General features: G+C 37.8%; 2 protein-coding genes across 3 annotated transcripts in view; both read right to left on the bottom strand.

Moving 5' to 3' along the window:
- The window catches only part of kcnab2a (potassium voltage-gated channel subfamily A regulatory beta subunit 2a), a 405095-nt gene extending 394416 nt beyond the window's left edge, over positions 1–10679 (bottom strand). Inside the window, exon 1 of one of the 2 annotated variants that reach the window (XM_051930893.1) lies at positions 10308–10679. The gene's annotated coding sequence lies outside the window, so the exon portion shown is untranslated. Of the gene's footprint in view, positions 1–8672; positions 8905–10307 lie in introns of those variants that run through there. The other variant, XM_051930890.1, reaches the window with a different exon arrangement.
- A 4444-nt stretch (positions 10680–15123) lies between these two features.
- Positions 15124–46819, bottom strand: park7 (parkinson protein 7). The gene is made up of 6 exons (XM_028807407.2): positions 46640–46819; positions 29304–29405; positions 29065–29124; positions 28699–28768; positions 28281–28367; positions 15124–15440 (listed from the first exon to the last, which is right to left on the bottom strand). Exons 1-6 carry the CDS (start codon positions 46727–46729, stop codon positions 15280–15282), a joined length of 570 nt encoding a protein of 189 aa, XP_028663240.1. The 5' UTR covers positions 46730–46819; the 3' UTR covers positions 15124–15279.
- Between the last annotated feature and the right edge of the window lie 25270 nt (positions 46820–72089).

Here is a 72089-nt window from a genome sequence, read left to right as displayed (position 1 = left end):
ATCCTGAGAGGAGATGGTTGTACCACGACATGCACTGTGTACAAGCAGAGGTGAAAGACCTTAAAAAAAACAAACGACTAATATTATGATGTCACCACAGTAAATCAAGGGAGCATTAGATAATTTGACACAGCAGCTGGACAACACTTCTGGTACTTAGCCCACGCCGAGCTGCATTCACAACAAACAGCTGCTCTCTCCCATATCCTTCAGGTTTATTGTAGTCCCTAATATCTGCAGGACATTTCTGAACCAATGCAGAATGATATTTGAAACATAACCAACTGCATATACTTACAATTGTGCCTGCATTGTGTTTGTAATATCATTGCTGGAAGATAAGCCCTTATAGTGGGCATTGACTTGTGTATGATACAAATCATATATCTACCCCTGAACGTGTAAAAAAAGTAAAAAAGCTTTGTTGCAATTTCCAACTATTATCTCCACATTATTACAATTTTCAAATTAAAATAATTCCTCCAATCACCTCTCTAACTAAAAAAAAATTACACAAGGAAATCTGTCCGAATACCTGATGTAAAATTTGCTTTTCATCATTTAAAAAAAAAAAAAAAAAAAAAAAAAAAATTCACCTCTGTTCTGGTGTTAAGACTCCTTGATCCCAAACAATAGTTCATCTTGAAGGTTGACACCTCCTGTTTAGGTGTGGGTGCACTTCCCCCCACCCCCCAAAAAAGATTCCCAGACACCAATTTGCTCAATCTGTGAGCCTTTTATTTGGAAAATCTGTTGTCAGCAGAGCAAAACCGAGATGTAGGAAACACACAGCTATCAGCAAATAGGTTAGCTTTAGAAGAGTGGAATTACTGGCTCAAAGGGGACACATTTCCACTCATGATTTACACAGATCATAAAAATCTTATGTACATACAGTAGGCAAAATGACTGAATGAATGATAGACTTGATAAATTTAATTTGTAGCCATTTAGTTATGGGAATAAAAACAAGAGAGCTGATGCTTTATCTTGTTTGTTTGAACCAGATGAGGCTCCATTGGAACCAAACCCATTCTTCCACTGTGTAAACTTATGGGTGCTGCTTTATACCATCTGCCGAGGCTTTGTTGGTTGTGAAAGGGTACAGCCCGGACACAGACAGGAGGACACGTTCTTAGCCATCACCACACGTTTATTTACAGTCCTACTATTTACAGTCACTATGTGCACCACCACCAAAACACCCCCCACAGACTCTCAACAGTCCAGGCTTCTTCACTAGCCATCTCTCTCTCTCTAGGCCTTTCCTCACCGCCTCCTCTCCAACCTTGTCCACCTCCTCACCCGACTCCAGCCTTGATTGTCGGGAGGCAGACCCTTTTATAGGCAGCCGAATGCCGACCACATCCAGCCACCTGTGACAGTACTCCCCCGCTAGCTGAGACCTCCAGGGGCCAGCGGACCGATCCGCGAGGACTGGCCTTCCTCGGCGGCAAGCAGACACACTGTAGCCTAGGGCCCGATCCTATAAAAAAAGAAAAACAAGGGCAGAGACGTTGCCCTGACGCAGCCCCTCGGCTCGTCCTCTGTTGGGCCAACACTCTCGGCCCCGATCGGCACCCCGTGCTCGTCTCCTCCCAGCTAACGGGTAATTCCTCTGCCTCCGCAGAGGACGGCCCTTCGAGGGACGCACGCATCCAGCTGCACGTCCTCCCGTATCGGAGGAACTGGCATCCTCAAGCCGCTTCCTTCTTTCATTTTGGGACGCTATGACGGTTCGAATCTGCCCATTGCAAGAGGGCAGACCCAGCCCCGCTTGCATCCGGAGCTTCACGGGGTCGGTCTCTCTTACCTTCCCCGCTGTGCCTCTCCGGTCAGAAGCTCCTGCAGCGCGCCGATCCTCCTTCGCCTGCGGCTCCTGATCACACGTCACTGCCATACCTCCTGACTCCTGCGTCTCCGCCCAGAGGGCACATCGCTCGGCCGGCAGCAATAGCACAAGCCGAAGCTCTTCTTGCAGCTTCTGCAAAACTGCTGCCAAGGAGAGAGAAACAGCCGGCGGTGAGCTTACCTTTGGAGCAGTGTCACTCGCCGACTGCTCTCTATGGGCCCTTCCCTGCGGCCCACTCGGGTTTCTTCAAGGCACGAGACGGACATTCCCTGCTCCCGCCTCCAACCAATCATTGGCGAGGAAACAGGACACGCTGTCCAATCCCGTGCCTGTCACGAGGAGGGACTTCTGGTCGGTGGCCATCTCGTCCTCCCTCCATACATGGAGATGAGATTCCGGGCAGCTCCACGGCTGCTGCAGCTGTCGAAGCTGCAGCCCTTCTTTTTCGGCAGCTCCTCCTGCTGCCGCCGCGTCTTTGAGCCGCCCCTGAAACATACAGTCCAACGGCGGACCGCAAATGGTCCGCGACTGTACATTTCCCTGCGGGGTCGGGTGCACGCCGCCCCTGCGGCACGTGGGTGAGCTTCCCTGCTGTGCCGGGCCTTCCACAGACTTTTTCTACAATACAGGTCCTCACCTTGACCCAGGTGGAGCATCCTGCCGGCTACGCCACTGTGAAAGGGTACAGCCCGGACACAGACAGGAGGACACGTTCTTAGCCATCACCACACGTTTATTTACAGTCCTACTATTTACAGTCACTATGTGCACCGCCACCAAAACACCCCCCACAGTCTCTCAACAGTCCAGGCTTCTTCACTAGCTGTCTCTCTCTCTCTTTCACTCTCTCTAGGCCTCCCCTCGCCGCCTCCTCTCCAACCTCGTCCACCTCCTCACCCGACTCCAGCCTTGATTGTCGGGAGGTGGACCCTTTTATAGGCAGCCGAATGCCGACCACACCCAGCCACCTGTGACATGGTACAATTAAGGGTGTCCAAAGAAATGCTCCTGACCCAGAAAATATTCCATAAGACATTTGTATTTTCCTCCAGAGATGAGAACTAAAGTGTATGGGTCCATACTTCATTGATGTTTGAACACCCTGGAGTTGCACAGATTATGGCGATTCTACTATGTTGCTTCTGGTGGGAGAACATGTACGTATAAAGACACCTGAATTTACATTGCTGCAAGTTGAACTGTTGTACAGTTAAATCTTCTACTGGTTTTCCTGTAGGATTACTTCAACCAATTCCTTTCTCACTTCATCTGTGGAATGACAAATCTATGGACCTCATTACCGACCTCTCCCCTTCTAAAGGGTTTACCATGATCCACGTAGTATGCGATCAGTCTTCCAAAACAGAACGCTTTATATCACTAAAGAACTTACCTACTGCTAAATTATTGGCTGGCATGTTTTTGTACGATTTTCCTTATAATATGTTGGTCACAGATTCTCAATTTACATTTTGTTTCTACAGGTTCTTCTATGACAGGTTATGTTGTTTGGTAAATCTTACTTAAAACAGTGTGTGTTTACTATGACCTCAACTCAGGAAAACTGGGCAAATATTTAAACTCTTGCTGATTTGCTAGAAATATCATCTAATACCTGGCTCTCAAAACATTTCCTTTTGAATGCCTTTATGGTTATCAGTCAGTGAACCCCTCCTCATAGTTTCATCATTTTGTAGTGTTATGGAGTACTTTGAGTTAAAGGATAAGTGTCAATAGGCATGGGAGAACCTGCAGATGGCCAGGCTTTCTGCTAAACATTTTACTGACTGCAATCAGAGACTAGCTCCTGCTTTTAAGTTTGGTCAAGACAGCATGGCTCCTGACACAAGATATCCATTTGAGAGTTCCATCTTATGAACTGACACCCCATTTTATCAGCTCATATGTGGTCAGACAGAGGTGTGCCCTGCACCTTACAGATTGGCACTGCAAGCTAATTTCAAGATACATTCAACCTTCAATGTCTTTTGGTTTAAACATTTATTTGCTGTCACTTTTGTATTCCACCTCTCCATCCTCCTGCTATGTCTGTTGATGGCTCAGGTCAGTGTGAAGGACTTCAGGACTCACGTCAACGACGTTCAACAGTAGAGTACCTGGTTTACTGGAAGTTAAATGACCTACAGGATCACTCAAGGGTTAGGTTTAAAGACCTCCATGCTTTTAGGTTGCGGTCTTGTTTTCTTTCTCATTATCCATCAAAGCCCAATACGCATTCAGAAGCCGCACTGTTGAGAGGGCGTTCTGTTATGATAGTGTTTCATATGTGATTTATTTTACTGTTTTCCACATAGTTTTCCTATTTTTTCTCACACATCTTTTTGAGAATAAAGCAGTTTATGTTGTTGTTTTTTGGTTTAGACTCTTCTGTGGCATTCTTGCCACTTTATCATTTTTGTCAAAACTTTAGTTTATTTAAGACCACTGCCATTTGTGTGTACGTTTTCGTGGTTATTACCCAGATGTACATGGTCTGTAACATCATCTGAGTGACAAGATAAAAAGTCATTGCTCAGATGTTGTCTTTATGTGAATTTCCCCTTGGAATTAATAAAGTATCTATCTATCATCCAATATGGCTAATAACACCATTGTTTCTTACAGTTCTTTAAAAGGTTTCTCTGTACTTTGGTTAAAGAATTTTTGGATTGTCTTTTTGACTACCATTTTTGGCTTTTGTTTAAAGGTATAGTTGCTCATATTTTTTGGATTCCCAGTACTGATCTTTACTTGCCTCCTGAATCCTCTTCTCACACTATTATTTTGATCTGATCACAACAGCACAACACAAATTACAACCTTTATATTGAAAAAATATAAAATAAAGAAAACTAGCTTAAAAAGTTCAATCAAGAACCACATATAATCATTAAATGTCACCAATCATTATGCTTCAGAAAGCAACACACCTATAACCCCTACTAAATACCTGAGGACACACAATGAAATTTCCCTAAACTCCTAATAGAAGACCATGTTGCTTCATAAACTAAGTCTAAGGTAAAAGGTATAATTGACCCAAAAACGATCTCAGGGCCAACATTTAAATAGCATTTTCAGTGAAAACAATGCATAGGTACAATTAGAAAGCTTTAAAAAAGTGACTGTAGAATTTAATCCTAATTTATGGCATCCATTTCATCATGATGCAATCAGTAGCCACAGTGAACTCTGTGGCCGTAACATAATAGCAAGACTCAGAACTTCACATTAACTCCACAGCATGTTAATCGTTTACAAGTACCTATGTGCTCACCACAGCATTTACCTCAAAAATATAATTAGGTATTCCTAAATGTACTACTTCTATTGACTAGAGGTCTGCACGTACTTTATTCATTTTACTGCTATTAGTAGGTCAAGAAAACAAATAATTGAGAAACAAAGACTTTGATTAACTTTTTTATGGCTTGTGCTTTGCAGAAAACAATTAATTATACAATAATGCCAATATTTTATTTTCAATGTACTTAACAACCACTTCACAGTAATCAAAAATATTTTAACTACTGTTAACAGTCTATAACAGAGCTGCATAAACTATCAAACATGAAACCATTAGTAGCAGGAGTTTTTCAATGTGTAATCAATAAACTAAATCTAGTGACATATCTAGCTATACTACAAGAGTGCAAAAACATTATAGGATAGCAAATGATTATATTTAGATGTGAGCTGAAAATAATGGACATTTTGCTTACTCAAATATAAATAGCCCGACCACAATAAAACTATCAGACTAGTCCAAAGTAAACTTTGCTTGTAAGGGAAAACCACCTGAAATCTCATTCTTGTTCCTGAAATTACTGGAAAAGTGCCATCTGCCACTTTAACCATCTGTCTGCTGAAAGTACAATCCTGACCACTTAAACCCCCTAAAGTTACAGAGGCTCTTCGCACAGAGAAAAGGTGCAAAAATTATTAGACTAATGAAGAATTCCAGACACACTATCTGATAAGAATTAAGTACACCATTGGCATAACTTTTCTTCAATTCTTAATGAAAATTATGATACTACTATCTTATCTTGAAGAAACACTTAACGTATTTTGTTCATTACTAAACTTACATCAATTGATTGCTTCTTTATATAGTTTATTATGCTCTGTTTAAAGTGTTATCATTGATTATGTATTAAATAACACTTGATTAAGTGAATAATTATTCATTTTACCTTAAGACAAAATACATGGACTGGTAAGACTTAAGGGCCAAATGTCAGAAAATACTAGAATATCGTTTTTGATTTATATTGCCCAGCTATAGGTTTTGATTGGTCTTAATGCAACTGAGCACTATGAATACTGTACTATCCTGACGTCTAGACATTTTAGGCTACATAAAGTCAAACATTTTGTATACTTTATTAAAATGTTCTTTCTTTATTCTCTACAATTATCTTGTACCATATTTGGAGTATTCTGGTACCTTAAATGGTCATATATGACATTACCAGTGACTAATGTAGACAACCAAAGAAACAAGATCTAGGTATTAAACATATACTAAAGTATTCTCCTTCAGGACTAGGCATAGATTAGAATGGAATGGTTAACTTTGCTAATGAAAAAAATAACAGAACTGTTCAGGCTTAGGACGCAATGTGTAATGTAAAAAAGATACTTGCCTGACACGTGATAACAGATCAGTATGTTTTTAGCTTAATTTTTTTCAATTTATCAGTGCTAAGTCCTTTTCATTTGGTTTTCTTGACAGTTTTTCAGCAGTAATGAGCATCAGAAACACATCACATCCTTCCCCACCCCCCCTTCCTCTTCAAAGTTGGCATACCGGAGCTGATGAGTTTATAAACTTGAAGTAAAAGGTTCAGCTTTAGTCTTGCCTTAAGCCCTCAAAGTGGCAGTGACAACGGAAAAGCAAAGCCTCAGGAGAACCCACAGAATTCTTCCAATAATAGTAAAGCATGCTTGACCTTTACTTGGGAAGAAGATCTACAGTATGTTATAACACTATAATACTTGCCTTGAAATATAGCAACATATTAAAAAGAAGTTCAAATAAAATGTAAAAATCTCAAAGAATGTCAAAACTTTTTTCTTCACAATTTAAAATTTACCTACATTTGACTTTACTTTTAAAATATTGAAAATAGCCAATTGCACCCAGATTAAGGAATTTCTTTAGCTTCTCTAAAGTTCAACATCAGTATTTTACTATGTTTGCAAATGTGGGTATACTTTAGAAATTAAATACATGCACATGAAGCTTGTGAATAGTTTCATACAAAGTCTCTGGGACTAAAAGCAACTCATCCAAAAATATAATGGAAGTCTAAAATATGGGGTTCCAAAATTAGATCTATTACAGATGTGATGTGTATTTAAATTAATGAAGGAAGCTTTAAAATCTCAAATTATTAAAACAATGATTTATATAGATAACAATATATTTAAGCGTATATACTGTATGTAAATACATCTAAAAGATATATAGAATACATAAAATGATATGTATGATTATAGTATGATTCTCCTTGATCTAGATGCATGGCTAGCTGTAGACTACCCTTTTAGCTAAAAAACTTAGGGGCATCTAGTGTCTCACTTGCTTGCACTTTTCAAATCATGTTTTTGCTGTAGACCAACTCCACATGCAGCAGTGCATAATGGCATAAAAACGTCTTCTGCAAAGCAGAGGAAATACGTGCAGTTTTGGAAACTTCAGCCACAAACATCTCACATAAGCCATTCTAAAAAAAGTACTGTCAAACTACTTGTAATTATTTTTTTCTGTGTCTGTGTTACAATCAATGTACAAAGCAGCCTATTTCAAATCAACATAGAGAATACACACTGCTGTCTGCTTCCACACTGCAACACATGCCTCCTTCTGCATAATGAAAACTAACAGCTGTCACTATGACCTAGCACATAACTCCAAGTTCACTATAAATATATCAGTACTATACAAGAAAATTGTCTTGCTTTCTTATCAAAATCTCAGGAAGTAATTAAATGACAGATGCTGTTTCACTTCAAAGTCATTTCAGGTACAAGTTACAGGAAATGAAGAAAATATAACATACTCAAACTCAAATGCTGTAAGTACACATTTCATTATCACTGAAACATAGCAATCACTTATAAATACACAAAAAACAAAGCAAAACAAAAAAAAACAACATGCAAACCCAAGAAGAGAGAAGAATTAAAAAATTAACAGAGAATAAAAAATTAGGCCAAAAAGGATTATGTCAAAGCATCTGACCCACACTGATACCAAAATTAAGAATACCTTTATGAAACTCCTATAATAAAATGAATATCCACTGTGTATGATATACTGTTATTATTAACATATTGTATCCCAAAAAATTTAATTTTCTCCTACAAAATAATGTGAGACTTTGGCTGAATTCTGAATCCCACCATTTTAAACAGGAAACAATAAACAAATGACTACATGAGTTATCATTGACACTGAAAATAAATGTTAATGTTCAAATGTCACTAAATATTTAAGACAGTCTCACCTGTACACGCAGTAATAAAAACTGAAGATAATTTTTAGAAGTGCATTTTGTTCCTATTGCTTCTTTTAATTACGGTATTTTTCTTTTGTTTTTGCGGTCAACCTGTACTTCACCATCAATCCTTCTATCCATCTGTTACCTTATTCAAATTCAAAGGTCATAGGGAGGCAAAACTTAAACAGGCAACTGTTGAAAACAGAAGTAGAAAGCCATCCTAGATATGTTGTTATTTCCTCAAATGGCATATTCAATCATTTTGGGCCAATTTCTGTAACATTAGTAATATCAAAAGAAAACTGGAATACCTGGATAAAACTCACACCGATATGGGGAGAACATTCATACTCCAAGCACTGTATGGCTGGGTCAAGATTTTAAGTTGATTTCACACAGCCTTGAGGCAGCAGCAGCAATAACTGGAAAATCAATAGGGTAAATATTTCAGTAATGTGGCTGTACATTGAAACTGGTGTCCAGTCTATGGAAAGCTCCTAATTTTTTAAGGATTATATCCAATACAGAAATGCATAGAGGGGAGGATATCCTTTAAAACACGGATGTCAAACTCCAGTCCTGGAGGGCCGCAGTGGCTGCAGGTTTTCATTCTAACCATCATCTTCATTAGTGGCCAGTTTTTGCTGTTGATTAACCTCTTTTGTTTTAGTTTAAATTGAATTGACTCAGGCCCCTTTTTTATCTTTTTTTCCTTAATTAGCAACCAAACAATAAGACAACAAAACGAGCCGCCACATGACCAGCTCACCTGTGCCCATCACACAATATCTGAAAATAAAGAAAGGTGACAGTCTTGATGAGGTCTGTCTGCTCAGGTCACCAAAACATTTTGACGGTGTTCTTAGAAAAAAAAGAAAAATCAACAGTTTTGGAAATCTTTGCTGTGGCAGAATGAGAGCAGCAACAAGCCATGGAATTAAATAACAGGTTTAATTAACAGGAAGAATCAGCTTCTCATTAAGAGATTGGTTGGAGTGAAATTGGTTGGAGTTTGAAACCCCAGTTAAGCTGCTCTGCTGTTGGGTCATTTCACATCTCATTTCTGTTTGCCTGTCATTTAATGAAGAAAGAAATCAATTCAGAGGTCTGAATCCTTAAAAATAAGACTATTAAAATTCAATTCTATTAAAAGAAGTTAATTAGCAGTGAAAACTGGTCACTGATTTGGAAAAGGGTTAGAATGAAAATCTGCAGCCACTGTGGCCCACAAGGCCCAGAGTTCAACACCCATGCTAAACATTTACCCTTGAATCCAGTCTAGATAGGAACCACTTCTAGCCATACCATCCATAGCCAATAGTTAATCCAAAAAACAGACACTTGCGGTGATGGTCAATAGCCTTACAAACTAGATTTGCTAAATAGATCATATATTGAAACAACACCAACAGTTTTAATTCTATTGTAAATTAACAATTTCATACTGGCTCTTGCTGCATAAATTACACATTTTAAGAAGAATAATAACAACTCTCTTCAAGTAATAACAATGTACTAAACTCACACCTTCACATATTGTATTTTTTTTTATTTAAACTATTTACCTTGCCGTTAGGCACTTGTCATATTACCCCCTCCCCCTGCTTTGAAAGCCTGTGCGTTTTTATCTGTGACTAAATATAAAAGTACATTTACCCAACACCGCACGGGGAACCTTAAGCAATCTAACAATACTGTCCTCATCTTCTCAAGTACAAGGTTACAGACGCCCCTACAGGACTCAAAGTTTACTGCCCTGTCCCCTTGTATCTTGTCTTATTTATTTCAAAATGCATGACTACCTCCCATGCTCCTCTACTAGACACTCTTATTTCCTCGTGTTTATTTGCTGCCCTCATTATCGCCCCTCCCCGGTTTAAAATTACGCCCCCTGGTCACTCGCCTGTCGGGACGCAGTCCAGTCCTAAGCCGAGCCTCGCCGGTACCTGTTAAGTCCGTTTCACCGCCCGCCGCAGCTGCGCTTGTTTTTACCGCTTTGCCAAATCCTGCATGCGCTGCCGCATAAAGAACCCCCCCAGTCCGAAGCCCGCTCGCGATTCACACCAGCCTTCTCATTGGTCCAGGCAAATATTCGGGGGCGGATTCGTTAACTGCGTCGTTACTTCCCAATTGACTGACGGAATCATTTCGAAATCTTCCTTTTTTCTATTGGGCATCACTCACGTCCATCTTTCGTATCCGGTGTTATGAATGGTTAATATTCCAGTTTAAAAAACCATGACTTTTTTTTCTTCTTGTATCTCTGCTGTCCTTTAACTGCAGGGGAATGTCAAGTGAGAATTGAGAAAGGCATTTCACATACTATGACACGGTGGAGTCATTATAAGCAGTAACTGCACAACAAACTGTAACAGTAATACAGTATTTGACGTATGGGTCATTATGTGTCTTTAAAAAAATAAAATAATTAGTACATTACATTTTTAATGTTTAATGAAATTAATTATTGCATACTATTACAGAAGAATCGTCTACCGCCAGGGCGTCCAACTTGCCAAGTAGCCACAATTTAATTTCCATCTTTTAAAGACGCTGTTATGCCCTTTCACATCATTTCTTTCAGGTCCGCATCGGTACTGTAGAGAATGCTTAATGCAGCGAGCCTTTGGGAGTACCTTACTTAACTTTTCTCTTTTGCTGTATTTACTACGATTTAAAATCAAAAGCGTCTCTATTAGGATTCAGTGCGTTATTCCCGTGATCCCTTATTTGTTACTTTTTAGCACACAGAGGTCTAGTCAGTCTGCATTTTGTTCACTTAATTGTGGCCACTGCCATATATGTTATATATTTTCCATCCATCCATCCATTTTCCAACCCGCTGAAGGAGCACTTTCTAAGCCAGGCAATAGGTAGCTTGATACCATTTACCTGTTAGTGGCTGTCAAAATGAGCTCTGTTAAGAAAATTATTTAGGAGCAAAAATTAAGTATTTTGTTGATTTTGTTTAAAAAAAATAAAAGAAGTACTCATGAGATTTATTTCCTTGAATTTTAAATTTATTGTGAAAACTCAAAAATATTTAAATCTGTTGCTAAGTGATTTGACTTTAAAAGGATGAACTCTGTTTACCAAAGCAGAGGGTCTTTCAAAACCTGTCCATACAGACAACATTATATTTTAATAATTTACTTATAAAGACAATTGATAAGGTATTGTATGTATACTGTAGTTTTGCATGGAATAATAGAAATTGTTAATGAAGATACGTGATTATAGTAGTGTTTATTCTTAATTTTGTTACATTAAACAATGCATTCAAAATAAACTGGATTAGACCATGTCTTTAGGAAGACTAAGAGTGACCATCTGCTACTGAACATTGACGGCTCAACTGTGGAGGTCGTCAATAGCACCAAATTCCTGGGTGTCCACCTGGCAGAGAACCTTACCTGGTCCCACAACACCAGCTCTTTAGCCAAGAAAGCCCAGCAGCGGCTCTACTTCCTGCGTTGGCTGAGGGAAGCCCATCTTCCACCAGCTACTCTAACAACATTCTACAGAGGAACCATAGAGAGCATCCTGTGCAACTGCATCACTGTCTGGTTTGCAAATTGTACGGTCAGGGATCACAAAGCCCCACAACAGATAGTGAAGACAGCTGAGAAGATCATCGGTGTCTCTCTTCCCTCCATCATGGACATTTACACCACACGCTGCATCCGCAAAGCCACCAGCATTGTGAATGATCCAACATACCCCTCACATTCACTGTTTACACTCCTACCATTGGGAAAAAGGTACCGAAGCATTCGGGTCTTCACCTCCAGAATGGTAACAGTTTCTTCCCCCAAGGAGTCAGACTCCTGAACATTCATAGACCGGACTGATAACTGATATATGTGTTCTGTTCTGCAGTGTTGCACATGGTTGCACGTTTGCACATTTGACTTACATGCACCTTGTTATATATTATGTGTCTTTATGTTATGTGTCATGGATTCATCGTTGTCCTGTGTTTTATGTTGCACCATGGTCCTGGAGGAACGTTGTTTCGTTTCACTGTATGCTGTACTACTGTACAGTATATGGATGAAATGACAATAAATACTCTTGACTTGACTCTAACAACTTTTAACTGGGATAATATCTCCAAATTAGATCCTTCCTAAGATTGGTAGGAGTCAAACTTCCCTAAACAAATGTTTTTTCTTAGTCACCGTCTTTAAAATATATTTATTCACCTTAATTATTTTAAAATAAGCAAAATATCATATAAAAATAAGATTTTGTTTTTTGGCAGTTGGTTGGTACAATAATATTCCAATGGTCAATCAGCTTAAATAAGACAGAAGGCTATATAATTATCTTGAATTTTTAACAACATGTAAGACTGCAATGTCCCTTAAAGTATTTTCTACTTTTATACTATTTCAACTGAATTCATTGCTCTGGAAGATGAGCTTAATGCATCTCCGTTCAATTTCTCTTTTAAAACCATATGATAAAGCAGTAGGAAAGACATGCTTTAGGAAGACATACAGAAAGATTAGATCATTGCTTCATTGTAGGCAAGTGGCTATTCATTATGCATATTTTCAATAAAACATTACTTAAAGATCTGGTATTTATCATTGATATATTTTTAATAAAAGAAGATAAAAGAAATTATAGATATTATTCAGAAAAAATTAGACAAAAAAAACTTTATTTTCTCCATATGTCAACCTAAATCTCTTTTACACATATTCTGGGAATGTATCTTTATACAAAACTTCTACTTACTAAGGATTTTACCATTAGTGATTTTTCTGTAATATTTTAAAACATACTGCATGATGTTTATTGATCATATTGTGAATATGTGCACAAATTATATTTCAAAAGCCTGATAATCTTTATTTTAGAATACCATATCCATTGAAGTTAATGAAAAATTCCAGCTCCATGCTGGAAATCCTGACTCTCCAACTGTCCATTTTTGCAGATCTTCTTTATTCAGGCTTATGCTACTTGAACTATTGGCTGTATGAATTAATGTTGCAGCTAGCTCTAATATTTCTAACTAGCAATCCTATACTATATGTGACTTCTTCAATGTCACATGGGTGGTGGTTGTGGTTTGATATCTACATAGATCATAGTTTTATTTGTAGACTAGTTCCTTCCCTCCTCTGACTTGGGGATGTGGGTTGGGTGCTAAGCTTAGTTACTTGATTGATGATGGTTTCTGGTTTAGTGTTTGATTTTCAATAATCTATATTTGGAAAACTTATTTAATAAAAACACATTCCTGATGGCGGAATGAAAGCAGGTTTAAGGCTTTAACTTAAGAAAAAATGTTCCATTGCCAGCTAGTATCAACCTAAAATGAAGAATCTAGTTAGAACAAAAATCTGCACATGCTCTTAATACTACTCCTGGATCCATAATGCCCAGTCATTGAAAATGCAGGCACTGCTGAAAACCTGAAAAAGCAGATTTTTGGTGTCGTATAATGTCCAAACTGCCCCAAAAATGGATAAAGGGGCAGGGCAGGGATGTCAAGCAAAAGACCTTTTGAGTTTTAGGGAGGCACAGGCAGCAAGCAGACCAACTGAATTCTTCTAAATATTTAGGTGACACTTTATTATTCGTCATCAGTACAGTGGTTAATCATCTCTGTGCTGTAGGCATATTAGGAGCTTGTGATGTGCAGGTAAACCACTTGGTAAAATACTTGTGAATATGAGAGCCTCATTTAGTCTTATTAAGAATTAAGGATTCACAAACTAGATACTGAAGTATGCACTATTTAAAAACATGCTGTCACCAAAGTGAAGTCATTTTAGTATGCCGTATTACATGGAGATTAAGAACTACTTCATTGATACTTTGTAACTGTTATTGATGACTGGTTATATATAATAGATGTATTATTGGTAATAACTAATCTCAAATGATACCAATTATCATGTATAACAAATGCCACTGTTTAGTGAATTATATGTTTAAATAAAGATATTTGTTAGCTTTTTTAATGGACCTTAGGGGTCACAAACAATGTATGGCTGAAATGAAGTTTCCAATTAATTTAATAAAATGAAATGTAATACAATATTTTGGAGCAGTCCTAAAATAAGAAGACACCTTTTTTCCCAAACCTTTTAGGTGTGCATAAAGTAGAGTGTATATTAAATCAAATACATATTAAAAAAAAGTCTCCAGAGAGAATAAAAAAAGATATATAAATGGATTCAGAAGGTAGTTCCATCTCTAAGACACCCCCTACTGAGGACACCAGTTACCCAGATGGAGTCTATGGGACATGTTCGTTGCCAGTGGACAACCAAAGAGAGCAGATGTTACGAGATTGATGTTGACAGCTTGGCACCAGCAAAACAAACAGTATACTGCTTTATTTTGCCCCAAGCATGCTTAGTATTTAGAAACGCCTATCAAAAGCACCAATCAGAGTTGTGTTGTGTGATAAGGTCACGTCCTTCATAAGCATGGCTGCTCTCATCCTTGAGCAAAACAGAGAGAGGAAGAGAGGCTGAGAGAAACAATGGAATGCTGAATTAGCAGTTCTTCTGTTTCATGTCATCTTGTGCCATTACCATCGAAATTTGACCGCCTTAAGGATCAATGATTCTAAATGTAGCCTAAAACAAATACTAATTGTTGACTGGAGATACTGTTGGAAAGGGCATAAAGTCGATTTAAGCAAAATGTGCACTCTGCCCCCACCCCCAAAATAAATGTGACGGATCCCTTCACAGCAAAACAACAACAAATAATAATACAGTTGGGACTACCATGTCACATTGCCTTTAAATCAGTTTATTCAAAGAAGTGCTAGCAAATCCATAGGAAGCAGTAGAAGTACATGCATACTGTAAGAATTCCAACTATTTTCATACAAGCACGCCCAAGTAAGTATTAATGGTTCACGTGAAGTGAAGATTTGGGCAGAATCTAATCCTTCAACACCAATGGAGCCTTGACCTGATTAGCCATTTCTTTACCCATCAATTCTTCCACAATAGCAAGAGCAAATTCAAAGCTTGTCCCTGGGCCACGGCTGGTAATGATGTTATTGTCTTTCTCAACACGAGACTCTGAATACGTATAGTGATCTGGAGCAGAAAAAAAAGACCAAGAGTTAGCAAAAACTGAGAAATCTTGTGCACTAGTTACATTATTATGATTTTAATTTACTCTGTCTACTTTGACCCATTAACCAATCATAGTGAGGCTAATGTAATACTGTAAGCTAACAGACTGACAAAAATGTAGCACTCAGATGAAGTGCTCCAATTTACATTAAGTCCAGTATACAGAACAAGTACAGTGGAACCTCTAGATACGAGTTTAATTCGTTCCAGCACTGAGCTTGTATAGCGAATTTCTCGTATCTAGAACAAACTTCCCCATTGAAAATAATGGAAATCCAGTTAATCCGTTCTGCACCCCAAATATATTAACATAAAAATCAATTTTCCTAACAAATAACACTGATAAATTATATATACTGTAGTCTACCTTTAATAAATAACACTGGTAAATAATATAACTGATTATTAAAAGAATCAAAACAGGTGTCCAAAGTGCAGTAGAGCATTCAATAAATCTTTAAATAAATAATCCTTAAAACAGTTGTGAAGAGGATGGTTTAAAATACACAAGAATAACAATCCTTTAACACGAGGTTAAAACGTCAAAAGGATGCCGTCTTTAAAAAACAAATGACAACCCCCGGTGCTTCTTCTCTGTTAGCGTCTCACCTGCGGGCTCTGCAACAGGCGAGACACTCTTAATGCAGCTGACCTTCTCTACACCGTCCTGCTTCAGCTGTTTGGCTCGCCTGTTCAGCTCACTGTTCAGCTACACGCGAGCCTGCACTCACTTGCCCGCTCTCTCTCTCTCTCTCCTCTCTTTTCTTTTACTTTTTCTCCCCCTTAACCGGCTCGCGCTTCTCTATATATGCGGGGAGGACATGGCAGCTGCAGCCCATCAGCCACAGGAACAATCATGGATGTGGGCAGTTTCCCACCTGTGCACTTAAGTGAGAAACGCAGACACCGCAGATCGCGGCTCGCAACTGCTACCACGCCCCCTTGCTAAGCCGCGAGCTATACCCACAGCCCGGCTCGTGGCTCGTTACGCGAGCCAATGCTCGTATTTAGATCTGAATTTTTCGCTCATACTTTCCTCGTATTTTGAATTTCTCGTATACAGAGGTGATCGTATCTCGAGGTTCCACTGTAATATGAACAAGAAATAATTCCTATGGGAAAACAAGAACAATTTATTTGTTGGGAATGGAGCTACTTATAAGGTTATTAGTCTAGTATGTTCAAAGCATAATCAATAGGTCACTGCATTTTATTCTTCAAATGGTTAGGCAGCCATGTGATTTTTTTAGTATATTCACATATACACACCCATATACAAGTAGTTTAACTTGTACTGGGAATATATAACAGCTGTGATGTAAGGATTTTTTGAAATGTAAGCATTTGGCACATCTACCAAGCACTATATAAAATCTCCTCTAGGGAGGCAATGCTCCCAACATGGTTTAGAGTAAAATGAACCTGGTAGTCCAACATCTTTTCTCAGACAGCTGCAGACTCGTAGAGCTGCACAAAATATACCTGCCATTCTACTTGTGTACCATTTCAGACTGATACTTAGGTTTCATTAACTGTCATCTCCACATGTGAAATTAGTAGACATCAGCACTGAAGATATTTTGTTAATAGTTTACAGGAATCCAGTCTGTTTAAGCCTAATATAATTGAAGACACAGTCTGCGATAGCAAGCTGAGCTTATAATGAACACAGAAATGACGTGAACCTCTATAATTAGTCAACTCTCAGTCTAAAACATCATTTGGAGTTTCATGAAAGGTACAATATCACTATAGCCAGTGCAATGTGTTAACATGGACAATGTGATTACCGGTCAATTGTGCTGTCTGGTGCAATTGGTCCCATGGGCCTACCTGATATCTCAGGACAAATGCAAAAGTCAGGCTGACCATATGGAGTCTTTCCCATCATTCTATGCAATGACTGTCAGCTCAATCTTTTGCTTTTAGCAGCACTTACGTTCATAGATTACCATGACATGATAATGTTCAGTACTGTACCTGCTTTTTTTGGCATGAATAATGCACAGCTCCCTAGTGCTGGTCATGAATGCAACAAACATGCAAATATACTCATATGTGTGCTTAGCTTTGCAAATTTCTTTTACTGCAGTCACACAAACTGTACCACCTGATGTATACTGTATGTTAACTTTTGACACTGAGAATATATCTACAGGTGCTGGTCATAAAATTAGAATATCATGACAAAGTTGATTTATTTCAGTAATTCCATTCAAAAAGTGAAACTTGTATATTAGATTCATTCATTACACACAGACTGATGTATTTCAAATGTTTATTTCTTTTAATGTTGATGATTATAACTGACAACTAATGAAAGTCCCAAATTCAGTATCTCGGAAAATTAGAATATTGTGAAAAGGTTTGTAGAAGAAGAATGTTCTCCTCGGCACCATGTATTTTGTGTGTTTAGTAAATTAGAATTTTTATAATAACTATTTTTCCAACTTGCCAGTGAGAGACGCTTTGGCTTATGAACTAACAAAAATATGTTATTCCAGGGTTCAGGAGAAATAGTGTCCACATGAATAAAATCTAAGCTGTTTCTTGTTTTCCCTTTCTCAGAGTGAATGTTTCAGGGACAAGGTCACAAGGCTGCAGAAAGTACATGTAGTTTATGCAAAGGCGTCTCTCCTGTGCTCAGCTTTGAAAACACAGATAATGCTTAGCTCAACAGACATATTGTTTAACTTTACTGTTTTGATAAGGATGTTCTTTCTGTCTTATTAATCATGAGATGCTGAAGTATAAAAAACCCCTCCTGGCTTTTGATCAGGGTTCAATTGAGCTTTGCGGCAATAAGTTATACTCTTTTGAATCTCTACTTACTGCGACTCCGAATGAATAAATAAAGAGAATTGAGAAAATATTATCTGTCTGCTTTTCAGTGTGCTTTTTTCGTCCACAGGTTCAATATTGAAGACACCTGGTGCCACACACTAATCAGCTAATTAACTCAAAACACCTGCAAAAGCCTTTAAATGGTCTCTCAGTCTAGTTCTGTAGGCTACACAATCATGGGGAAGACTGCTGACTTGACAAGTTGTCCAAAAGACGACCATTGACACCTTGCACAAGGAGGGCAAGACACAAAAGGTCATTGCTAAAGAGGCTGGCTGTTCACAGAGCTCTGTGTCCAAGCACATTAATAGAGAAGGACAAAATGTGGTAGAAAAAAGTGTACAAGCAATAGGGATAACCGCACCCTGGAGAGGATTGTGAAACAAAACCCATTCAAAAATGTGGGGGAGATTCACAAAGAGTGGACTGCAGCTGGAGTCAGTGCTTCAAGAACCACCACGCACAGACATATGCAAGACATGGGTTTCAGCTGTCGCATTCCTTGTGTCAAGCCACTCTTGAACAAGAGACAGCGTCAGAAGCGTCTTGCCTGGGCTAAAGACAAAAAGGACTGGACTGCTGCTTTCTGATGAAAGTAAATTTTGCATTTCCTTTGGAAATCAAGGTCCCAGAGTCTGGGACTTTCATTAGTTATCAGTTATAATCATCAACATTAAAAGAAATAAACATTTGAAATACATCAGTCTGTGTGTAATGAATGAATCTAATATACAAGTTTCACTTTTTGAATGGAATTACTGAAATAAATCAACTTTGTCATGATATTCTAATTTTACGACCAGCACCTGTACATTTAGATGTAACGGTGGGAGGTCGAGCTTTTAGTTACAGGGCCACTAAACTGTGGAATGGTCTGCCTGCTACTATAAGAGGTGCCCCTTAGGTCTCAGCTTTTAAATCCCGCCTGAAGACTCACTACTTCAGTTTAGCATATCCTGACTAGAGCTGCTGATTAACTGTACAGAGTGCATCTCTGTTGTTAGACATTAGAACTAAAACATAAGTAACATAATAGTTATAATTTGATACTAACCCTCACCTATTTTGTTTCTCTTCTCAGTACTCAAATGTGGCACTTGGTGCCACGACCCACCTGCCAAGTTGTTTTGCCTGCCTAAGGTAAAGTCATCCCTGATGGAGGATCGCAGGAATCGTGGGAAAGAGGGGTCCTTTCATTGGATTAGCACTATTTCAGCTGTGGAATGGCCAAATGGGGGAGGCAGCTTGATGAATGAGGTCTCCAGGACTCTAAACAAATTCAAATCATATTATGTGATATCATATACTGTTAAATTCTACTCTGTACTTCTAAAATTTTTATTTTTATACTGTATTGAGGATTTGTTCTGTTCTGTGTATTGTACTGTATTGTATTGACCCCCTTCTTTTTGAAACCCACTGCACGCCCAATCTACCTAGAAAGGGGTCTCTCTTTGAACTGCCTTTCCCAAGGTTTCTTCCATTTTTTGCCTACAAGGGTTTTTTTGGGAGTTTTTTCTTGTCTTCTTAGAGAGTCAAGACTGGGCGGCTGTCAAGAGGCAGGGCCTTTTAAACCCCATTGCGGCACTTCTTGTATGATTTTGGGCTATACAAAAAATAAATTGTATTGTATTGTATTGTATTTCCAAATGGGAAATGTTCAGCCAGCCTTCTGTAGTGATAACCACCAGATCTGCTCCTGAGGTACCTCGTGATTTTTTTTTTTTTTAATCAGAGAGAGGTTCAGGGTATCTGAATGAATACTTGATCCAATTTTACGTATTAAATTACAACATATGAAAATATTTTAGTAAAGTGTGTTATAATTTATATCTGTATATACCCAGCAGCTGAAGGTTTTCATTGCAAGCAACTTTTTAAATAGAACTCTATTCTTACTGTTAATGAGACATCTAAAAATTATATGTTTATTTTCACCTTCTGTGTTCAGTCTCCAAAATTACAACTTGGCAATTATTTACTTTGGGTTAGCTTGATTGATTGTTAAGAGTTATCTCCTCTATTCTTAACTGGCTTGCAAGTAATAATGAGATATTAAACCCATGGTGGCAAACAGTGAGGTACCCAGTCTGATTCCATTTGGACAATTGTGTTTTTGTATATTATTAAGCACCTATTTGTATAGAATATGATAATATATAGGGATGACTCAGGCGCCACCGCAAGTGGCAGCCTTTCCAGCAGCTCCGTGTATGACTTTATCTTTCTACCTTTTTCTTTATTTTTCTCTATTTCACTGATCACTCCTACCACTTTCTTTTATGTGGACTCGTTCCCTGGACACTTTTTACTACTTTGACATGGATTTTTACATGCCGAGACTCATCTATTCAGGTAGTCAACTTCAAGCACTGAAAAAAAAGGCCCATGCCGGGGTGGTTCCCTATTTACCTGACAAGGTAAGAAGGACGTATCAGCAGAGCCGGCACTAAGCTAAAAGCCAGGCGATACAAGCCTTCGGTGCCTTCTGTGATCCTGGGAAATGTGAACTCACTACCAAATAAGATCGACGAACTGGCTGCGTAGGTGAAAAATGTCAGGACCTACAGTGAATGCAGTTTGTTGTGTATTTTTAATTGTGAATTTCTTCTTGGGATTAATAAAGTATCTATCTATCTATCTATCTAGAATATTTAGAAAAGAAAACAAAAAAGGCTGGGATTTAAGAGGTTCTACTTCCATTCTAGTTGACAAAACACTTTATGGATTTTTTAGGTTGAAATTTCCGACATGGCACGCTGAAAGCTGGATAAAATAATCTTTTGTATTTCTCATCTCATTCTTTTGGTCATTACCCAGAGCTTGACCATAGATGAAGATAATTATCTGGTAAAATGACATTTTTATCCAAGGATTTATCCAAACCTTACTACCACCATTTGGTGCAAAGTACAAAACTTCCACCACTACTCCAACTCACCAGCCCATTTCAAAATCAACTCTACCCTCGCCTGTGACCAAGACAGCAAGGAATTTAAACTCCTCCACTTAGGGCAGATGACTCCCTGGTAACCTGCACATTTTAAGCCAGGAGACATTTCCTCTTTTCCAGGATATGTCCATGACCTTAGATTTTCAGGTGGTAATTTTCATCATGACCATACCATACACAGTTGTGGGCTGATTCACTGATCACCAAAGACGGATGCAGGAGTAGATGGCCGCTGTTCTCAAGCTAGAGGCAGGGGGAGCACCATTTCTCCTAATAAGGTCAGCAAGGGACCAATTTTAATCTGGCACCTGTTTTATTGCATGGGATATGTTTCCACCAGCCCTGGACGTGTAGTTTTGCAATAGGTTATATCAACTACAGAAGAATTTTCTTCTACTTTGTGTTTCCACTTTCTCTAAGTAAGCACAATGAAATCCAGGGAAGATTTAAATATGTATTTTCTTAAATTTCATCCCTATTTCAATTACTACATGCCAAGAGGAGCAGCATCACTTAGTTTTTAGTCTTAAACAGCACTGTGACATGAAGACACCCTTCAGCCTTTGGGCTGCGTTTACATTGTATATAAGATTATGTTTTGCATTAATGATGCTCCACTTCTAATATTGCACAAAGAACATTAATTGATTTATTTATTCTGAGCAGTTTTGTTGTGCATAATATTACTTTCTGTCACCTGCAGGCAAATAAAGCAATCTTCCTGGATTACTGCAGGTCAAACACCCATTATAAACTATACAGTAACAGTGAATATGATGGGCATCATGGATTGGGAAAGGGAAGTGGAGGTGTTGGTTTCACTGCATAGCTAGCAGAGAATGCTTAACGGCAGCTTCTCTTTTTTTTTGTTAAGGCTGGTGTAATGGTTCAACCATCTGGTCTGTGCGCATCACTGATCACCAACTGATTGAAAATGTAAATATTGTGAAGCTGCCACTGAAGGGAGTATTTGGTGAAAGTTGAAAAGTAACATACATGCCAAGCCAGTATGAAAAATCAACCTTCATTTTACAGAAAACCTTTCACACAGTACATAATCATGAGATGAATTACCTCTCTCATAGTGATATACAGTGGATTCAGAAAGTGTTCAGACCCCTTTTCACATTCTGCTACTGTAATGTTGCTGCTTTGTGCTAAAATCAATTAACTAATGTCTTCCCCACAAGCAACACCTCCCCACAGCAATACCCTAAAGTGACAAAGCAAAATCAGTATTTTAGAATTTTTTTCAAATTTATTAAAAATAAAAAACTGAAATAACACGTGTAGACCCTTTGCTATGGCAACTGAAGTTTGGCACGGGGCATCTCATCTCACCTGTGGTCAACTCAATTAAATGGACATGGCTAGGAAAGACACACACCATCCTATAGAAGGTCCCCCAGTTGAAAATGGATATCAGAGTAAAAACTAAACCATTTGGATAAAGGAATTGCATGCTGAGCCATGATTGTGTGGAAGTACAGATCTGGAGAAAACTACAAAAATATTCCTGCAACACTGAACACTGAAGGTTCCCAAGCCCACAACTGTCTTCATAATTCTTAAATGAAGGAAGATTGACACAACTAAGAATGGCGACCCAGCCACACTGAGCAATTGTGGGGAGATGGGCTATGGTAAGAGAGGTGACCAAGAATCCAATGAAATTCTGGCTGAGCTCCAGAGAACCTGTGTGGAGATGAGAGAAACTTCCAGAAGGACAAGCTCACTACAACATTCCACCAATCTGGTCACACAGAAGCCTCTTCTCAGTACTAAAGGTATGGAAGCCTGCTTGGAGTATTCAAAAAGGCACCTTAAGGACTATCGGACTGGGAGAAATTCTCTGGTTTGATAAAACCAAGATTAAAATCTTGTCTGGAGTAAACCAGACACTGCTCATCACTTTTACAATATCATTCTAATGGTGAAGTTTGGTGGTGGCGTCATCTTACAGTGGTGTTGTTTTTTAAGTGGTAGGGACTGAAAGACTAGGTGGTTGACAGAAAGCTGAATGAAATAAAGTACAGAGAGATATTATTAATAAAAACTTGCTCCTCACTGCTCTGGACCACAGACTGGGGCAAAGGTTCACATTCTAACAGAACAATGACCCTAAGAACAAAGCAAAGACCTCAAAAGGAGTGGCTCAGGGATAACTCTGGGAGTTTTCACTACAAACCCAGACTTGAATCCAATGGAGAGACCTGAAAATAGCTGCCCTCTGACTGTCTCCAAGCAACATGACAGAGTTTGACAGGATCTGCAGAGAAAAATGGCAGAAACTCCCCAAATTCATGTGTGGAAAGCTTGCCGAATCATACATAAGAAAACACCAGGATGTAATCACTGCCAAGGGTACTTCAGTTACGTATCAAGTAATGGGTCTGAATACTTTTGTCAATATGATATTTTAGCTTTTCATTTTTATAAATTTGCAAAAAAGTAAAAATCCTGTTTTTGCTTCGTCATTGTGGAGTATTGAGCGTTACATATATAAACACAGCAAAATGTGACAATAGTGAAGGAGTCTAAATACTTTCTAAATCTACTATAGTTTACCATTGGAGAAATCATTGTGTAGAAATAGAATTTTTTCTCCCACTAATACAAAATGCCTGGCACCATGTGTTTGGGTGCAAAAGTTTAAGTTTAAAAAAAACTCTTTTATTCTATTCTGCTATACATTTTCTTCTCTACCTCACACCGCAACAGCTAGTTGTTATGGCTAAAACCCATAACAGCTACAAAAAAAAAATTCTCCCTCCACCCCTCCTCCAATTCTACACTACAACTAGTTATGGAAATGTTTACAGACAAGTTGCAAAATAGGGGAGGTATGGTCCCTGAAAATATATAAGTAAGGTGCAGAAAGCTCTTCAAAGGCAGCATTTCACAGGCTAGACAGGGCTAGATGACAATCTGACAAAGATAGTGTGCATTCTTTAAATTAAGATTAGTAAATCAGAAACATTTCAGGAAGAGGGTGGAGACTTTCATAGAAAACAAATAAACTGGAGGCCTATACATGTATTAGTGTCTGCCTACAAGGACCATCACCTCAGTGATGATGAAGTGTGTGATGGCAATTGCTGATACCATAATACTAATAGTTTTCAGGTTGGAAACAACATGAAGCTAGCTGGGCCAAGTTCCTCATTTTTATTTGTTGTTTACTGTAAAAAATGGGAAAGTCATTAGTCTTGTCAGATTCTTAGTGTACGGTGCAAAAGTTTGTTGTTGGCCAGTGAACAAGCCCAATATTGGGATGAATCCATGGTAGTGTTGCTGAGAAGACTTCAGTTTCCAGCGGAACTGTACAAGGGCTGATGGGAGGAGGCCTTGATCTATGCACATCTCAAAGGGTGATGATGTTGAGAGGGAGCATATCAGAGCAGACTTGCAGCAGTCTTTCAGACACAGCATCTAAATGTGTAATATATCATTAAAAAGTGGTTGTTGTGCATAAAGCTGGTCAAAAGTACAAGGTGGCATGGCTTTTGTTTGCAGAGTGTGTACCCGAGAATATGTTTCCTCTAAGATAGGCATATCCTAGGTGATGCCATTCTCTGTGGTAATTTATTGTACATTCCATGGAGTTGGACTACAGTGTTCAGCCAATACTGGAGCACTGACTTTCAGTTGTTTAACGCATGTCTAATTGGTTAATGTGAATATTTAAAAGAAGGGATGCAATCTGCAAAAAGGGATTAATAGCTAAAAGGTACTTCATCACCATGATCACTGGTTTAGTGGCTATTTACTAGGTTAACCCAAATTAATTGGTTAACCCCCAAAACATTTTCCTTAATCTTTTTCTCCTCAGGAAAACACCAATAGCCTCCACAGCAAGTCTTTGTCTTAACTTGTCATTCATCTTCCTCTCACTCTATTCTAACTACACAAATCCAAGTGATAATTTTTCTCTGTTCCTTCCAACTTTTTGCTTCATGTCCTCTTTAAAAGCTTTCCTAAAAATTACCCTTCAATGCCATACAGATTCCTTTTCATTCAAAATGTCTCCTAAGCAGCAGAACTTACTACCTTTTTTTCAAAAAAAAATATTCATTGCTGTTATCTAAATGTACACTTACTATAACAGTATTCTACATGTCTCTCACACACTTTCTACAAAGGTCACATTTGCCACCTGCAGACTACCATTTACACCACCATATCTGTTATGTACCCAATTCCCACAAACTGTCCACTGGCTTAAGTTTCTCCCAATACCTGTACCACTCACACTGCATGGCCATCCCCTTTCACATACAAATGTAACCTTGGGACTTTCATGCTTTAACCTGGGGGCTTTTTATTACCAAACCAGCTTTCCATTTTAGTATCTTCTCCATCCATTCCACTTCACATTTTCACTGGCATACAAAAACTCCTGAAGGGTGATTACCCTTCATTCATATCTCTGGTCACCACTTTTATCACCATCATTAATAGCAGCAGACTCAGAATGGATCCCTGGTTCACTTCAAAATTTTCATTATCACCATCTGCTGTCCTAGCCACAGGTGATGCTTCCTCAAATATTGACATAACTGCATACATTAATCATTCATATACACTTAAGTTTCTTAATGCCCAGCTCAGGAGCTCTTGTGGTACATTGTCGGCTGTCTTCTCTAGATCGACAAACGCATAAGTAGTGCAGGCTGTTTCCCTTAACCAGGTACACTTTCTGGTGTCGTTGGACATCAAAGATGCATCTGTAAGTCATCCTTTCAGTTCCTAAGTTGTCACATATTTGATCAAGTGAGATTGTGCTGCTGAAAGGTTGTGTTTTTACTGATTATTTTTTTTAATATAATGAGTATGCCATTTGAAATGACACCTTAATGAACATCAATATAAACCTTCCCAACTCATCAAAAGACTAATGAAAATTCATAAAAATTCATTAGTCAAATGCTTAATATCTCTCATACAAAAACAATTCAGTAATATCTTGTACTTTTGTAGTCTGAGTGAAAAGAAATAAAAAAAGAACAGTTACCGGAGGGAAAATACATCCCCTCTTGAATATAAAGTAAAATGCTATGAGGCAAAAAGTTTATCACAAAGTGTAAATAGGAAATCGCAGAGAAAAAGGCAGGGAAAAGAGGATTCTAATTTAGTATTTTAGATGAATGTATAGAATGAAAACTATTTAAAAAAAGGAATGGAAGTCACTTAACTTTGACACTAGCTACTTGAAAGAGAGGATATGGGAAGCATTTTAAAAATCTACAAAGCACATATAGGTATGATTGGCAAACTCCCACAATTCTACAAATATCTACATAAGGACTTAACAGCCATTAGACTGAGTTCCTGTTTCAGTATTATGACATTGGCTTTTCAACACTAGAATTACCAAAGCCTACAAAAAAAACTCATAATCCCAGACCACCTTAAATCCTTTCGCACCTCTCCATCTGCGTCTTTTGTGTTGTAAATGTATCAATCAGCACAAACAGCAAGCAGCCTGATATCTCATCCCTCTGCCGCAGTTCAATTAGCAAAGAAGGTTCTCAGTGCTCAGTGTTTATCCAATTGACGATATATTATTTACCCTCTACAACTGCAAGCACTTCACTCCAAGATAAGCAATGAGCACTGCGAACCTTCTTTGTGAATTGAACTTTGGCGTTGGGCAAAGGGATGGGATACCAGGCTGCTTGCTGTTTGTGCTGATCCACACATTTACAACACAAAAGACCCTGCCAGAGAGGTGCAAAGGGATTTAAGGTGGGCTGGGATTTCAAGTTTTTTGTAGGCTTTGGTAATTCTAGTGTTAACTACAAAACAGTTTTGTCAAGTTTCTGCAGGTATCTGGGAAAACCATCTGTGCCCAGATCTTCGAAAACATACTGCAGCAGCACTCAGTGACATTTTTACTGTTTTTTCCAAACAAATGGTGAAATATTTTGATCTATAATGCAGATATTATCTGAATTTTAATGTTTGTTATTTTCTTATTTTCCCCTCCATTGTTGGAGTGTTACAAATCAGCAAAGTATATTTACTGCACACTGATATTTGCAATTGACTATAAGAAAGGTAATACAATTTAATGCATAAATACAGAGAAACTAAAAAGGCAATTGGTTCCCAGAATCAAAATTCAAAAATATAATGTGGTTAGTAGCTGCAGAGATTGAAATAGAAATAACTGCATCACCTGAAGCAGCTTCTTACAGAAGCAAAAGTGGAAAAAAACACAGGTGATGTTATTACTGCTGCAAATATAATGTGTTGCTCATTTTTTTTAGGTATTTATGAGTTTAAAGATTAGAAATAAGAGAAGAAGTGCTGCTGACACTTATAAGCATAGGAAACCCTTGAAAAAGTCATCTTGATGATGGCAGATGACACTTCAGAAAGAGACTGAGAAGCCTGCAGCAGGGAGACATATGATGAACAATAAAGTGAGTCAGTGCAGAAGGGTACTTTCTGATGCCATCAGATCATAAATGTTCTAGGTAGAGAATTGTAGAGGGGCAGAGTTTGGATGAGAAGGCGGCTGATGGTGAATGGTGCAGGCAGCTGTAGTAGCTGCATAGAGTGAAACAGCACAAGTCACATCACCTGAAACAGCTTTTAACAAAAATAAAAGTGTTTAAAAAAAAAACCAAAAAAACAGAAGTTGACACATATGTTTAGTATCATAGGACTGCAAAACAATTCATCCCTGCAGAGTGTGCCAGAAGCCACACTGCAATTATCACAAAAATGTAACTGTGTTTTGGGATTATTGTGCTGAGTAGCAGACTATGATTGTGGAATTATATACAGTATAAATATTAAAAATAAAAAAATAATTAAGTATTAAAAATCAGTTTAAAAAGAAGTGTTCAGGGAAGAGGTTGCAATAAATGTTTGATCAGTTATGGTTAATTGTGGCTTTATTTAAATACAAATATGTGCCAGGTCTCTAAAGACCCTAGGTATGTAATTGTGTTTCTTTAAAGTCTCATGTATGCAAAGGTTAAACTGTAACTTACCTCCACTCATCATCTTGTCCTTTGCAAGAGGATGAGTAGTCACTTTACTCCCATAACCAATACCATGGGCTAGCAGAGCAGTGGGACCTAAAATACATAAAAAGGAGAGAGTGAAGAAAGAATTGGACCAACTGCTACAGACAAAATTATGACGAAGGACAAAACTGGAGCACATGGAGCCTCTCCCAGATGGAATGAAAATGCCAGTCTATAAAGATCTTTGCAAGAAAGTCCACATTACTGGAGCTTCCTAAGGCTGACCTTCAACGCTTTTGCCAGGTCAGAACTTTATGTTTAACACTCAGATGCTAAGGTCTCCATGGCCATGAAGGACAAGTTCATGTGATGACAGCAAACTACATACAAAAGTAACATGTCACATAAAAGAACAAAATTAAGGAAGACACAAGAAAATTACCGGCACAGATTGCTGCAATGAGACCTTTTCGACCTTCCTGGTCCTTCAGCACCTCTTTCACCACTGGGGACTGAAAATAATTTGCAAGGTTTTAATAATATAAACAGAACATCTCTAATTCTCACCTGGGACCCTCCTAGCAAGAATTTAATTACGAGAAGCTGATAAATCAAGACATAGAGACAAAACAAAGGAAACATACAATACTCACAAAGCACACATTTTGCCTTTCAGCAGTTATTTTTCTAATGTAAAAAATAAAAATAAGCCTATTCTACTAATGTATCAGTTAAACCAACCACAAATATTACCCACCTCAATATGGAACCAACCTTTTAATATCATTTTGCTTTATACAGGTATTACCTCAGACAGGTTCTGTGCTCCCAAATTCCCTCCTGGCAAGACCACTACATCATAAGGCCCCTAAAATGATGAACAGAGCAGTAAATGAGTGAAAGGAAAATCTTAAAGTCTATTTAGACTTAACATAAAAACACAGACAGGAACATCTTACAATGTGCAGGTATTACCCTTTCAAGCAAACATCATCTTGAAGACCTTGTTTTAGCATTTTCCCCTACCTTGGGACATCTGAGGCTTACCTGTTTTCTGGCATCTTCAAGGCTAACATCTGGGCAAAGAATAACATCACGGCTACATTGAACAGGCTCCTTTCCTGCCAAACCAGCCAGCGTCACAGCAATCTAGGTTAAAAAAAATAACAGATAATCAATAAAAAGATAATCAAGAGCAAGGCTATACCTATTTGCTCATTCTAAACATTACAGTTTTTGCATTAAACCTAAAACACATGCATACACAAAATATCTGCATCCCTGCTTCCCCATCCATCCACTTCATTAATCCATTAACTCCAACACAAGGGACCTGAAGCCTATTCCTGCAGCACTGGTCACATGCCATGAACCAACCCTGGTCATGACACCAGCATGTTATAAAGGCACACTAACACACACACAGCAACACGGCAAGCTGACAATCCATCTAACATTCAGATGTCAAATAATTATTGTGCACAAATAAGCTAAATCCTAAATAAGCTCAAAAATTCTTTGTGCAAATTTTGATCTGGGCATGGTCTATGTGAAGTGTACAAAATCTCCCCATGTCCATTGTAACGCTAGGAGTCACTGTTGCTCCTTTAACCCGACAGACAAACGCTCAGGACACCAGGTAAAAGTACTAAGAACAGTTTTAATTCTTATTCTTATTAATATTGTTATAAGCACCACAGCCACCATACACAAGTAAATAAATACAGTAATCACAATAATAATTATCTCCTCCAAACCTCCCAGCAAGCTCTGTTCTATACCTCTCAACTCCAGCTTGCTTGTTGGATCTCTCAACAGTTCTTTATATAGTCCTTGACCTGGAAGTACTTCTGTTCTTCCACTCACGTGACTTGTTAGCACTTCTGGGTCAAATGGAGAATAGGAACTCCAAGTCCCAGGATGCCCTGCAGAAATCTGGGGCACCACCAGATCCCAGGGAAGCTGCTATCTAGCATTTTGTGGAAAGCAATGTCCTGGAACAGCTGCCTTCCCCCATCCTTCCATCACAGGAGCGTCCTGGCCAGGATGATCTACCAGCCGTCTGCCACACCATGATGCTTTGGTCTGGGCACAGTCAATGTGAAGTTTACAAAATCCTCCAATGTCCATGATGCTTTCCTTCTATAACAGCAAATTTCTTTTTTTTTTAAATTTATTTATTAATTTTTATTGTAATCAGTCCATACAAATAGATCAATTCATAACCAAACAAAACTGAAGACAAATCAAACCCCACCCCTGAGAAGGAGAGCTTAGCCAAAGGAGAATTGCTTAGGGCTTTTTAATAAGGCAACAATAAACAAAAGAAAGGGAGAAATAAATATATAGGTAAATAAGAAATGGAGAAGGGAATTAAATGTGGTAATAGTTATTTCTCTTATTCTAAAATAATATTGATTAGATCCTGCCAGGTTTTGAAAAAAATTTGTAAAGATCCTCTAACTGAGAATTTGATTTTTTCCAATTTCAAATAATATAAAACATCGGTTTCCCACTGACTTATCAGAGGAGAGTTAGGATTCTTCCACTTTAACAGAATAAGTCTGTGTGCCAAAAGTGTAGTGAATGCAATCACCGTTTGCTTGTCCTTCTCCACTTCAAGTCCGTCTGGAAGAACACCGAACACAGCTGTTAATGGGTTAGGAGGAATTGTGATACCAAGGCTGTCTGAAAGGCACTTAAAAATTTTGGTCCAAAATGATGTTAGTTTGGTGCAGGCCCAGAACATGCGACCCAGTGAGGCAGGAGCTTGGTTGCAGCGTTCGCAGGTTGGATCTTGCCCTGGAAACATTTTGGACAGTATTAAGCGAGTCAAATGAGCTCGATATATAATTTTTAGTTGAATAATTCTATGCTTTGCGCATATGGAGCTCGAGTGAATTCTCTGCTTTGCTACCTTCCACTCCTTTTCTGATATACTGATTAAGAGATCTTCTTCCCAGTGTCCTCTTGGATCTTTGAAAGGTAGGGACTCTAATAGGATTTTATATAATGCGGAAATGATGTTTAATTCCTCGAAATTGAGCAGTATTTTTTCCAGTATTGTGGAGGGTACGAGGTGGGGAAAATCGGGCAATTTCTCTTTAACAAAATTTCTAATTTGAAGATAGTGAAAGAAATGTGTAGTTGGGAGGTTGAATTTTGAACGTAATTGTTCAAAAGATGCAAATATGTTGTCTATATAAAGATCTCTGAGCATTTTAATCCCAAAACTTTTCCAGGTATTAAAAACTGGATATGTTTGCGAGGGTTGAAGGAGGTGGTTCTCTTGCAGAGGTGCCACAGATAAAAGATTTTCAATCTTAAAATGCTTTCTAAGTTGGTTCCATATTCTGAGTGAGTAAAGCAAAATTGGGTTATTAGTATATTTGCGATAACTTGCATTTATTGGAGAGCAGAGCAGGGAGTATAAAGAAGTACTACAGGATTTTACTTCTATTGCGGACCAAGCCTGTGTATGTTCATATATTTGTGTCCAGGTTTTTATGGCTTGTATGTTTTTTGCCCAGTAATAAAACTGAAAATTAGGTAAAGCCATGCCACCTTCTGCCTGAGGTCTTTGTAGGGTCGCTCTTCGGATACGTGAGTGTTTTGAGTTCCAAATGAATGAGGTTATTGTTGAATCTAACTGTTTAAAAAACGATTTATTGATATATATTGGAATGTTTCGAAATAAAAAAAGAAGTTTAGGAAGGATATTCATCTTAACAACGTTAATTCTTCCGGCTAGAGTGAGATGAAGGGTTGACCATCTATGTAAGTCTAGCTTAATTTTTTCCATACAGACTGCAAAATTTTGTTGATAAAGAGCTTTATGTTTACTTGTGATATTTACCCCTAGGTATTTAAACTTATCTGCTATGGTAAAAGGTAGGGTGTCCAATCTAACATTGTATGCTTGTAAATTCACTGGAAAGAGTATACTTTTATTCTGATTAATTCTAAGACCAGATATCTTTTGAAATTCTGTGAGTGCTATTAAAACTGCAGGGACAGTGTTTTCTGGGTCTGATATATATAAAACCATATCATCTGCATATAGAGAAATTTTCTGTTCCAGTCCTTCTCTGACAATCCCCTTTATCTGATAAGAATTTCGGCAGTGAACCGCCAGTGGTTCAATGGCGATTGCAAACAGCAGTGGCGACCACGTTCTAGCTTAAAGTAGTCTAAGCAAATGTTATTAATACAAACTGAAGCTTCTGGATTGGTATACAGTAGTTTGATCCATGCACAAATATTCAGGCCAAACCCAAATTTCTCCAATGTAGTGAAAAGGTAGTTCCATTCAATCAGATTGGAAGATAGGTGTCGGCCTTTAATAAATCCAGTTTGATCCTGTGATATTACAGAGGGCAGCACTTTCTCCATCCTTCTAGCTAGAATTTTTGAGAGTATCTTAACATCATTATTCAGGAGTGAAATTCGTCTGTATGATGCACATTGTAACAAGTCCTTATGCATATTACTAAACGAGAATGGTAAACCGGATGGACGCAGGTACATGGGCCGTGGACGCAAAAGACATACTGCGCAGGCGCCACACCAAGCCCTCCTCCAAGCACCGGAAACTGAGAAATGATACGCCGCACCCATAGCAACAGACCCATGCAACAAAGCGCCACACGAAGCCCATGCCACACGAAACAGGACACACAGAAAAAAGAGGATTCAGACCCACGACACACAAAGCACCCCTCCACTAACAGAAATAAGAAATGAGGCGACGCGCCCCTAGCACACCAAAAAAAAAAGGAGTCAGACACAAGCGCCACATAGCACACGAAACGGTACGGACACAAAAATGAGGATTCACACCCACGACACACAAAGCCCCCCTCCACTAACAGAAATAAAAAATGAGGCACTCCTCCACTAACAGAAATAAAAAATGAGGCAACGCGCCCCTCGCAAAAAACGCATGACAACAAACGATGTCATACATAGACAACAAGAGACCGGACTACAATACATATACAGGCACGACACCTGATGGGTAATAATACGAAGAAACGAAATGTCCCTATTAAATATACGTCATCTGCACACCTTCAAACTACACACCATAGGTGAATCTCATTACAATGATGCACTATTAACCGTACAACCACAGAAAAGGCTCCATATTAACAGTGAGTGCGATCCTCCTTACAATTTATTCATATTAATAACGATAAAGAACAAACAAGTCATGATTTCACGATCATGGCTACAAAACGATACATCTCGAGTAACGGGACCACAAACACGTACCCGCATGAAAAAAAACAAACGTCCGCACCTACAACGCGCTTCTGAAACCGATGAACAAAACATGTCTCGGATCCAAAAACACAAGACTCAACTAACACAATTACAGAAACAAGCCCAGATGGACAGACTCAATGAATGTAGACGCATGCAGCGCGCGTCTCAAAGTGCTGAAGCGAGGCAGGCACGGGTTCAAAAGGAAAGAGCTCAACTCACAGAGATACAAAAACGGGAGCGACGGGACAAAATAAATGAACGCAGACGTCTACAACGCGCGTCTGAAATGCCGGAAAACAAGCAGGAGAGGCTCCAAAAAGAGAAAGCTCGACTGACCGAGATACAAAAACGGACACAGAAAAGGCTCCATATTAACAGTGAGTGCGATCCTCCTTATTACTTATCTATATAACTAACGATTAAGAACATACAAGACATGAATTCACGATCACGGGTACAAAACAATACGGCTCGAGTAACGGGACCACAAACACGAACCCGTGACACACACAATGAATGTAGACGCATGCAGCGCGCGTCTCAAAGTGCTGAAGCGAGGCAGGCACGGGTTCAAAAGGAAAGAGCTCAACTCACAGAGATACAAAAACGGGAGCGACGGGACAAAATAAATGAACGCAGACGTCTACAACGCGCGTCTGAAATGCCAGAAAACAAGCAGGCAAGGCTCCAAAACAACAGTTAATTATCGCATCAGCTACAACCGGAGTGGCAGCTAATTTGTTAATAAATGGTCGCACATGTCACTCCTTATTCAAAATACCGGTCCCAATCACAGAAACATCGCTATCCACTATGAAAATGAACATTAACAATGCACGTGACATCCGTCTTGCAAAACTGTTAATTATAGATGCCTGTACAATGGCATCTAGTCACTTACTCAACACCATTGATAAACTTCTACAAACGTTGATGAATAATAATATTCCCTTTGGAGGAAAGGTACTTCTATTAGGACGAGATTTTAGACAGTGCTTACCTATTGTTCCACATGCCGTGCGCTCAGCTATTGTTCAGTCCACCTTAAAATACGCAGACAATTGGCATTGCTTTCAAAAGATACACTTGGTACAAAACATGCGATGTCCACATCCAGAATATAACAATTGGTTATCACAACTGGGAGATGGAACACTCACCAATACAGATGGACTTCACCCAGATATTACTACAATTTCTCAAGCCTTTATCTGCGACAACTTAGTTACCGAGATATTTGGAACAGCAATCTCATTAGACCAAATACCCCTTTTAACACAACGGACTATATTATGTCCAAAAAATATTAATGTTGCTCACATAAATAACCAAGTCATTGCATTACTTCCTGGAGAGGCACAGCTCTTTCTAAGCTCTGACAAAGTTGACTCTGATGACGACAATGACCATCTTAATTTACCCTTAGAATATTTGAACACTATTAACCCAGCCGGATTACCACAACACAATCTTAACCTTAAAATCGGAACAATATTCATGCTATTAAGAAACCTTAACACTAAACAGGGTTTATGCAATGGTACACGTTTAGTCGTCAACACCATGACACACAATGTTATTGCAGCAAAAGTTCTTACAGCATCACATGCTAACAATACTGTTCTGATTCCTAGAATTGACCTTTCACATTCTGACCTACAATTACCTTTTACACTTAAACGGCGGCACTTCCCCATTAAACCTGCATTTGCCATGACCATCAACAAATCACAAAGACAAACCATGGACAAGGTTGACATCTACCTCTCTGAGCCCGTATTTGGACATGGACAACTTTATGTGGCCTTCTCACGAGTTCGCCGTTCATCTGACGTTGAAGTTAAGGTTATAAATGATCCATGCCAAGGAAAACTCATTTAAGGACAAGACACCATCCCCAACACCAGGGGTTGGCGAGCGAAGCGAGCAGGGGGCAGAGCCCCCTAGTTTTGTTTAGGAAAGACGGTGATTAATGCTTGACGAAATGTTTGAGGTAGTATTTGGTTGTCTCTAGCTTCTGTAAATGTTGCCAATAAGAGGGGAGCTAGCTGAGTGGAGAATTTCTTATAAAATTCTATGGGGTAACCATCAGGGCCTGCTGATTTCCCGCTTTGAAGTGACTTTATAGCATCTAGTAATTCTGACAGCAATTGATGCTCATTTTATATTTCTTCCATCTCCGAATAATCGCACCAACAGTTGTCACCTTCTCACCAAGCTTCTTGCTGATAGTGTTGTAGCCCATTCCAGTCTTGTGCAGGTCTACAATCTTGTCCCTGACATCCTTTGACAGCTCTTTGGTCTTGCCCATGGTGGTGGAGAGGTTGGTGGATTCTGTGGACAGGTGTGCCTTATACATATAACGAGTTGAGATCAGGGGTATCCGTAATTGATTAATTTATTTATTGTAATCTGTGTGCCATGTGGGAGCCAGAATTCTGGCTGGTTTGTAGGGGATCAAATACTTCCATCCATCCATTATCCAACCCGCTATATCCTAACTACAGGGTCACAGGGGTCTACTGGAGCCAATCCCAGCTAACACGTGCGCAAGGCAGTAAACAAACCCCGGACAGGGTGCCAGCCCACCACAGGGCACACACCAGGGACAATTTAGGATCGCCAATGCACCTAACCTGCATGTCTTTGGACTGTCCGAGGAAACTGGAGCACCCGGAGGAAACCCACATAGTCATGGAGAGAACATGCAAACTCCACACAGGGAGGACCCAGGAAGCGAACCCAGGAAACAAACCCAGGTCGAGGCAGCATCGCTACCACTGCGCCACCATGCTGCCCGGTTCAAATACTTGTTTCTCTCAATGATATGCAAATCAATTTATAACTTTTATGTTTTTGTGAATTTCCCCTTGGGATTAATAAAGTATCTATCTATCTATCTATCTAATCTGTTTTTTTTGGATATTTGGATGATATTCTGTCTCTCTCCATTAAAATGAAACTACCATAGAAATTAGAGATTGTTCATTTCTTTGTAAGTGAGCAAACTTACAAATTCAGCAAGGGATCAAATACTTATTTCACCCATTGTGCCTGTGGTGTAAGCAGCATTCTAATATCCTCTGATGAAGGAAATTCCACAGTAATTATGTTTTTAGGTTTAAACTCAAAGTTTGAGACCATTGACCATGTTATTTTATGACATGGTCTGAAAAATTACATTGGGCTGACAGGCACTGTGTTTGCCTGTTTTAGTTCTTATTTATCAAACTGATTTTAGTATGTACAGAAATGTTCTGACAGTATTTTATCATTATACTCAGAAATGAAATATGGTGCCCCACTGGGCTCAGTCTGGGACCTTTACTGTTTTCACTTTACATATTTCCAATATGAACTATCATTAGAAAGCATAATATTAATTTTTACTTGTATGCAAATAATGCCCAATTATACCTTTCCTTTAGACCAATTAACATTTCTCAAATAATGTCCTTAATTAGATATGTCAGTGAGTTAAAGGAATGGATGGGCATCTACTACTTGTCTCTAAATACAGAAAAAAACATAAATGCCATTTGGGGGGGGAATGATTCTGACTGCAACAATATTGTCACTTTTTAACTCAGTTGGAAACATGATTAGTTTTACTGAATTGGTACACAATTTAGGTGTTATCTTTGACACTAGTACAGAGGTGGATAATACAGTCTTGGAGGGCTGCAGGTTTTTGTTCCAACCAGCTTTTACTCATTTATTACTGATAAACCACTTATTGTTGAAGTGACATTTTGATGCTTCATTTTAATGGTCTTGTTTGTTAAGGTTCCCCACCCTTAACTGCTTATTTCAGTCTTAAACAGCTGCATTCACTGTTTTAATGGCCCTTATTAGCTATAAGATGCAAATGACAAAGACACCAGCAGTTCTCCATCTAACTTGTTTCCATTTACACCTGTGTGGATTCATCATGCACTATTTGGTTTAATAAAACACTTAATAGAAAAATGTGACAGACTGAAAATTGTACATTTTAGGCTTCAAATCATTTGGAAGAATTACTTGGAAAGGAAAAAATCTAACATTGCAGACTAACAAGCTATAAATTTAAATAAGGTCTGAGATTGGCAAGGTTTGGTTTCTAATTAAGCAATTGTGTTGGAACAAACACCTGCAGCCCTACAGCACCAACACTGCCAACACCTGCACTAGTATGTCATTTAAAACACACATTACAAAACTGTCCAAAACATGTTCTATCTTAAAAATATTAAGATGTTTTCTAAATATGCCAGATACTAAGAAATGAATTCATGCTTTTACTTCTAGTAGGACTGACTACTACAATGCATTATTCACTGGCTATTCAAATTAATCTTTATGCAGCTTTCAGTTAATTAAAAATGCTGCTGCAAGAATAATTACAGAACCAGAAAATATGATCACTCCAGTTCTCACGTCCTTGCACTAGCTCACTGTTAAGCTTAGGGCTGATTTAAAAATCCTCCTTTTAACATAAATAGCCTTAAATGACTATGGCTACTCTTCACTGGTTTAGTCTAGCATACCCTAGCATAGAGCTGCTGATTAGCTGCACATACTACATTACTGTTTGATAGTCATTTGTACAGAAATATAAAAAATAATATTAATAAACCATTACTAAGCCTCCTCTATTCCGTTTCTCTTCTCAGTATCTTGATGTGGCATTTTGTGCCACTGCTCTACTGCCAAGCTGCTCTGCTGTGTATGGAAAAGTAATCTGAACTAAAGGACTACTGGAATCATTGGACAGAAAGATTCTCTCATGAGATTGGTATATGTGCTTCATGTCTTAAACCCAGTGCTGCTATGATAGTACCGCAAATATTTTTGCTTCAATAAAATAGGTATTGCTTTAGGTTACAAATTATTTTAAAAAGTAATTGGACAACTTAACACACATTATCCTACTGCTCTTGAGATTGTGCTGCTGAATTGTAAATTAAGCTCATCAATATAAATTACGGATTTCTGAAATACTGAAAAAGATTATTTCAAACGGAAGGCATAGTACAATCAGTCAAGCATTTGCTTCAGGAAATGTATTTTTTGTGAATGCATGTGGCTGCTGAAAAAGGAAAAAAAAAAGAGGGCAACAGATGTGCGCAGACTACAAAATCCTTGTTTAAATGGCCAAATAACCAGGTTATTCACAGAGAAATCTGTGTGTGTTAAGATGGTTTCACAGAAACCAATAACCAGGTGTCTCTAACTGGAATAAGGGTTTAGAGATTTCTTTCTCTTTTTTAATCCATAAACAATTTCTTATATTAGAAATTTGTCAGTTTTCACATACCCTAACTTACTCTCCACAGAGTTTTTTTTTTCTTTTTTCAGAGCGCAAGGTCAGCTATTTGTACAGTGCCCTTGGGGCAATTGCAGGTTAAGGGCCTTGCTCAAGGGCCCAATGGAGTAGCATTGCTACTGTCACTGCTGGGATATGAACCGGCAACCTTCAAGTTACCAGCCCAGATTCTTTAGCCATACATACAGCCACCACTCCTGCATTTCAGAAACTAGGTCTTCCTCATTGAATAACTGAGTTATTAAAGAAATAATAAGTGTACAGTTTGACTTGTGACAAGCTTTACAGCCTAAATGTAACAAAGGCCCAATTTATCATGTCACTTGGCAAAATGCTTTCCCTTTCCTGGGCAATACACAGTGGCATGCAAAGGTTTTAGAACCCTGGTCAAAATTTATGTTACTGTGAACAGCTAAGTAAGTAAAAGATGACCTGTAGAAAAGGCATAAAGTTAAAGATGACAAATTTATTTAATGCTTTAAATAAGATTACTCTTTTTACTTACATAATTTACTGTTTCATAACAACAAAAAAGGAAAAAGCCCCAAAGAAATGTTTGGGCACCCTGCATGGCCAGTATTTAGTAACACCCCCTGTGGCAATTATCACAGCTTGAAAATGCTTTTTGTAGCCAGCTAAGAGTTTAAATTCTTAATTAGGGGATTTTCACCCATTTGTCCTTGCAAAAGACTTCTTTTTATTTGTGGGATTAGTGGACTGTCTTGCATGCACTGCTCTTTTGAGGTCTGTCCACAGATTTTCAATAATGTTCAGGTCTGAGGACTGAAGGCCATGCTAAAACCTTCAGTTTGCACCTTTTGGGGTTGTCCATTGTGGATTTTGAAGTGTGTTACAGATTTTTATTCTATTGTAGAAGTCATCCACTTTTAATCTTCAGATTTTATTTCCACAGATTATGTGATGTCTGCTTCCATTTAATTGAATTAATTCTTCCCTCTACCAGTGAAATGTTCCCCATGTCACTAGCTACGATGCAAGCCCAATATATGATCGATCCACCCCAATGCTTAATAGTTGGAGAGGTGTTCTTTTCATGGAATTCTGCGCCCTCTTATCTCCAAACATACCTTTGCATATTGAGGCAAAAAAAGTTCTCTTTTGACCTCATCAGTCCACAGGAATTGTTTCCAAAATGCATCGGGCTTGTTTAGATGCTCAAGTGCAAACTTCTGAATTTTTTGGTGAATATGCAGAAAATGTTTTCTTCTGATGACTAACACTAGTAGAACAGTGCACCACCACTCCAGATTTTGCCAAAACTTCCAGAATGTCTTTTGCAGTCAAACAACAACAACATTTATTTATATAGCACATTTTCATACAAATAATGTAGCTCAAAGTGCTTTACATGATAAAGAAAAGAGAAAAAAAGACAAAGTAAGAATTAAAATATGACAATACTAATTAACATAGAATAAGAGTAAGGTCCGATGGCCAGGGAGGACAGAAAAAACAAAATAACTCCAGACAGCTGGAGAAAAAAAAATAAAATCTGCAGGGGTTCCAGACCATGAGACTGCCCAGCCCCCTCTGGGCATTCTACCTAACATAAATGAAATAGTCCTCTTTGTATTTAGAGTTCTCATGGAAGAACTTGAAGATGATGGTCATGTAGACTTCTGGCTTTTAATCCATCAATGTAGGAACATCATGGTGCTTTGATTAGGTGGTGGTGACGCCTAACGAACATTTTAACTTCCCTGTCTAAAAATCCTATGAGCAGTTCTCTTGGGAACTTTTCTTAGTCTTCTAGACCTTAATTTGACCTCCACCATTCCTGAATTACATTACAAACCAAGGAAACTGCTACCTGAAAACACTTTGCCATCTTCTTACAGCCTTCTCCTGCTATGTGTGAATCAATTATTTTACTTTAATCAGAGTGCTAGCCTAGGCAGTTGCTTAGAGGAGCACTTGTTTCTTTTGCTAGATAGGGCAAGATTTGAGAAGTCAGAGTATTTATACGGCTTTGAAATTTGCATCACCTGGCCTCTCTTAATAATGATTCTGAAGGTCTAAGCGCTTGGTTAAAGTCACCCAAGTCCTCAAATCTCTTGGGACACCCAAACTCTTGTATAGTGCTATTTTCCTTTTTCACTCTGCAATTGTACAAAACAAAAATAATATATTAATCTTATTACAATCACTGTTAAGTCTATGCTTTGTGGAGATTGTCAAGATAAGTAATTGTTAAACACTTCCTTATATGAAAGTTGATGTTAACTTCTTGTAATTGAGGGATGATCCCTAACTCGCCCTAGAGACATGGTGGTTGTAAGAAAGATGGCTGACCTGTAAATGAAACACTAGAGTATTTCATTAGTAAAGACTTTATTTAAATAAATCTTTCTGTGTTACTTTCAACTGTATTAAAGTCAAATATTACAGAACCCAAAGAACATGACATGGTGTCAGAAGCTGTGCAGTTGAAGTAGATACGTGTCCTGCGAAGCATTTGTTTTTTCTCGAAAAAAAAAAAAGAGAAGAAAAATAAGACGTCGTTAAAATGGAGAAGCTACAGCCACCTCCTAGCTTTCAGGTAACCTTGCCGAGAACTGGAAACGGTTTAAACAACGCTTCGAAGTATATTTAGCGGCAATTGGTGCGGATGAAAAAAGCGACAAAATGAAAGCGTGCATTTTGTTACATATAATTGGGGAGGAAGCGCTGCAGATTTATAACAATTTTCAGTTTGATCAGGGAGAACATATGAAGTTAGACGTTATACTGGATAAATTTGAAAGATATTGCATTCCAAAACGGAATGTCACTTTCGAAAGGCACAAGTTCTTTACTTGTATACAGAAGCAAGGTGAAACAATTGATCAGTACGTTACCGAGTTGCGCACACGGAGTAAAACGTGCGAATTTGGAGAGTTAACAGAATCTTTAATAAAGGACAGGATCATCTGCGGAATACCAGATAACGCACTCAGAGAAAGGTTACTAAGAGAGCTGGATTTGGATTTGGAAAAAGCAGTAAGAATACGTAGGGCAGCCGAAACAATCAAAGTACAAGTAAAAGAAATGTGTAATGAGGAAAACGCAGTACATGTGCTGAACAAAAAAGGAAAGAACAAAATGCATTTAAATTCAGAGGAAAATAAAAGCGGAAATAAAACAATATACAGCACAAAACAGGCATGTGGACGTTGTGGATCACATCATGCTCCCAGACAGTGCCCAGCATACAATAAAGTTTGTAAAAAATGTGGGAAGAATAACCATTTTGCACGCTGCTGTAAATCACAAGTGAAACCAAGTCAAGTGCACACTGTAGAAGAAACTGAAGTTGAGGAATTTTATATAGATGCATTGACTGAAGTAAATGGGAGAAGGAAAGAATGGATTCTGCCAGTTCAAGTGAACAATGCCATTATTTCATTTAAATTAGATACTGGGGCGCAAGTGAACATTATGCCCGAAAATGAATATAGAAAACTGCAGCCCAGACCAAGTCTGCAAGAAACAGAAATAAAAAATTACTGGATATTCAGGAGTGCAAATACCTGTTACAGGGCAATATGTAGCTTGTGTTAAGTACAAAAACAAAAAATACTCACTGGTATTTGTGGTTGTGCAAAGAGAGTTCAGGCAGTTTTAGGATTGTCTGCTTGTGAGAAAATGAACTTGATTGAAAGAGTGCTTACTATTAACATAGAGGGCAATACTGAATATGAAGCACTGCTCCAAAAGTATAGTGATCTATTTTTGGGACTAGGTTGTCTTCCGGGGGAACACAAGATAATCACAGACAAAAGTGTATCTCCTGGCATACACCCCTGCAGAAAGGTCCCATTTGCCCTGAAAGAGAAATTAGCAGAGGAACTAGACAGAATGGAGAGCTTGCAAGTAATCAAGAAAATTAATGAACCTACTGAATGGGTAAACTCTCTGGTTATTGTAGAAAAGAAAGATGGAAAATTAAGAATATGTTTAGATCCCAGAGACCTGAATCGAGCCATCAAGAGGGAACATTTCAAATTTCCAACAAGAGAAGAAATTATGGCACAGTTTGCAAATGCAAAATATTTCAGTAAACTAGATGCTTCATCAGGATTTTGGCAACTAAAATTGGATGAGTCTAGTTCTAAATTATGCACATTTAATACTCCATTTGGCAGATATCAATTTCTGAGATTGCCTTTTGGCATAGCATCGGCGCCAGAGGTCTATCACAAAACAATTCATAGGATTTTTGAACATTTTGATGGAGTTGACACCTCCATGGATGATATAATTGTATGGGGTTCATCAAAGGAAGAGCATGATGAAAGGCTGAAGAAAGTGTTGGATGCTACCAGAACAGCAAATTTAAAGTTAAACAAAGGAAAATGTTTGGTAGGAGTTCAGGAACTAACATTTTTAGGAGATATTCTTAGCAGTGAAGGAGTAAAACCTGATAAATCAAAAGTATCTGCTATTGAAAACATGCCAAGACCTCAGTGCAAGAAAGACATACAGAGGTTTATAGGTATGGTAAATTATCAGGTAAAGTTTATGCCAAATCTGTCAAATATATTGGCACCTCTTAGACAACTGACAGAAAAAAATGTGGAATGGACTTGGAACTACGAACAAGAGACGGCCTAGAATGAAGTCAAGAAGCTACTAATAAAAGAGCCGGTTTTAAAGTTCTATGATCCGCATAAACCAATCAAAATTTCATCTGATGCCTCACAATCTGGATTATGAGCTGTACTACTACAAAAGCATGATGAAACATGGCAGCCAGTTGCATATGCATCTAGACCTCTTACTGGAGCCGAGACTAGATATGCACAAATAGAGAAGGAACTATTTCTCTATGAGTATCACTTTTGCATGTGAATGCTTTCATCAGTTTGTGTCGGGACAAGCTATAATGATTGAAACAGACCACAAACCTCTACTTGCTTTATTTAAAAAACCTCTTAATGACTGCCCACTTCGTATACAACGCATGATGATTAAACTACAGAGATATACTCTTCAGGTAACATTCACTCCTAGAAGATGGATGTTTACAGCCGACACCCTGTGAAGAGCAGTAGATGAAAAGTATAGACATGAAGAAAAGAGCTCAGAAGTAATAGAGGCATATGTGGATATGGTGATAAAAGCAATGCCAGTGTCAGACAGCAAAACACAGCTTATTAGAACAGAGACAGCAAAAGATGAAGTAATGCAGACGCTGAAAGAAGTAATTGTTCAAGGATGGCCAGAAAACAAGCATAACTGCAACCCACAAGTAAGTGATTACTGGAACTGTCGGGCAGAACTTACAGTTGTTGATGGAGTTATATATAAAAGGTTGTAAAATAGTGATACCATTATCATTAAGAAAGCAGATGCTACAAAAAATTCATGAAGGACATCTAAGAATTGAAAAATGCAAGAAAAGAGCACGAGAAGTAATGTATTGGCCCAAGATTAATCAAGATGTAAGTAACGAAGTAGAAAGATGTTCAGTATGTTTAAAATATAGACCTAGTAATCCTTCAGAGCCATTATCACCTCACCCTGTACCAGAAAGGCCATATGAAAAAGTTGGTGTAGATTTATTTACCTGTCATGGGAAAGACTTTCTGATGGTCACTGATTACTTTTTGCATATCCTGAAGTGTGTGCATTGAATACTACCAACAGTGAAACAGTAATAAAATGTCTGAAAGCTGTTTTTTCCAGATATGGTGTGCCAAATGTAATTTTTAGTGACAATGGGCCACAATTTACAAGTCTTCAGTTCAAGAACTTTGGAAAAGAATGGGACTTTGTACATCAAACGTCAAGTCCAAATTATCCTCAATCTAATGGACTGATAGAAAGGTCAATTCAAACAATTAAACATCTCCTGAAGAAATCAAAAGAGAGTGGAAGTGATTTTTACAAAAGCCTTCTAATATATCGGAGTACACCACTTGAACATGGAGCTTCACCAGCACAGCTGCTCATGGGACGAAGACTATGATCAAACCTTCTAATGAAGCAGACTCTGCTAAAATCTGTAATGGAAGATAAAGTGCGAAAGGTGAAAGAAAACATAAAGAGAAAACAAAAAATATACTTTGACAGAGGAACCAGAATTCTCCCAGAACTGGAAATAGGAGAGGAGGTTAAATAAAGGAGAGTTCAACAAAAACAAGGAATCTGCAAGGAACAGTTAAGGAACAAATAGACCCTAGATCATATATTGTTGAAACAAGCGATGGTACGGTGCTTAGAAGAAATCAACGAGATATAGTCGTGGATAAAACATCAAAAGAACCTTCAAAAGAAAGCACTGAAACAGTAGAAATGACCACATCAACCAGCAGAATGTCAGAATCGGGCAGAGATTCAAGTGAGACTCTTAGAAGATCATCGAGAGTGAAACAACCACCAACAAGACTGATAGAGACCTGCTAAATGTTAATAAGTTTTTGGGACTCTTAGACCAGCACTCGTAAGAATATAATGCATATAGTTGTCAGTTGTTACTGAAAATAGCCTTGATGTTTGTAACAAATGAAAATCCTATCTAGGTGTTGTTAACTGAACAAATAGGTTATTGTATTATTAGTATGATTAAAAAAAAAAAAAGGAAGATGTCAAGATAAGTAATTATTAAACACTTCCTTATATTAAAGTTGATGTTAACTTCTTGTAATTGGGGGATGATCCCTAACTCGCCCTAGAGACATGGTGGTTGTAAGAAAGATGGTTGACCTGTAAATGAAACACTAGAGTATTTCATTAGTAAAGACTTTATTTAAATAAATCTTTCTGTGTTACTTTCAACTGTATTAAAGTCAAATATTACAGAACCCAAAGAACATGACAGAGATAAGTTCATTTTTTAGTCGCTTAACTATCCACAGTAACTGAAATTTTGACCAGAGGTGCCCAAACATTTTCATGCCACTGTACATCCCGATCCTTAACTACAGGCATAGGGCTACAGGTATTAAGCGAAGAATTAAGAACACGGCGGGAGGACATTTTAGAGTGCAGCCAAGTCGAAAAGAGGCAGTTAAATGGTTTGGACAACTGGACAGTTAAGGCACGACACAGTATAAAGAGTCCCTGGACATGAAAACGAGATTCTATGTCTTTGAAGCCCCTGTAATTCTACTTAAATAGCTGGAGACCGTTGTGGCGGTTGGAGGATCTGGCCTGGCCCACTCACTCTACTGCCACCGCGGACTGAAAATAAAATATTAATCTATTCAGTTACACAATTTATGGTTCCCTCTACATGATGTACAGAATTCTGAACATCACAGACACAATGCCCAGTCTCACAACTTAACTTCTGTTCGTTTTTCACAAGAAAGACGCTGTCTTGTTTGCACACCCTGTGCAAAATGAAGTGATGGCAACACTGTTTTTTTAAATATGCAGGGGAACTTTAACACAGGTCTTACATCCAAGGCATCCGTGCTCTATATTATACTCTAAACTAAAATAAAACAAAACACAATTGAGGTCACTTTTTCCAGTGCTTTCCTTAACGGTCATTTTTTAGACACGTCATAACAATAATACGTTTCAATGACATATCTTAAAACAAAACTGCACATATATGTATTAATATTTTGTTGACACATAAATATTACAGGCGCCACATGCAGTAATATTTAAGCTAGTAATAAATATTAAGTAAGTACGAATGCAGACATATTTGAGCACAGAATATTAATCAAAGGAGCGTAATAGGTGATCGTGCCTTTCGAGTACATATAGCACGTCTCCCTGCGATAATGTTTCAAAAATAAAAATCAGCCAAGTCGCTGTTGCCTTAAGCGCCCTTTCCCCAAGTACTGACCCCAGCTCTCCGCATGACATCCACTGGGATAACCGTCTCCATCTCCTCCGCTCCTTTAGCAAGAATAACTAGCGATCGTTTACCAGCCATATCTGCAGACTCAACTTGTACTATGCTCTGTACAAACGTTTGTGGGAATATGTTCAGGTCAACGCAACACTAGCTACGGATACTGAAAGGGGACATGATACACATAAAAAAATGTAAAAAAAAAAAAAAACGCGTTACGGGATTCCACCAGGGACAGACGAAAAGCGAAGTGTTGACGACACCTCGGCAGCCTTGCCACAGACTGATATAAAAATCGGAAGGTTAGATAAACACCTAATAGCGAGGATGTATGGGTTGTCACAGTAGAAATAGTTTCAAGATTGTATCTTTTTAGATTTACATTTCACTTGGTTCTTTCCTTCGACCTTGTAATAGAAAAAGTATTGCATTCAGAAAGTCATCTTCATTACTCACTGCTGCCAACTAGCTTACGACATTAACCACATCGTCTGAAAGATAACTGAAGCCTCTACATAGGCGCGATGTGATTGGCTGTTGATATATGCGTCAAAGCTTTTAATCCTGACCATGCCGAGTTTCGTGATTTGGTTGGAGGGCACTTTTCTCTATATGTGCACAGAAAAAAAAAAAGTTCAGTAAAATGTTTCAAATACAATTTTACCACCTTCTACTCTCCATGGCTTAGCATTGTGGCTATACGCCCGATTTACCGCTAGTTAGTCCGATTCTGATGTAAACTGAAAGCATCTGAAAACGACTAAGTTGATGGCTAGGGTGGCACGTGGTTCAGTGTCCTGGGTTCGTGTCCACGCTGCAGTCCTGCGTTTCTCAAAAGTCGCAATCAGGCGTATGTGTAGTCACTGGGGTAGACTGGTCACCCATCCAGGTCTGGCTCCAGCCAAGATCTGGCATTGTATCCAGTCCCCTGCAAATCTATATTGGATTAAGTGGGTTTAAAATTATTACAGTATGTTATGCATGGATAGTTTTTACACCCCCAGAACTATTTGCAAAAAAGAGATCTTTATGCTGCAATACTTTTCTGAAGTGGTGTAAAAGATTACCGTTGTCCTAAGGGTGAATGTCCATCCATCCATTTTCCAACCCGCTGAATCCGAACACAGGGTCACGGGGGTCTGCTGGAGCCAATCCCAGCCAACACAGGGCACAAGGCAGGAACCAAACCCGGGCAGGGTGCCAACCCACCGCATGACACACACAAACACACCCACACACCAAGGCCAATTTAGAATCGCCAATCCACCTAACCTGCATGTCTTTGGACTGTGGGAGGAAACCCACGCAGACACGGGGAGAACATGCAAACTCCACGCAGGGAGGACCTGGGAAGCGAACCCAGGTCTCTAGATCTCCCAACTGTGAGGCAGCAGCGCTACCCACTGCGCCACCGTGCCGCCCAAGGGTGAATGTTTCTATTGAAATTGAAATGATTTGTTCCGTTCAGTGTAATAGACTGGCACCATATCTAGGGTTGGTTCTTACCTTCAGCATTGTGCTCCACTCACCAAAGATCGTATACTGGACTATGAGAAATCAATAACAGTAGGAACCTTTACTGACTTATTACCAGATCGGTCCTGCTCCACTGAGGCATCCTAATTTGTTTCAAAATTCCTGTTCACATAATATATTTTGCCTTTTATCACTGCTATTATCCTTTGATTTCCAACTTGCCAGGAAGTGAAAAAAGGACACTTTCTGTAGTTTATACCTGCAGTCCTAAGCTGAACAGATTGTGTTCACTGGCACCAAACTGTCATGTTTGCATGTTTGTAGCCATGGTACAACTGCCCAAGAGAAAAATGATTCATGCAGCTACTTGAATATACCTGCTAGGTAATCATTTATTAGAGTATGGATTAGTTCACTTTTAAACATTTACTGTAGGTAGTTAATTAAAAGACAGAGATGATTACACATGAACTATCTGTAATGGTAAAAGTACAGTTATAAAATTAGCCATAGAAGAGGTGGGGCAGCTGCCAATAAAGCAGCTTTACAAAACTGATGCTGGAAGGTGTCTTGATTAACTTTTTTAATACTAACATCTTAATATTAACTTTTAATGCAGAAATGTGATGTGAAAATTGCCACCATGATATATAATTCAGTACATTTAAATTGATACTTTATAGGACTTTTCACTGAATACAAGCACTGACTGTTTGCACAAGTTTCTACTTATAAAGCAATGACAAAATAGTTAAACAATGCATCATTTACATACATGGACACACAAATTAGGGTTGTATACGAAGGAGTATACGCATTCTGGGTTAATTTAGGGACAGCAATTTATTTAATATAAATGTCTTTGAGATTTGGGAGGAAATACTTGAATTTTCCACACAAGTTGACCCTAGGTCCAGGATTCTGAGACCGTGGGGCAACAGCAGTAACTTATGTGCCACCATGCCACTCTCTTTTAATTTAGGTGCCCTGAAATAACAAAAGCCATTTGTATTTATTATTAAGTATCACAATTGCTTCTCCTGTTGTGTATTGTTCTCATCATGTGTGAGAGCTGGAGTAGAGATGCAGTGCACAATGTCAAAAAATCTTCAGAAGTGGGTAACATGACATTCATTCATGGTGATTTAAGTGACTAATCAATATAATGATATCTTTTTTAACATGTTATGTTTTACACTGTGTTAGTTTCTTCCTATGCATTAATACAAAATGGAAATGTGACAATATTAACAATAAAAATAAAACATATTTCTCCACTGAATTATTTTTCTAATTGTGTAAATGCACCAGAAAAGCGAGGCTTGGGACAGTGTGCAAGCCTTGCCAGCCATCTGTTTAGTGGCTACTCAGTCCTGTCCTGCAGCAGTGGCAGTACATAACCTGGCCAACCCATACAGAATGTTCACTCACACTCATACACAAATGATGCTCTTACTTTGGTTTGTTTCCTACATCTACTGGGATCAAACTCCAGCCCTCACATTCACAAATCAATGTTACACTAGTCTAGAATACAAGTCCATGAAATTTAAACTTGTGGGTTTCCAGGGAGAGAGAGAAGTTGGAAGTATGTGCTGATAGCGTGTTGCTGCACCCACCACATGACAAACCACCTGGATTGGGACCCGAATGCTGCAGGTGACACCTCAGCACACACTGGAACAGTGTAAGGCTTTTATGGTGGCTGGGGTGCCAATCCTGCCACCCACCCCCCAGTTTTCCTTGCAAGTTGGAGCTTGCTCAAGGGCCCAATGGAGTAGAGTCACTTCTGATATTTACAGGATTCGAGTAGGGGGTGTGTAAATAAAAAAAAAAAAAAACTGAACAAATGACTTGATGTTGAGAGAAAATAAAAAAGCTAAAATTGCTGTTATCAGTTCAGGATTTCAGTAGCACAAGGTGAATGAAGTATTGTAATGAGCACAGTGACTGTGGAGCCAGACAAGCACACAGACATGTAGACCACCACAGCTATTGGGCTCCATACATTTGAGAAGTGCTTCTGTCTGATATAACATCTTTCTGTCATTTTAACTACTGAACTACTATATGACATAACAACAGCAAACAGAGTTTAGATAAGCAGTATGGTCTAGGGATATACAGTACATGTTGAAACACTGCAGCTGTTTGCCATGGCATGTTTGCATTTCCAATTAAACAGTAATGTTAACTTACTTCAGTTATTTGTTTAGATGTGCAGTCAGAAGGTGGATGTTGTTCAGCCTTGTCCTTTCTTTACTGGTGTTGTTATGCTGATTTGTTGATTTGAGTGTTTTGAGCCCTGAAATCTGCATCTCCCATAGCTCTTTGTCATCAGTCCCCTTAATGGCAGTCTTTTTGATGGAGTGTAACACACTGTTTGCTTCAAATGCATATTTTGCAGTTCATAATTTCATGAATATAGCTGGTGATTCTGTCAAACTTACATCGACTCCTACACTATCATCATAATGCTGACACATAACACAGAACACACACAGCACCTGCGACAACATACTGTTCACGTTTACCACTTATCCAACGATGCTGACATATGCAAATGTGTATAATCTGATTCTACAGAAAGGGTTATGTTTATTTTTAAAATGTACTGCCCGCTTTCTGAACATGCAACACACATTTATATGTCTAGATTTTTGTTTTTTGAAACATTTTGACTGCAAACAGTTCATCATAAATAGAAGCTTGCTGTCTGTCAGATCAGGTTAACGAGAATACCTCTAATCTTAGGAGTTCAAAAGCCCCACCCCTACTTTAAGTATTGCCTTCAGGAGGCTTTGGATTGGTTAAGAAATATGACACTCAGTGAGCTGTCTAATTGTTCCCACCCAGTTTTAGGCAAAATTTACTCATGGTTCTCTCCAGACATACTGTATATATTATACTTGTGGCTTCAGTGAGACTAATGTTACACAGGAGCAGGGAAAAAAACTTTATTGAACTGAGAGTTTTTAAGTCACAAGGTGAGCACAAACCAAAAAGACCTAGTGTATAATCCATTTCTGAAATAATTAGACACTCTCCTTCCATGTGCTATTAGTAATCATATTCTGATAATCAAGATTATCAAAGTGAGATGACAGAAGTATTAGGATTAGTTCAGGGATTACATGAATCCATCCATTTTCAAAACCTGCTTTTCCAGAACAGGGTCTTTAGAATCTATCCCAGCAAGCATCAGGCACAAGGCAGAAACAAATCCTGGAGTGGGCACCAGCCCATCACAGGGTGAAAACACACACACACAAACACACACACACACACACACACATAACTAATTTTGCTATGGTAATCCACCTGATTTGCATGTCTTTGGACTGTGGGATAAAACCCAAATAGAAATGGGTTGAACATACAGACTCCATGCAAGGTTCACCAGGAATTGAACCCCATTCTCTTTATTGCCAGGCAGCAGCACTACCAGTGCACCACCCACAGCTAATGCAGAATTTAGAGAATATAAAGTAGTTTCACATACAGTATAGCAGGTAAGGTATAATCAATTAAAATATAAGATAGAAAAGGTTAATTTTTTGTATGATTTTTAATGTGACCACTGATGGATGGTGTGTATATATAGTGTTTTAATTAATCCTTAGTTACTGTCACGAAGAACAAAGGATTATTACATACACCATTAATTAGCAAAAGGGAAAACAATACAATAAAACTTTAAATCTCTTCCATGAGATTTGAAAAAGACACTCAGACAGGCTTAACTTATGAATAATTCACATAATGATTGTTTATAGCCTATTAATTGTAATGTCTTGTATAGTAAATGAAAATAATTGTTGCCCAGTCTTTCTTCCATTAGGTTTGGCTCAAGTGCAGCTGGCATGATATGATGCAAAATAAGTTCATATATAATGTAGTTGAATGGTCTATTGTTCTCTATAGAGTTAGAGTACTGCCCAAATTCAATGAATATGAAAAAACGATTCACAAAGGAAAGTGAGATATGTTTAACTGTTAAATCTCCATTGTGGACCACATGTGCATTCGTAACTTGGATTATGTAGTTTTTGGCAGTGTTGTCCTGGAAACCTACTAAATTATTTGTAAATGCAAAAGCATGAATATGCAAATAGGAGACTACAAGAGATTACTGTTCTAAACCTAGAGTAGAAAAACAGAGGACATGGAAGGGCCACAGTGGCATTCAAGTTTTTAATTTTACTTTAGTCCTGCACTTAATTGAACTTCTCTTTTCAATAAATGGCTTGTCTCAACAGTCTAATTACTGTTTCAGCAACAGCAAGAAGTGTTAGTTTTACTTCTCTTTGAATTTTAGAACAATGCTTTTTGACTTTGAAGTTGCTGTTTTATTTCAACTGATTTTTATTTTATGTAGTACAGTCTCAAGACATTAAAAAAGCCAAAACATTTTAACATAGTAACACATTTAACAACTGATCTTAACAATATTGTGATTAAACATACACAAAGCAGATACAGGAAATGATAGATGCCAGGTGGTCTTTTAAGTAATGTATATCTGAGAGGTTTTACATAGCAGATTTAAAAATGGCATACTTCCACAGTGTGTATTGGCCCACCTCAAGCCCTGTTTGTTTATGTATGTATGTATACATTAAATGGATACATTTTTTAGTGGAATGAAGGGCATACAAGAGTTAAAAATGTAAGGGTATCAACTTAGTAATCCTCATTTAGATTTAATGAAAAAGCAAATTAGAATAGTTATAAAATAAATCTCAGCCACTGCAGTTAGGAAACTAAGTAGCTCTCCTTAATCGGAGTAATTTCTCCATGTTCTCTATCTTGCTCCTGGGTCAAATGAGGACTTCTGTAAATACCTCAAAGTCTAGAAGAGGCGGGGCTTGGGAGTTTTGTATGGCCATGGTCAGACATCATCTGTCTGCGGTCCTTCGGAGACAAATGACAAGAGAGAAAGACAAGATTGTTAGTGGCAATGCCCCTCTCTTCCTGTGATGATATTGCTTACCTTGTCAGAGCCTTAAATGGTTACTCTGTGATGAACACACACAAAGTATGTGCTGCATGGTGAGCTTTTATCTGTTTTATTTTAACTCACATTTGTTTGTCACAAAAAAGGAAAAAAAAATGTAATTTTTATTTTTACAGGCTAATAAAAAATGACGCAAGAAAATACAAGGATGAATTTGACTTCTGTGCACAAAAGGTTGTGATACCCATAAACATGATTCTAAATTTTATATAGAAGCCTACACTGATGCCAATGGAGACAGACAGTCGGGCCAAACCATTTAATTAACCAAGGACTCCAGAAACTGGTTTAAAAAAAAAAACAAAAACTTGTAACTGCCACAGCACTCCAGGTTCACAATGTCTTTACCCTGTTCTGCCAGACAGGCTAGCTCAAGGAAAACCCTTGATAATCTTGTTAAAAAAAATTTATTGCAATTCCAAACAATTATCATTTTCAAATAAATTTATTGGCATCATTTTAAAAATGCATTTTATAATCAGGCAGTATTTAAACAATACTGATTGGTGCAGTCTTTGTAATTACAGAACCATTTTTATAGTTGTAGTAAAATGTAATGACTACTTATTTTCATTTAATTTTTAAATGTGCTGTCTATTTCCCTTGCAGGCTTATAGGAAAAGCCTTAGCTGTTTCTGGTACATGAGTTCAGGCACTTTATTTCTCTTTTTAAAATAAGGGTTTATCTTCGGGATGGGATTTAGTCACCAGCACAGAACTGGAGCTTATAATAGTGGATTTTAGAGATAGTCATGCACTAGGGTGTTCAGAGGAATTTGACTGAATGTCCATCCCAAGGGCTCCAAGAGGAGAGTAACTTACCCACCTACCAATCCCAAGGGAGAGTGAAAGAGAGACACACCTAACTTTTTAAAGAAAGGTGTAACTTCTGCTGATTTGATCAGAGTTTGCTTCCTGACTTGCTCATAGGGATCGGAAGAGGTAAAAGGTATTCTTTCAGTTTCAAAAATGTCCAGCCAATATACACACTTTGCTTGGAAAAATCTCCAGAAATGTTAAATAATCTTCGACATACAGTGTTGATTATCAGATGAAATTCACAAGGCTTGCTGTAAAAAAGCAGATGGATCTTAGTTAAACTCAGCAACTCAAATAAATTGTCTTCTGGCATGCTTTGAGAGTTGGCTCTGCTGACTGACTTTCTGATGCATACATCTGCATCTTTGACAATTGTATTATTTTTCCTTTCAAAACTAAACATCATAGTCAGAACACTAAACCACAAGTTGCAGTCAATGTACCAAAGCAAAGATCCTCTAACTGACCTGTATAAATTGACTCTAACACTAATGAAATTAAAACTGAAAATATGAGTACAAGAAACTCTGTGACATTCTCTTTCTCCCTTTCTGACTGTTTAGTAATTTACTGGGTTCATCCAGGTTTTCCAGCTGCCTCCTACATTTTGGAGGAATTGGAAGAGACATTTTTATGGCTAGTTGTCCTTCCTGATGCCATCCTTCTTTAGTCACCTTTTAGGAGTTGCAAGAGGAATGGTGACCCTATTCGTTTCCCAGGGGTATTTTTCACCAGAATAATGATAAAAAATATAAAGAACTATAAAAACACGTGTTAATAGTCAAGAGACATACTGCATCCAAGGACTCCAAAACCCAGATTTATAATTACCTCTATGTCACCAAACCACAACAACTATGAGCCAGGTTACCAAAATGAAATGAGATGGACCCATGGACATTTCTGCATTTCTCTCCCCCCTTGAAATTGTCTTACCTAAAAATTCAGAAAGAATATTTTAATCACTCCCATGATCGCTGCTGTAATTTCCTATGCTTCATGCTACAGTCACTAGAACAACAAAAATTAATGCTCTATTATATTTCTTACTCTGGCTTTCTTGACAGAATTTCTCATCTTAAAATGTGACTGTCACACCTCACTGAAGAATCAGATTCTCTACTAATGTGAAGCACCACTGCACACTGTCTCATTTACGTGGCTGCACAAACACTTTACAAGGTAGGTTTAAATATTAACTTCTTTATCAAAATAAAATAAAAATACATGCAGGGGAAACAAAAGCTACTTAGTACAGGTGGTGGGGGGCAGCACACTGAGCTGATATGTATAGTAGTAGCAGATGTAGTATACTTGTAGTATTAGTATCTGTAGTAGTGGTATAGGTGTAGTACTAGTAGTAGACGTTGTAGTATAATTTTAGTATTAGTAGTTTTAGTATAGTTATTGTTACATGTACAGAGTACTGTGAAATTCTTACTAATATACAGTATGACCGTACAGCTACTAAATGTTGGCACTCTCTGTCCAGTGCAATAAAGTGCTCCTGTACATAGTCAAAAAAAAAACAAACCAAACATTGTTAATGGAATATGTTTCAAAGATTTAATATGTAAACAGTGTGATAATTTACTCTTCCAAATAAAGTGTAACAACACAATCAGCTGGTAGGTAACAAAATTAACTCCTGCCTTCTGGAACTGTAATAGCAGGTTTTTAATGTGATCTAGATATTGTGTGTTGTGCAGTGTTAGTGACTCACTAACACCATGAACAATCCAATAACTATATGGGTCTCTTAACATAATGCACAAATGAATAGTGACCCACCCCTAACCATGGAAATATTATCTCAGTCCTTGTTGTATAATTTATGGGGTACATCTAAATATTACAGAATTCATTCCCCATTTGCCCTCAGAAAAGTTTGAATTGTTGCAACATGGAATCAACAAATTCTTCAGAGAAATGTTTGAGTATGTCCACTCTAGTTCTTATCCTCAGTTCCTACCCCATTGACAGTAGGTGACTGGACAGGCCACCATTATGCTGTTTTTGCTGTCTTGCTCCTGGGGATAATCCTAGACTTTAGTCTCAGCGTAAATAATTATCCTTTAGACAAAGCTCATTCTCAGATGAATACAGTGGTATCAAGAAGATATGTGAAAGAGATGTTGCCATATCCAGGGACATTCATATTTTGCTTTGTTCATATCAAGGGATCAAATGCACTCCACAAAAGTACAGCTCACACTGGCCCACCATCCTCAGCTGCCTGCAGTGCTGACACTCAGCAGAATGTATCCAGTGATGATTGGGTTAATGCAGAAATAAGGATCCATCAGGTCATTCAATGTTTCTACAATCTTCCAGTATCCTCTATTTGTGTTTCTTTGCTTGCTGCAACCATATTCCCTTATTTAGCATGCAGTTTTGAAAATTAATTTTACTTTATTTTTCATAGTAAACAGCGTGAAGGCTATAGATAGATAGATAGATAGATAGATAGATAGATAGATAGATAGATAGATAGATAGATAGATAGATAGATAGATAGATAGATAGATAGATAGATATTTTTCTAATTCTTCTTGCTGTCTCTTATACTGTTCAAGGTTCCACACCAGCCCGAATAGGGTTCAATATCTGGATTATCAATTAATTAACTTTCAATGTGAGATTTATTTCCATATTTGATATGACATTTTTAACAAGGTCTTTTACTTTAACAACCGATGACTTACCATTTTTATTTCTTGCCATATTTTCAATTAAGACTTTTTCTCCTTTTCTTTAAATTTCTATATACTGTATATATATTTTGAGAAATGTCATTGTGCTTTAATTTTGTATTTAAACTTTAACAAATACAATGATGTTAATGGTTGATGGTAGGCATCTTGCATGCCATGAAGCCCCTTAAATCATTTAGCATAGTCGTGGACGAGATGGAGATGATGTAGTCCTATAAGTACCTTGGTTTTAGTGGACTGGGTTGAGAACACATACTATTTATACTAAACAGCCCAAAGGAGGCTCTTGCTCTTCAGGAGGCTGAGATCATTTAATATATTTGACAGGTTGTTGGAGATATTCTACTATTCCACTGTGGCTAAGTTAATATTCTATGCTGTGCTTTTCTGGGGGAATAACACCTGCTCAGGACATGCAAGATATTTCAATACATTGTCCAAAAGTGCTAACCATATTATAGAACTGACAATGGTCTCACTTCTCTATCAGTCTGGATTTAAAATCTTAAAAGATATGTTTTCTGGCTTTATTATCTTTTTTCACTGCTCTGAGAAAGCACCATAACAAGTATTTAGTGAAAGGTTCATTGCCATTGAAATTAACCTAAAAATGAATAATTTATTTGTATTTGGCATCCCATTGCCCAAGAGGGCTTTTCCTGCTTCCTTGTGGTGTACCATTTTTGGCGCCCAGCCTTACTGAATACACATTTTTTTAAAGCACATGGACCACATTATTTAATGAATTAGATGCTCTCATGATGACATATACCCCAAAGATTTGATTCTACAATTGGCCTGCTACCCAGAATGAGATTGGTTTGGCCAGTTGTGTCATGATCTGATTAGTCTGCCACTGAAAGAATATAACAATCTGATATAACTAAATAGTGGTAGATATAACCAATACATGAGATACAGAATAAGATACTCAGAAAAATGCAATAGTGATAAACCAGATAGACATAAGTGGCAAAAAACATTAGTTTGTTGCAAAGGCAAAAGGACAAATAAGATGAAATTTTAAGAAAATATATTTTAATATGATTCACACATGTATTTGTGAGGTTTAACCTTCCATTTGACAAAAATCAGGCAATAATGGCATGCATCTCTCACCTCTTTGAATAAGAAGACTAACATCACAAGCAACACTAGCAGTGGACAGAAACAACCCAGAAGCAGCAGACATCATTAAAGGAAATGATAAAGATGCAAAATAACAATGCTCAATGACAAAAAAATCAGTTTTGCAATAACTGTATCAGCAGAAAAACATAATATTAAAAAAATAAAAAATATCAAGATTTTGAGAAATCTGAAGAACAGCCTCCTTGTACTATAAATTTGTGTAATGACATTTCTCCTTCTTTCGTATGCAGGATATAATTTCCTATGAATTAATTTGTTGCATAGACTTGATGCAAGTCTTCTTTTAAAAGTTCAACAACTTTATTTTGAACAACAATAACAAATTAATCTTATAACAGTTTGTAAATATTAAGATACAGTCAAAGTCTGTATTGCTCTATTTCATTCTGCTGCCAAAATTCCTCCCTCTCACATCTGGAATCACACAACACATATCTCACATGCACACATGTACTCTCACTGAAACACATGAAATTAACAATGGTGCATTTACAAATATTAAAAAACTACTCTTGTTTAAATTAAAAGGTCCACTTACATTACGGCTCTTACAATTTGTATATTTATGATTTTGCACTTAAAAATACTTTGACATGCTAAAGATTATTTAGATAAAGAGTCAATTAAAATATTCTTAACCATTGTTCACACAGCTCTGTGTCTTGATGCTGGGCCACAAACATCTCTTTTTTGATCTTCTGAAAACATTTCTTAATATCTTTTTATTTTACAGTTTTTTTTTTGTTTTTGTTGTTCTCTTCTGTTTACTTGTTTGCTTTGTGGTACTCCCTGTATGGCATACTAATGGCATCCTCTCCTGCAATTGTGCATTGTTACAAGTGCCATTTTCTAAGAATGTAAAGAGAAGGTATACAGGAGAACTAAAAAAGGACAAATTTCATTTTGTTGTAACTAGCATTATGGGCCCAGAATTTGGCATTGAGAAGGATCTCTTGGAAAAAAATAGTGGCACACTTATTGCATTGTCATGTCACCATTAACTGTTTTCAGAGTGTTATGCTTGACATTGAACTCCTGTTTTTGACAGATAAGACTTTTAATATTGTAGATGCCATGAATCCAGCAACACAAAAACATTGAATGGGTTGTAGGACTCAAAGTAACCACAAAAGCTTTACCAGAAATCCATCAAATCTGGATTCAAAGACAGGACTCACCCAAGGCAGACTGGCCCCAAACTCAAAGAGCAAGATTCCTGGTTACACATGACCAAAAATGGAGCAAAGGCTTTTTAAAACCTAGAAGTCTTAAAAATATCCTTAGGAAAGAGAGGAAGTCTGTAATCCTCAGGTGCAATGACAAATCAAAACAAATAATGGAAGGTTTTTATTGAATGATAAAAATGCACAAACAGACAATGAAGGGAAAACAAGGTTTTTCCTAAAAGGCAACGCAGAGCAAAATAGCCAGTCTATATACCAGATTTGTCAACCACAAAACTAGAATCAAAGATCAAGAATACCAGAAAAAATCAATACTTACAAGGAAAAATTCAATAGCAAATTCAATGACAGTTTGAACCTGACCCTCTGCCAGAATCTAAAGGCAAGGATGTTGAAATGTCATTGTGGCCCCACCCTGGAATTCTATATAAAGGGGGAAGAGCACATAATTAAATATAATAAATATTAAACATAATAAATAATAAACTAAACCATATTGAAAAAATACTATACAAAAGGACAAAAAACATGATATATACAAAAAACAATTTTTAAAGACTAAAAAAAAGATCATAATAAATGTAACTACTAACTACTACCCCGGCTAAAGCATGACAATGGACACATTTCTTACAAGTTTGAGAACAATATAAAGACCACATAAAACACAATGATTATTATTTTTATTTTTTGTGGCCTGCTAGATCATGACCACATCCTATTTAATTTTATATCATTCAGCTGCCCAGGCCAAAGATAACTGCAGTCATAGCCAACCTGCACTCCTTCCTTGTTATACACACACAAGACACAAAATTTGTTATTTTAGAGTGGTGGGAAGCTTACCCAAGATTGTACACCAGAGAGGTCAGTCAAGTTGGCTATTTACGCAATGAGTATTTTTGTAATTAATTTAGACCACTTTGTAGAGCTAATTTTTTACTTTGACATTTAAGAGTCTTCTCCTGTTGATCAGTGTCACAAAAGCCAAATTAAATCCACTATGATTCAATGTTGTATAACAATAACGTGAAAACATCCAAGGGTGGAATTCCTTTAGGCATTTCACTAGTCATTACTATTATTTGTTATGTTTTTTTAATTTGCTGCACAGCCATTTTTGATTTCTTGGTGTGCACATCCATTGTGTGGTCACGTTGGGATGATGTACCATTCAGTCACTGGGGTGGGGGGCTAGATTGCATCAAGTGAATATTGTTCTGATTTACTGGTTTGTAGATTCTTTTGCTTTGTTGTTATACTCTGATTCTTTGGCTTGTAGGCTGGTCTTGTTTGCCAAGCATACCTTTTTTGTGGAATTATTTTGTGCTTTTTCCCATTTTTGTGATTTGTTTGATCCTTTTGTTAAAATTCTTCATTTATGCAGAATCTACACTGGACTTGTCATTCAAACCAGTTAATTCTCTCGCTTGAAAGGCATTTTTAAGTATTTTGAATATTTAAAATAGTTTTTTTAAAAAGTCAGTGTGCCATTTTGGGCCTGTGCAGGCCAAAGCCTGACTTTTAAGTTTGGAGACTGGTGTGAGTGCCACAGAGGACAGACAGGCATCCTGGCTGGACAATAGCATGACTTCAGCATGAAATGGTAGGTGCCGGGGGATGGACAAGCAGAAGTCAGAGGCCAGGAGCAGTTCCGTCACCCATATGTTAGGTGGCAGTGGACTGCTGGAGGCATCCTAGCTTGGACACCTGCAGGGGTTCATGGGAACTAGAGTCCAGAAGTGCAGCCCTCTCTCTGTCCATGGGAGCCGCAAGGGGGCACTGTATGGGGAAGACTACCCTGATTCCCAAACAACCCAGAAGTACTCCCCACAAGTCATGCCGAATCACCAGAAGTTGTTCTGAGTCCAATATATAAGAGGAACCTGCTGCCTTAACTTAGGGAATGAGAATTGGGTGGCAGTGGGCAACACTCAACTGTAGGCGGATAAAGAGGAAAAGGATTATTGTTTATATGGTTTTGGCTGTGTTCCATTGTGTTTAGTGCTTGTTGGATTGACAAATCCATTATTTGAATCTATGACTATGTTGGACATTATTGGGTCTGGGATTTGGGGCTCAGTGACACCCTCTCCTGGTAACACTGGGGTGAGACTTATTTTGGAAGGCAGAGTCAGTGAAGTCCTGGTTGGGACTATTGTTTTTGGAGTATTAACATCCATTTCACCATGTTGTGCGAGTACTTCACAACATTTAGTGATTCCCTTTTCAGACTGGTTTGGTTAGAGATCTGGTGTACACAACAGTTTATTTAAAATTTTGGTTAATGACTTTGCTGTGGTATTTTGATTTATGATTCATCTCCTGATCACCAATTGCCAACTTCTTTATGTAACAGGGAGATTTAGATTTAAAAAGGCAGGTAGGGTTTGCCTATGTGATCCAGTTGTACTGTTATGTCTTCTGTCTGGCATTTTAAATATTTTTTTTCTCTCTACTCTCGTAATCCATGGCAGAACCCCCACCAATAGGAACACTGGATACATGGCTTACTCTTTTTAATATGGCTGCTATGAACATGTGACCATAACTTTGAGATGGAACACATACTTCCATGTTGGCAATATCTCACTAACAAAGTATGGCATCTTAACAACGGAAACAGAAAATGACAGGAGTGGTGACATTGCTGACAGAAATATTGATGAAGTAAATAAAAAATTTGAAATGTTCCAACTTTCATATCAGTTAAATGAATTGCTGAATACACCTGAATGTTACGTCATGTGTATTTTTTCAAACTTATTTTTATATGTTACTTACACCATATAGTTTGTAGTGATGGCTGAGAAAAAATTTAATTGCAAGTTTTATCAGATTGGTGAGAAAAAACATTTGTTATATAACTCAAGACAATAGTGATCATGCTGTACAATGGCAAACAATGTGAAAAGCATCCATGGAAAAAAAAAACCTCAACCTACTAGTGTTGCATAATCCACATGTCAGTTATCCAGTCGTATGCTCAAAAACTGCAGAACACATGCATTTTTGCTAAAGTATTGTAAAATGTGTACTTCCAGAAATCAGTGCACATCATAAACACGGAGGAAAAGCCTCATGGGATTGCCTTTTCTGAATTGAAGACAAGACATTTGACTGACGAATAAGGATGAAATGCAGATCTTCAAGTAAACGTCAAACATTCAGGAAAGCAGTGCTGAGATATACTTATATAATACCGAAGAGCAGGGACTGCTCTCTTGGAGTTTTAACCACCAATGAGATATGCTATTATTTTATCATAGACCATACAGTCCCCCAAGGAGTTTCAAGCACAACAACATAGATACAGTACAGCTGAGAGCGGAGAGGTATCCTTCTTGGAGTTTCAAACACGATCATTTAGGTACATTTGATCACAGATGGGGCAGTTCTGAGTGTGATGAGTACCACAATTCAAGTCCTGTGAGGAAGTATATCTTTAACAATATTTTAGCAAAAATAAATATCTGTTTGCACACTTTTATGTGAATAATGTGACTACAGTATTGTGAAATTTTTTTCCATGAATGTTATTGATACTATCTGCTGTGGTCCAGTGCTGCTCATCATGGACCACCATACTATCATAAACTTTTGTTCTCTCCATTCTGTATGAAAAAATGAAATTTAATTTTTTTCTTAGCCCTGACTTCAAAGTATATGGAATAAGTAGCATAAACAGCCATAATTTTTTGGTGGCGTATTCCTTTAAAACAGTTCAGGGTTTTGAAGGCCGGGGATTATCCTGGCAGCATAAGTGCAGGAACCCAGTCTGAACAAGAACACCAGTCCTTTGCAAAGTATACTTACATACTCAACCAACAGAGAATCACCAGTAAACCTAGCATACATGTCACTGCAGATCTAGCTACTGCACTTGAAAATAACACTCACAACATGGCATCCTCAAGGCTGTAGTGCTAACCACCACACTAGCATGCCTGCTTATTTTTAAAAGAAGATATGGGATGAAACATCCATTCACAAAGAGCTGAGGAAGAACAGAAGATCAAAAACACAGATTTAGCATGTTTGCATGAAGAACAGGCATATGCATACAAGAAGATGGATAAAAGATTCTGCTTGTCTAAGACAAGAATGTACACAGAGAGATCAGAATATCTATGTTGTATGGGTGGCATGTTGGCCCTTCCTTAAGGATTCATCATTCTGGGTTCAAATACTGTGTGTGAGGAATCTGAAAGCTCTCTTTTCCTGTTTGAGCTTACCTCCCATAATATCTGGTGTTTCCAGACTGACAGTAAATTGGTGTGTTTGTGGATGTTTGGGTGAATGGGTTTGTTTCCTACCTTGTGTCTTTGGCTGCCAGGATTGATTCTATAAACTCTCTCCCATCCTACACCGCCACCCCAAATTAGATTAAGTGAGTTTGAGAATGCTATGTTTTGTAGGACAATGCAATAGAACAAGAATTTTGGGAGTTAGCTTAGATTGATGGGGTATTATGTTTGGGGAATAACAGAAATAAAAGAATAACAGAAAAATCAATATATGTATAGACTGAAGAAGAGAGGGACTACCTAAAGCCTATTAATAGTGATGAGCCAAGAATTAAGCAAAACTGAATTTGCAGCAAAAAATAAATAACTAAATAAATAAAAAAACAAAAACAAGTAGTGCCATTTCCTGACCAGTGAAACTTGACTCATTGACCCAGGCTAAAAGCTGTTTAGCATACATGAAAACTCCACTCCGTTTTCATCTCATTTGTAACCTCGCAGCAGTGTCATCACGGGGACTACAACTCCAGTCAGGCAACAGTGCAATGGAGCTGATGAGGAGATATCTTGGTTAAACACAGCACACACAAAGTTGCAATAGTAATGCCAAAAAAAGTGGAATCTTCATGTAAGACATCAGGTAAACCATTTTCTTCTCATCTGATGTGGATTACAATTTCACTGCTTTGCTGGTATACATCTTGTGTCTAGGAGCACATCTTTTCATGTCATTGTAGATTGTATTTAGCCATGTTAAATATCCTAAACAACCTATTATTGTTATTTGAACCCTTCTGTGAAAAATTTATGGGTCCAAAAAGATATACTGTATATATACGGTTTTGCCAAACTCTTAAGAAGTAATGTTCCATTCTTTCCACCCACCCCCAAAATCTTTAAAAACTACAAAAAACTAATTTTAGTGAATTTCACAGTTGCAAAATCACATTTGAAATGAATTTTAGTGTCAAATTCTGGAAACTGCAGTATATGGGACAGGAAACTTGCCATTTTAAATAGTCACTACCTATTATATTTTGTAAAATTATATTTTACATAACCTATATTGTGAGATTCGAACCACTGGACAAGACCAGAGGCGGCATGATGGTCAAACATGCAAATATAAATGTCATTGTACTATGTACAAGTGACAATTTGAAGTGAACTGATAACACAACTGTTTTATCAAAGCAAAGCCTTACATTTTTTAAAAAGTCGACGCTGTTGTCCACTTGCATATCACTACTGAGCGTGGTAGATATAAGCCATGATGGAACAGAATGAAGTGTGGATTTTTAGTACATGCTGTTGTTTGGAAAGTGATAGAAAAAGAACAACTAAGGATGACATTACTTTACATGTTTCTAGTTGATAAACATTTATTAAAGTCCACTTTATGATGAGACAATTATTATTCTGCCCCTGCTATTGCATAGCTTGCAGAACTTGACAGATAACTAAACAAGGTGACAAATGAAGTGTCAAGTGCTGAAGCAAAATGAACAAATGTTCCTTGAATATATTACTTAGTATTAAAATCGCCAATATGGTAAAACTGTGAAAACAAACATAAAATCAAATGAGCTTGAAGTAATATTACAAAAGAAGCATAATCATATCAGATTAATAAAGATATATCAATTATATATATTAATTAATTAATAATTAATAATTAATTAATATATCAATCACATATCTGTTTCTTTAATTTGCTGCACCATATAGAACCACCTAAGCTATAAGTTTTGATTTGGTTGTGCTACTTTAACACAGAAAAATTGCAAAGAATAAATATATACATCACAATTTGGCTCAGACATTAATGAAAATGATGCTGTCAAACTACACAGAAGCAATGTTTACTGAAGGTTCAGCATACAGTTGGAAAGAACCTACATCACATTAGTAAAAGCCCATGCTTTGAAAGGCTCACTATGAGGATGTACTGCTGAAGACAGAACTTGAGTACATTTTTAAGGATCTCTCAACATTGGATCAACAAGGATGACTCAAGATTGCATCATTACAGAAAAGGATGCAAAGCCACGACAGTTATAATTTTAGGCTTTAATATACAGCGTTGTGGCTTGTAACAATTTTAAATCAAGTTTTAATCATCAGTGTATCGCTGAATACTGCTGCTGTCTAACAATACAGACAATGTCTCCCATCACCCCCTACTGCAGATGCTTTCCATTGACAATGCATAAAGTGTAAAAGAAAGAAAATGCAGTGTTGATAACTGAAAAAATGTTATTAAAGAGGGTTTTTTTTAAAAAAGTTTTACTTCAGAAATCTTGACAATAGTTTCAATAATTACATGCGTTAAACAAGGCTATGACAGTGGAAGCTTTGTGTGAGATCCTTATAAATAAATTCAATATAAACTTTAGAATTTAAAATCTTTACAGAGTACTGTAGTTCTAATGCAGCTTCAGTGCAGTTAATTCGATATTATAGTGTAGAACAGCGCCATCTCCTGGCAGTAAAGGCACGAGCTGCTCACCAGTGTCCTGAGGTGATTTAAAACTCTAGAACTCAAAATTTTGAGACTTGGTATGTGAGAATTGTCTAGAAATACATGTGGGTAAGAATTTGCCCTTTGAAAGCATAGTCTTTATTTTCCATTTCAAGTTTATTGTCATGTGTACAGAATACTTTGAAATTCTTACCCCACATCCACTAGATTAACACTTTAAAAGTTGTAAGATTTTCCTTTTAAACAAGACAAACAAGAAATTTAAAACATGGATACAAACGCATGTTGTGCATTCATAAACATGCATATTTTACCACAACAAATGTATACTTGCAACAAAATAAGCAAGAGGAGAATAAAATAAACAGATTCTTAAATTAAGGGTGGCACGGTGGTGCAGTGTTAGCGCAGCTGCTTCGCAGTTCACTTCACTTCCCAGGTCCTCCCTGTGTGGCGCTTGCATATTCTCCCTGTGTCTTCGTGGGTTTCCTCCCACAGTCCAAAGATGTGCAGGTTAGGTGCATTGGCGTTTCTAAATTGTCCCTAGTGTGTGTGTGTGTGTGTCCGTCCTGTGGTGGGCTGGTACCCTGCCCGGGATTTGTTCCCTGCCTGTGTTGGCTGGGATTGGCTCCAGCAGACCCCCGTGACCCTGTAGTTAGGATATAGTGGGTTGGATAATGGATGGATGGATGGATAATAGATGGATGGATTCTTAGATTATTTGCATCTGTATCTATAGTTTCTCAGTCTTCCGTCAGTGAAAATGTTTCAAGTAACTTTTCATAAGTCAGTTTCTGCCTTTAATTGAAAGTTTTAGTTAATCACATGCTGGCATTCAATATGTGCCTTACTTTTGTAAAATATGGACACAAATGTTAGCACTGTTAGCACAGAATCGGTGCATGCATTATTTAAATCATTTAACTCACTTTGAATTCCAATTCTTGTTAATAATTTGCTTATTTGAATTTATCTGCACTGTGCTTTTTATCCATTCATTTAGTAGCCTACTTATTCAGGTCAGAGATTAAGGAACTGTCGTGGCAGCATTGTGTGGAATGGGAGGACTAATACTGAATGGGATGTCAGTTTATCCTGGGGGTCAACAAATTTAGAGTCAGTTGCACCCGTCCCATTTCAATGTTATTCTGAGGCCTTCATTTTTGTTGTGATATAAGGGAGCAATTGTAGCAATTCTCCATTCCCAGAATAAAGATCAAGGTATAAAATTACAGTATAAACAAATTATATATGCATTTCACAAAACACAAAAAGGACAGATTAGTATAGATACAACATGAAAGTGCAATGTACCGAAAATGAAAACTGAATACTGATCTTTCCTAATCAGAACTTGAACCTTTGTCTACCAGTGTGGTTGTTTTCCCAATAATTCACCTCAAAAGTATCATGAAACGCATGCTAAACTCAAAAGTTATATCTCCACTGAGGTGATGTTATACTTCTAGTGTTAAAGGTGTGTTGATAAAGCCACAAAACCACCAAGCCACAATACATTCTGGTGGCTCCTGAGACACCCATGAGCTTTCTACAGTCATTAAAGAGCAGGTTTTCCCATGTACCTCCTAAGCTGCCTTACCTAAATGTGCAACATGGTCCCACTACTTCCATTCAATTTCAGACATTATATAGCATCACATTATAAGCTGAGGTTTACTGACCAAATTTCAACCAATTCTTCTGGACTCAACCCTTTAAAAGAATGATGTCATTGCCCTTTACCTGACCTAGGACCATCTGCCGCCTTCTGTTGACCATAAGTTTTTCCAAACTAATGTCAGCTCTTTGTAGCCTCACTTTCACACCACTGTAAGTATTATGTGTCCCTCAAACCTGCTGGATCTCTTGTCCTTTAACATTCTGAGGAACCATGACTGTTATGTTCATTTAAGACAAGGCATACCAGGTAGGCTTATAAAGGTTTTGAATAGCAGAGATAAAATGTTAGTTGTTAAGGAATGTTCAAAAGGAATTGCCAGACGAGGCAGAGTTGAAAACTAGAAGGTATTGGTGGTATTTATGAAGGTCAAGAGAAGCTTTCATTAAAAACCAAAAAAAACCCAAAAGATACAAGAAAAAATTGGTATCACAACCAAGCCAAAGCCTAACTGTTCTTTTGTTCTTGAGGTACTTAAGAGTTAAACTATTGTGGAGTTGTTTCTTTTTCATCCCAAGTTCTGAGTGTGCCACCGTCTTTTATAGCAGCAGCCAAATAATGTTACATGCTGTGTTGTGTAGCAGATAAGGCGTTTGTCCACCTCTCGAACCCTCCGGTACCACTCTGAACACGAGGTAAAAGTATAACTAATATTTTTATTATTATTATACAGTGCACAAAGCACCCTCCTCACCACACTCATATACACAATAAACTCTTCTCTCAAAACAATCCTCTTCGCCCAGACACTTCGCCACCCTACCTCCCAGCTCAGCTCAGTGTACTGGGCTTTCCTTAGTCCTTTTATAGCTCCTGACCCGGAAGTGGTTCCAAGCACAACCCACAAGTCCATTTCCTTCCGGGTCAGGGCAAACAGTCCTCTTCTTCATCCCGGGAGCACGTCACTTCCTCCAGTCACGTGACTGAGATGCACTCCCGGGTTATAGGGCACGCAAGATCCCACTAGCCCCCCTACAGCGACTCCTGGCGGCCCCCAAGGTATCCAGCAGGGCTGTGTCACAACACTACAAAGTCCATGAGGCCCTGCTGGAACTCGGGGCACGAATATGCTGTCCGGAGGGCTCCTCCTAGCGGCCTGGGGGTGGCGACCGGAGTCCATAGCCGGTCGTCCATCACAGTTGCTATCAGCTGTCCTGAATACCAATGGGCATCATTGCTGCAAACAAGATTTCAGCACCCTTGTGTTACAATAACAATATATAATTTGGTAACCACTCTGTATTTTTAAGAGATGAATGTTTGGTTGTAGGCCACTTACCAACCAACAAGGTCTTACTCCTACTGATAACCCGGAAAGGATGAACTAATGACAATCTCCACCACACCAGTTGCCCTAATATTTACTTTATTACTTCAGTCACTCAAGATATAAAGACGAAGTACAGATCTTTAAATGCAACATGATATTTATTAAAATATAATAATACAAATTTAAAAAAGGATAATAGAAAATACAGTATGATAGCCAAGTCTCAATAAGTATATTCTATAAATAAGTTTACTTAAAATGAATAATGCCAATTGTGTTCTGGGCGGCTTTTTGATTCAGCAATTAGGGTAATGCATAAGTTACATTCTCTGACGTCCTGATGAAATAGTCTCACTATTTTTTTTTTAAATCACACGTAAGATTCTGGGACATGTGATATTACACACACATGATATGCTAGCTATCCTGGTGATGAATGGCACTGCCCTAAAACTTTGATCTCTGTACATTTGCTAGTTAAATTGCCTTAAGGGTCCTTTACCGTCTTTTGTAGATTAGTTCCTTTATAGTTCATCATGGTTGTGATGACACTACAAAATAACTATAAAAATTAGTAATAATAAAACTGTAGCAATGCAAAAAAAGGGACCAGGAAGTGAATCCAAGTCAAAGAGGGAAAAAAGGTCATAACTAAAATGACAAAAAAGGCATTTTTCATCAAAATCAGAACACTAACCAGAAATCGAAGTCAAGGAAGGAAGACAGTATTCAAGTATTCCTAACTAGAATGACAAACAGACACACACTGAAAAGTATTTGTTGAGTTTATCCAAACCACATGTTTTGAATAATGCGTTACGTAAGCATTGTGAAGGTGATGTCAGATGCCATGACACATGAAAATGCTATTGCCAAGAAACAGGAGCAGCCAGGGTTGGATTAACCAGGCAAAATAAGCACATGCTTAAGGCATCAAGGGAAGGGACGCACCACAGAAATTTTCCATTGCTGGATTTACCATGGACCATATGGTGCAAAACCTATTCCACAACAATGGGCTCCCACATTAATTGAAAAAATTACATATATATATATATTATATATATATATATATAAATAATAAAAAATAACAATAAAATAGTTATAATAGAGGTTGTTAATAATAAATATTTATCTTGGGAATACAACAAAATTAGATTTTGGTAGCTGCCACATGGTCCACCAGGGCTCACGTTATCATTTTTGTCACGTTGGCTGTCCCATTCAGTCATCCACTTGAGAGTGAGGGCAGCTGATATACTGAACATAGGGGAATCAAAATCTTTTAAGTACTTAGGGTCTCTAAAGGTCTTAATCCAACCCTGGGAGCAGCGTTCTAACAACAGAGTCAAAAGAATGTCATTGTGGTAATATTAAACAGGATAACCTATAAACCAAAATAACACAAACGCCATGCTAAAAACATAAAACAAACATTTCAACATACAGCATTCACAGAATCATTCATATTGAAAGGAATGCATTTTTGAAGATAGCAGACTTACAAAAAACACAAAATAACAGTGTCAATAAGTCAGAAATGAAATAAAATGATACGGGACAATATTTAATATATTACTAACAGTTTCTCTCATTAACGAAAACTAAAACAAAACATCATTATTGAAAAAAATAATAATTTTGTTAACTAAAACTAAAATAAGAATGAAAAAAAAGAAAGAAGAAAATATAAATGCAAGCAAAACAAGTTTTTGTAATTTTGATTTTCTCCACACTAGGCTTTATGCATAATGCACATGAGAGCATGCGGATGCCAGTATATTTAAAACCATGCAGTTGTAATGGTTGTATTAACTTAGAGAAGAACCGCACTACCCAGTACTGGATCTAACATGGATTTGGGATCCTGAGGTTGTTCGTCATGTGGTGAGTGCAGCAAAGCTCTGTATCAGTGTATGCTCCCAACCTAACATGGATTGCGTCTGCTTTTTGTGCTGATATCCTTTGGAGTTTTGGAGAAATTTGAACTTTTATTCGATATTTTAATCTGTTCAGTTAGCCAATAAAAGGTGTCATTTTGTTTGACTACTCATTGCATGAAAAATGTATTGCAAAAAAAGAACAAAAAAGAAAGGAGAAGAAAAAGAAAAAACATAGCAGGCCCCCGGAAAATGAAAGCTAAATTGCAGAACTTGTGTGGGTGCCTGCCTGCTTTAACTAGTTTATAAATGAGCAATAAAACATCACAGCACTGAAAAAGTGAGTAAACAGGAACAAACACCCAGAAAAAAAAATCTTCAAAAATTCTAAAGAAATGAATGTGTAAATGTACAGGCATGGAGAGAAAAAAGTGCTTCCAGACAGCATCAAGAAATAAATTACAAAAAGAAAGCCTAGCAATTCCAAACAAATCAGATGAACTGATAATATGACCGCACTTCCAGAGCTGCTTATATAGTATCACAAAATGGTTGCCCCAGTACATCATACATCATCCTCACCTATAGCACCCTATACCCATGCTCTGTGCTATCATAACAAGGTGGCGATAAAGAAAAGACAAACTAGAAGTTGAAAAATGTGCCAGAAATTGCAGAAAAAGAAAGCTTTGAAACTGCTGAGGAACTGGGTCCCAGCAATGCCCTAACTCCTCACACTGCAGCATTGATGCTCTTTGCTGCTGCCTGTGTATATTTTCACCTCACTTTTTTTGGTCCTCTCTCCTCTGCCCCCTTTGTGTAAAGACTGTTCCGCAAGTCAACTCTGTGCCTCACCATACATTCTTGTTGCTGACAAGTTTGATTCAATCTGCAGTATAATAATTAGTTTGATTCAGATTTTACAGAGTGTACTTTTAAGGGTAAGCTCAGAGAGTGGTCATACAGGCACTGCTTAACACATTAGATCAGAAGCTGGCAGAGTAATTCAAGAGCAAAGCACAACGTATGGTCACAAATGTAGTGCTGGTTAATGCCTAAAAGTACTGTATTTCTCTTTGATTCTTTTTACTTTTATATTGCTGAATAAATCAAATATTTTAAAGCAATTCCTTCATTTACCTTGGCTTAAGCATGAATTCACACTTGGTCTAGGCATAAATAGCCAACCTCATGAGTCAGCAGTTATAAAAAGTATCTAGTACAGGCAGCTAAAAGGAAGTTATTGGGCACTACAAAGGAACCTTATTAATACTCTCAATGATGTTCCCAAAATATGCATAAAATAACAAAAAATTGTAACAAAAAGGCAGAAGAGCTCTTCAACATTAAAGTTATAATCAGAAGAACCCACACGGTAGAAAAAAAACCTAGCTTCTCCTTTCTATGCAGGATTTATGTAATATTAAGTGATAAGAATACAATGAAAAACTAGTAGTAAATGGTTATGCTAAAACACAGATATCAAAATTAACACTTAAATATCAACAATTTTAAATGAGCA

The sequence above is a fragment of the Erpetoichthys calabaricus genome, chromosome 8 (assembly GCF_900747795.2).
Source record: "Erpetoichthys calabaricus chromosome 8, fErpCal1.3, whole genome shotgun sequence".
Taxonomy (NCBI): Eukaryota; Metazoa; Chordata; class Cladistia; order Polypteriformes; family Polypteridae; genus Erpetoichthys; species Erpetoichthys calabaricus.
Note: the sequence above shows the minus strand (reverse complement) of the source record. Positions and strands in the feature narration are given on the sequence as shown.

Bases quoted from the DNA above. Each gene is read 5' to 3' on its own strand.
- park7 (XM_028807407.2), bottom strand. From the start codon at position 46,729: ATGGCTGGTAAACGATCGCTAGTTATTCTTGCTAAAGGAGCGGAGGAG. The intron at 29,406-46,639 runs GTCAGTACTTGG...TTTTTAACCTAG, and splicing joins ATGTCATGCGGAGAGCTGGG to ATTGCTGTGACGCTGGCTGG. The intron at 28,769-29,064 runs GTAATACCTGTA...AATTATTTTCAG, and splicing joins GAGCACAGAACCTGTCTGAG to TCCCCAGTGGTGAAAGAGGT.